General features: G+C 39.3%; 1 long non-coding RNA gene across 1 annotated transcript; it reads left to right on the plus strand.

Moving 5' to 3' along the window:
• The first annotated feature begins 11,028 nt into the window (after window positions 1–11,028).
• Window positions 11,029–58,064, plus strand: Gm28590 (predicted gene 28590). Its single transcript, NR_151524.1, has 6 exons — window positions 11,029–11,140; window positions 34,696–34,803; window positions 38,011–38,109; window positions 54,894–54,983; window positions 56,221–56,411; window positions 57,056–58,064. It is a non-coding gene; the product is annotated as a predicted gene 28590 (long non-coding RNA).
• Window positions 58,065–72,089: the final 14,025 nt, after the last annotated feature.

A 72,089-nucleotide genomic window follows, 5' to 3' on the forward strand; every position in this document is an offset into this window, starting at 1 on the left:
AATGAACATGCTAGAAAGCAACATACTCCATGCCTTCTATGTCAATTCCTACCTCCAGGGTCCCACCTTGATTTCATGTCCTGACTACCCGTAGTTCTGGAGTGCGATTTGAGAGTTGTGATATGAAATAAACCTCTTTACTCCCAAAGTTTCCTTTGGTGATAGTGTTTATCACAGCAAGAGAAAAATAACCAAGACAGTATCTGAGCATAGACACCTGGATGTACTTCATTTTATCCTCAGAGACTGCACGCATATAATGTCTGTTAGTAGACTTTAAAATCTCTCTCTCTCTCTCTCTCTCTCTCTCTCTGTGTGTGTGTGTGTGTGTGTGTGTGTGTGTGTGTGTGTGAGAGAGAGAGAGAGAGAGAGAGAGAGAGAGAGAGAGAGAGAGTATGTGTATATGAAATTGTCTGTGATGTGTGTCTACAAGCATATTTGGGTGTGTGAATATGTGCAAAGGTCAGAAACAGCAGTCTCAGGTATAGGTCTTCTCTTTCTCATCTTTTGATGCTATCTTTTCACTGCTATCTTTTCCTTCTGATACTTTAAAATATGATAGTAATATATAAACTTTGAGTATCAACACAGGGTATACAGCAGTGATGGGACTCTCAAATATAATTATTTTGGTCAATTCTCAATTCAGGGATGATCTAGCGCTTGCTCTAGTTGTCCCAAAGGTTTTGGAAGCTTACAAATTATTTTGCACTTTCAATCATATGCAAAAGGCTGCTTTTGTTTATTGGAAGCTACTATTTATTCTCTTATAAGGAGATGATTTATATTGGCTTTTAGTTTGCCATTGTCCATGAACCTTATTGTAGGTTCCAATGATGCCAACCAGTGCCTGAGAATTATGAATTCTACCCTTAGAGAGTGATTTCTTTAATTACAATGACATACTGGAATTGTTCCTGTGCTTTGACTCATAACCCTAGGGTGTCTTTAAATGTTATGTAGTCATCAGTTACCCAGTACCACAAAGCTATTATAGTCTATCCATATCACCCAAAGATGGATGAACTTGCCAGAGAAAGAATAGCAAAAGCAGCTGCATATAGAGATTCTGGCCAAAATCTCATGTATGTGGTTTTTGAGACATTAGGATAAGAGTAGACCATCATCCAAAATTGTGGTAAATGCTTTTAAGACTTCATGGTGCAGGTGTTTTCTGAAATTCCAGTCCCTTTATCTTGTTAGAAAAGTTGAATGGAAATAGCCAGATGATGGAATCCAAACCCAGGCCATGTGTTAACTCAGCACATATCCATTGTGTGCCTACTGTAGTCATCACACAATTCAAGGTACTCAAGCTACAGTGTAGGGCAGGACTATGCTTTAGTGGAGTGTCACTGAGTAATGAGACTAATTACCCAAATGGAGTTCTGGGAATTCTCAGAAGAACTAGAATAGGCTGTTGCCCCAGGAGTTTGCAGGCCTTGTTAGGAAAGGGAAGAAGAGGTGAAAGGAGGACACAAACTGGAAACAACATTCAAATTAATTAAGGCAGATCAAGTAAGGGTGACATGCAAGGAAGAGTACAGAGTTAGAGGAAGAGGACACATGCGGTGCTCTGAGAAGTATATTTGCTATGCCCAGAACACTCAGGGACCAGGACCATGAAAGTGCCTTATCCTGCTTACCAAAAATAATCTCTTTGGTAAGATGCCATAACCATTCATATTTAAGGAAACAAAGCGAGGCCTAAGAAGATGTGTAATAAATATTAAATTCCATCTTCCTGCCCAGCCCTGTTCCTGAGATGATGACTCTGAGACTATTTATTATTAAAAGCCTAACTTAGAAGCTTTGGTTCATTTCCTGATAACTTGTAACTTCTTAAACACATTCATCCTTTTCTATGTCTACCATGTGTTTAGTTACCTCTCTTTAGTCCTGCTCTCTCTGTGTCTCCCTGAGTTCATCTACCTGCTGGTTTATGTATGTCTCTCAGCCCATCTCTCTTTTCTCTCCACGTCTTCTATTATTGTGCTCTTTACCAGAATCTTTTCTCTTCCTGCCATTGTCCAACCCCCTATTTCCTGCCTCAGTTCATTGACCATCGCCTTTTTATTGACATGTGATGCTTATAAGAGATTCTCTCATACAGGAAGACAACTCAATGGGTAAAGCACTCACCTAACAAGCATGATGATCTGAGTGTTGGTCCACAGAACACAAATAAAGATATGTTTAATAACACATCTAAAATCCCAGTGTTCCTATGGCCAGATGATAGGCTGAAACATGATAGTTCCTCAAAGCCTGCATCCAGGAAGTCTGGTATCCATCCCAGACAGCAACAAACCACTTTTCAAATAAGATGGAAGGTTTATAACCACATAAAAGATTATACTCTGATTTTCAAATACATTCCAAGGCACTCAGTTGTACAGCAGTTTTACCAAACTGAAATTTTCCTTCTAGGAGGATTAGGAAGGCTTATGAAAATCCCAAGATAAACCAACATCACATGCCTGAGATGTAGATACCAGCTGAGAAATCATCAGACCTTCAGGGTTGCCTACAATTGATACAGAGACCTCTGGGTACAGCTTTTCTGAATTGCCACCTTTTGGGGTGGACTTTTTGGTAGTGCAGATGTCTGTGTATCATCCCTGTTCTGTGTACATTATTCCTCACCCATGTTCAGGTTAATACAAATACATTAGTTCATCAAGTTGGATTTGTCTTAGTCACTGTTCTTTTGATATGAAAATATACAATAACCAAGGCAACACTTATACAAAAACCATTTTATTAGAGGTTTGGTACATTAGCATCATGGAGTGAAGCATGGCAGCAGGACAACAAAAATAGTACTAGAGAAGTAAGTTAGAACTACATCCTGATCAAGATGGAGAGAGAGGGGAAGAGAGACTCTGGGCTTTGAGACCTCAAGGTCCACCCCCCAGTAACTTAATTTCTCTAACAAGGGCACATCTTTTAATTCTTTTAAATAGTACCACTCTCTGGTGACTAAGACTTCAAATAGATGAACCTTGGGGCTGTTATTATTAAAATGATCCCATGTGCTATCCTTTGGTCTAACCTAAACTCCCTTTCTGGGATGAGGATGTGTGTGTGTGTGTGTGTGTGTGTGTGTGTGTGTGTGTGTGTGTGTTGTGTTAGCATATATTTTTCTCAACCCGCTTGAATAAACATTCATTGTCTGTCTAGTCCTCTACTTTCCAGAAGTAGTGGAAAAGAAAAGTTTTAGGATATGGGGGAAACAGACTAGTTTAAAAATATTTCTTTGGGGCAACTCCAATCTGTATTGTTCTTAGTCTTGTCCACTAGCAAAAATGAAATACAAATCAGCAGGTACAGATGAGTCCACTCAGAAGACACCACACATGAACCAGCAGCTGCAGTTGAGTCCACTTTGTGGATGCCACATACAAATCAACAAGGGCAGTTCAATCCAGAAGAAACCACAAGGCTCAACAACTGGCCGGAGTCTGTGGAAGCGGCAAGAAGCAGCAGGAATTTTATCAGAAGTTCTTTCTGTGTTGAGTTTCTCTCTATGAAGTCTCCACAAGCTTAGCTCAGCAATGAAATGTAAGGAGAACCAAATACATGTGCATAGTCAGCAAAGACTAGTGAAGCAGAACAAGGGAAACCAAGCTAGAGCTCCCAGTATCTGTGGTGTTATATTTATATTTCATCATGCATCCTTTCACCTGTATCTGCTTCAGGAAAACATTCCTTCACATGCCTGCTTTAGCAAAACATCATTTTACTTGTGTGCCCCAGCAAAACACCATTTGACCCAACTGACTTTCCAAAGAAATCAGAAGTTTCCCCTTCAGTGTTGTATATCCCCATGAAAAGCTTGACATAACTCACTTCCAACAGGAACATGTCAGTACCCACATTCACAATTACACTCAAAGAGAGAGTTAATTTTGTAAAATACCTCCTATATGCCTATACATACACAAGACAGATTGAAAATTATAATAACAGTTGTTAAAATAGAAAACTAAATCTTTTATAGATTAATGAATTTTGTAACTAGAAACAGCTTTGCACACTGACCTTCAGCTTCAACTGGCAGAAGAAATGCTCTATATTTGCCATAAAATTATAAGCCATGGGAGTTCTGTAAAATAAGAAAGGAGGTTGAATATTTGCTACAAAATAAAATATCACCCAGAACTTCTAATCACTAGTAGAATGAGAAATTTAGAAAAAAAATAAGATAAAGTGAACTAATACTGAAATATGTTTCTTAAAAGAGTGTTCAATGATACTACAATAGAAGAGATTAAGTCTACATAATTATCTTAAGGTAAGAAGTGAGGTAAGTTAATATCAATGAACTTTAGTATGGTGGGGCCTTATCAAAAGTGAGAGGATTAAGAACAGTGTGCAAATAGTCTTTCCTTAGTTAAAACATTTGTATCTGACAGCTGAGCTATTAAACAGCAGATTAAAAATATTAGATTAGAAAAAATGAAAGCTAGTAAAAACCATTATTAAAGCTGGTTATTCTTGTTTTAGAATGAATAATAAAAAATCTACAAGTTTTTACAACTCCAAATGCATAATATACTATATATAAACAGATATATATATATAACACACAAGACAGTTGTAACCCATGTTTACATGCAACACAGATATACACACAAAACACAGATATGTACCATACACACAGTGCATATGACATAACGCACACATATATATATACACACACGCAAGCAAATATAGTCATGAAAAGGATTTTTATGTATTGCTTTAGTAGTGTATCTCCCTTACTTCCTATCACTACAGATATTTAGATGTTAGTTTATTAAATTTTCTCTATTTCAATAAATTGTATTGACTAAAAGGACTCAAGACTGCACTGCTCTTAGAGGACGTGAATTAGAGCACTGTTCTTAAAGGACAGCAATAACTAGCAAAGGTTATATGTGTATGGAATTCTAGACAAAAAATGCCTCAGTATCCTATCTACTGCCTGCTCCTTTTCTGTGTCCACACATTCATCAATGCTATTATACTTCCTCACCAAGAATTTATCAATCAAACAAAGAAGCATGGGCTACTCCCAACAGATACTAACAAATCCATAAAATGTACATACCTGAAATTATGAGGCAGGAAGATCAAGTCCAGACCAGCCTGGGATAAATGACAAAGACTGTATCTGAAATGGCAGGGAAGTAGGGAGAGAAGTAAAGACAATCATACTGAGATCATAATGCAATATCAAATGTTTTAAATAGTTACTTATTTGTTCTTAGATGATACCTTTAAAGAGCAGTGAAATCCACTTTCTACACAACCTGAGTTCCATCTGCAAGACTCACAGAGAAGACTGAGACAAACGAGTCTTATAAAACTCCTATAAAATAAAAAAAAAATATTTCCCTAAATCTAAACCCAAATGGCAATCCTCACTAGAGTTGTTGGTCATAAGAGTTGAAGATACATCCTACTATGGCTACTGCTGTTGCTCTTGTTCGTCTTCCAGAACTTGAAGGTAATGCCCTGTTGAAGGTACTTGATTCTTTGGACACAGGACTTACAGAATTTGATCTAGAACTGACCAGGAAGGCACCTGCCAGGAAGCCTAAGACTAGGTTTTCATAGTATCAGAAAGCAGTACATAAGCCATGAAGAGGAGAAAACAACCATTCTACCTAGCTGTGAAGCCTACCAATAAAACCCATGTTATGCATGTCAAGATATCCTCCCAGGGTGTAATCATGGCACTAATATCTTGGGGATAACCAACAGATGTATAATTAGACATAAGGTTCATTGATGCAACTATCATAAAGGATAACCTAGTTCTGCTACTTTGCTAAACTAGTGTAACTTCTAAATGAATTCTAAAGAGCTACCCTTACATTCACAGATGAGTGTGGCTCCAAGCCTTCATTGAAGAAGCTTCTCTTTATAGCACATGAAGACAATCTAGCAAATTCAACAGGAGAATAAATGACCATTAGGTTCCCAGTCTCTATTGATAAATCTATAACACAACCCCTATACCTAAGGCTCAAAGAACATTTCAAGAGAGTGGCCTAAAAGATTGTATGAGTCAGAGAAACAGGATGGCTGCTCAGAGACTATGTCATATGTGTGTGTGTGTGTGTGTGTGTGTGTGTGTGTGTGTGTGTGACTAGAAAGCAGCAATCAGGAAATCTAAATGTCACTTAAACAAAAGTTGAATGACACCACCAATTGACATGTCAGCATGGGTGGGGGAAACTTAGTAAGATCCCACCCCTAGGTTATGGAGTACTTCAGCTAGGTTAATGACTACAGAGAAAGAGTTAATATTCTCCAGAGATAAACTCTTTTTAGGTTGCCTAATCTGAAGTGGTCAAACTAGCATTATGAGAATCATTAAATGAACTGGCTAAACAGTGTGTATGTGTGTGTGTGCATGAATCTGTGTGTGCATGTGCATGTGTGCACATGTATGTACCTGTGTATGTGCCCGTGAGTATATGTGCCTGTGTGTCTGTGTATGTCTCTATGTGTGATGTTGAGTGTCTATATAACTACGTGTGTCTCTGCATGTGTCTCTCTATGTGTATCTGTGTGTCTATTTGTACCTATGTCTGTGAGTGTACCTTTAAAGGAAAAGAGGCCATGGATTGTAGAGAGAATGTAAGGTTACACATAAGTTGTAAGCATGAGAGTACTCACTTGAAATTCCTAAGGAATTGTTTGTTTAAAAAAAGAAAAAGAAAAGAAAATGGAAAGGGAAATGAAATAAGTTTTTAAAAAGTTTGCAGTGAATTTCATAAATCCATTGTTTTTAATAGCTGACTAGTACTCCATTGTGTAAATGTATCACATTTTCTGTATCCATTCCTCTGTTGAGAGACATCTGGGTTCTTTCCAGCTTCTGACTATTATAAATAAGGCTGTTATGAACATAGTGGAGCATGTGTCCTTCTTACCAGTTGGAACATCTTCTGGATATATGCCCAGGAGAGGTATTGCAGGATCCTCTGGTAGTACTATGTCCAATTTTCTGAGGAACCGCCAGACTGATTTCCAGAGTGGTTGTACAAGCTTGCAATCCCACCAACAATGGAGGAGTGTTCCTCTTTCTCCACATCTTTGCCAGCATCTGCTGTCACATGAATTTTTGATCTTAGCCATTCTGACTGGTGTGAGATGGAAACTCAGGATTGTTTTGATTTGCATTTCCCTGATGATTAAGGATGCTGAACATTTTTTCAGGTGCTTCTCAGCCATTTGGTATTCCTCAGGTGAGAATTCTTTGTTTAACTCTGAGCCCCATTTTTTAATGGGGTTATTTGATTTTCTGGAGTCCACCTTCTTGATATATATATATATATATATATATATATATGTGTGTGTGTGTGTGTGTGTGTATACTTATATAATACACACACACACACACACACACACACACACACACACACATATATATTGGATTTGGAGGGTATCATCCTGAGTGAGGTAACCCAATAACATAAGAACTCACGTGATATGTACTCACTGATAAGTGGATATTAGCCCAGAAACTTAGACTACCCAAGATACAAGATACAATTTGCAAAACACATGAAACTCAAGAAGAACGAAGACCAAAATGTGGACACTTTGCCCCTTCTTAGAATTGGGAACAAAACACCCATGGAAGGGGTTACAGAGACAAAGTTTGGAACTGAGACGAAAGGTTGGACCATCTAGAGACTGTCACACTGGAGGATCCATCCCATAATCAGCCTCCAAACACTGACACCATTGCATATGCCAGCAAGATTTTGCTGAAAAGACCCTGATATAGCTGTCTCTTGTGAGGCTATGCCGGGGCCTAGCAAATACAGAAGTGGATGCTCTCAGTCAGCTATTGGATGGAACACAGGGCCCCAAATGGAGGAGCTAGAGAAAGTACCCAAGGAGCTAAAGGGGTCTACAACCCTATAGGTGGAACAACAATATGAACTAACAAGTACCCCTGGAGCTCATGTCTCTAGTTGCATACGTAGCAGAAGATGGCCTAGTTGGCCATCATTGGAAAGAGAGGCCCCTTGGTCTTGCAAACTTAATATGCCTCAGTACAGGGAAATGCCAGGGCCAAGAAGTGGGAGTGGGTGGGTAGGGGAGTGTGTGGGGAGGTATGGGGGACTTTTGGGATAGCATTTGAAATGTAAATGAAGAATATACCTAATAATAAAAAGTTTGCAGTGGGTTTTCCAGCCTGGAGCCTGCTCAGTTTAGTGAATAGAGTGCTTGCGGGTAAGTATGTATGAATCCAGGGTTTTCAGTACCAGCATGGAATAAACTGGTGAAGGTACACAGTAGTCCCAGTGCTTGGAGCTCATGATATGAGAACCAAGTCTCAAGGTCTTCCTCAGCTACAAGGAGAACTTGCAGCTAGAAGGACCTTTGTGGATCTTGTCTCACAACAAGCCAATGAAAAATGATGATTGTTAGAACATCTACCTTCATGCCCGAACTTATTTACCTTGGGCTTCTAACATATAATAGAGTTTTTCAGTCACCCTTGGCTACTGAACTCTTTCTTATCAGACTTTTTGTATCCTGTCTTTTTGTGCTTTAGCACCTGGAGCCTATAGTTTGTGCTAGAATAGCATCAAGTGTAAAGGAAGTTTCCCACACCAGCTATGCCTAAAAATAACCACCATTGGTTACTATGGCTTTCTCTTTGCCCTTTCGCATGTGATCATATTGTAAAGTCCATCAAATGAAAGTAACCAAATACTGGGGCTCTGGAGACAACTCAGTAAAGCATTCCCCTGATAGTTCAAGGTCCTAAGTGTGATCTCTAGAAATGGTATATGTTGTGATGCATGCTCCCAGAACAGAGAAGGTGAAGAAACGCAAGTCCTGGGTACTCACTGGCCAGTCAGCCTATCCTAATTAGTCAGCTCCAGCCCAGTGAGAGATCCTGTCTCAAATGATATGGATGCTGTTCCTAAAGATGACATTCAAGGTTGGTTTATTGTCTACATATTCACACAAATAGACACACACATCGACACACACACAAATGTACATGCATGCATGCGTAGGTACACATGCATAGAAGATAGGGAAAAATGAAAATTATTGAAAGTCATTTTGTGTTACTAAAGTGCCTTTAGACCCATTCCTCTAATCATTTTCTCTTTCTTTCCCTGATATGTGCATGTTCTCCACCAAGTTGTCTCTAACTCTCTGGGCTATATCTCTGCTATCAGTAATATCTATTTGGTCATTACAGTGTTACCCATGATACATGCAAACATGTCCCCTTGAAGATTTGTGATCATCTCATAAGAATGATAAGTGCTATGGAATATGCCCTCCTTCCACTATCAAGCTAACCTACTGGCATACAAATATTTGAAATCTAAATTGAATATCTGGGTGCAGAGATTCTGAGAAGATCAATATTAAGAGATCAAAATATTCTCTCCCAGATATAAAAAATTAATAAAAAGAAATAGACTGCCATTTGGGGACTGTGATGGTGGAAAATATTGTTCTCAGAACCCCCACTAGGAACTTGTTGAGAATGAAGAAATTTCCAGAAACCTGCACCCTTTTACCTGAGCTTATCCTCATCCACCTTGTTCAGAAACAGTTTTCTTCTAAAAACTAGAATTACAGGGGACTTCGGGGGGGGGGGTGAACTCAGTTTGGCTCAAAGGCCCAGTACCTTGTTCCCACTGGGAAGGAACATGGCCATTTCAGGGAAGGGTACAGAGAAAAGCCTCTGTGGTTTGGTGAACAGATGGATAGAAGGTATCCATTTTTATTTTCTGTTTGTATGTGGGCATTTTTTCCTATTGGGAGTTGGTTCTAATGCTTTGTCTTAACTTGGCTACAAAAAAGCTGTGCTTCCAGATGCTGAGAGTCCCTGACCCAAGCTGGCTTCGATTGGCAGTAAGTACTGCCATGCAGCCAATGGCTGGGCCACTTCCATGATTCAGTCTGATGTAACAGAGATGAAAGAAAGATTTTAAAAGATGTTAACTCAGGAAACCCAGAGGGAAGTGTTTGCTAGGCCTGGGGAGGTTTACAAGTGCCCAGCCATTGAGCTAGTCAAGGCATATCAAAATTAGTTTGCTAGTGTGTGTCTTTCATTCGTGAATCCAGAGCTCCTGGGTGGGGTCAGTGTGCACTTGACCTGTGAGTAACCAAAGCTGATTAACCAGTTAACCGCTACGTGTTTCATGCGGTTTTGTCATTCACAGACAGCATTGTTCTTTGTCTCTGTCCATCCTCCTTTTCCCATATTACTGGTCTCCTTTCTCCCAAATACAGCCCTTTCTCTGCTTCTCTGATACATATACCCCATGTCCTCTCCTGTCCCCCTCTTTTTAGACTGCTTCCTCTCCTCTCATATTCCCATTCTATTTTCACATCACACATAGATAAATAAATAAAATATATATGGATTTATGACTAAATATTTAATTCTCTCTATGAAATTACATGTATATATCACTACGTTTTTATATACAGACACATATAGAAACATATATTATACTCAGTTCTGTGTATTTAGTTTTTAGTATGTATAAATATACATATTGATACAACTTTAACTCTAGATATTTTATTCTCTTTCTATGTAACTGTGTATGTTTAACTATATGTATATATATATATATATATATATTTATACTTGCAAAATATATTCTTCTTAGTTTAAATCAGTAAATATATATGCATATATTTAAATAAACACATGAATATATTTATGCTAATAAATACATACTTTTAAATATTGTATGACTATATCTGCTGTAAATAAATATATAAATCTATAAAATATATACATGTAGGTAAATATATTATGTTTATTTTTTATATACTTAACTCTCTTTGCTGGATAGTTTCACAATAATTTGACAAACAAGCTAGACTTATCCTGGGGGGGGGTCAGTTGATAAAATGTCTCCATGAGATGGGGCTGTATGCAAACCTGTAGGAAATTTTCTTAATTAGTCCTTTGTGGGTGGTGTCATTTCTGGGTTGGTGGTCCTGAATTATAATTTAAAAAGCAGGCTGAGCAAGCCATGGAAAGCAAACCAGTAAGCAGCACCCCTCTATGGCCTCTGCATCAGCTCCTGCCTCCAGATTCCTGCTTTGATTGAGTCTCCCTCCTCACTGCTTTTAATGAACTGTGAGTTAAAAAATCCTATCCTCCCTAAATTGCTTTTGTTTATGGTGTTTTATCACAGCAATAGTAACTCTAACTATGACAGGATCATTAGGCATTACTATGACAGATCTGGCTTTGTTTTGGGGAAGATTGCAGAAGGACTTTGTAACTTTGAAATAGAAAAACCATTGAGTATTAAAAGTTTTTCTGTGGGAGCTTGGAAGATGAAAATATAGTGATGCAGACAATCAAGACCTGGCTTGTCCTGAACCAGAGGGAAGTCTGGGAGCCACATAAATTTTCTATAGGGGCCATTTGCTAATTTTAGTTGAGAATGTGGTTCTGGCTAGCTGGAACTTACAAGAAATGAGAAGTACTTAATTAAAACCTTCACTTTAGTGGGACAACTGGTGCTGCTCAGCTGGAGCCGAACTCCGAAGGAAGACCAACATATATGTACCCTTGGGATTCTCAGAGACTGAGTCACCAGCCATAGAGCATACATAGGATGGACCTAGCAGATGTGCAGCATGGTCTTAATGTGAGTCCTGGACAACTGGAGCCAGACCTATCCCAAAAGGTGTTGTCTGTTTATGGGATATGTTCTTCTCACTGTCTGGCCTCAGTATGGGAAGAAGCACCTAGCCTTGACAAAACTTGAGGTTCCATGGTTGGGGGATATCCAGGGGAACCCCCATCTCCTCAGAGGAGAATGGGAGAGGGGGTGGGGTAAGGATTGTGAGAGGGAATGACTGGGAGGGGCCAGTGAGGAGGATGTATAGTGAAGAGGAATAAATAAATAGACAGACCAGCATCTTTTAGGTAAAATTTTCTGAGAGGTGTTCCCTTAGAGTCAGTGCACAGAAACTGTGTTGCAGAGACAGCCAAGGTTTTGCCTCCTGGTGGCATCTGAACTTGGTAATATTTAAGAGTCACCCAGGTCGTACTAGTTTGAAGACATGACAGGATCAGGAAAAGCAGCTGAGGTTTTGCACTGTGAGAGACAACGTTAGACCATTGGAGAAGGTACAGCCTCAGCTGCAGTTAAACACCAGTACTGAAGGTCTCATGGAGAGAAGCTGAGGCTTGATACCACAAAGAGCATCCAGGAGAGGCTACTTGTGAAAGTGCTGTCCATTTTCTGCAGAAACTTGAGCACTTTGAAATGCCAGTACCATGGTATGACCACTCAAACAGCAGAAGCAGTGGAGTAGAGGTTGCCAGCACCTGAGAGACAAGCTGTGTGTGCTATAGAGGGTGGAGCAGAGAAGCATCGCAAGCCTTTTGGAGGAGTCCAGAGATCATGAGTTAATCCCAGATATTGGACATTAAGTTATTTTCACTGTTGAGTTTCAGGTTTGCTTTGTTCAGATTGGAACAGGGCTCTGGTTCTTCCCTCTTGAAGTAACAAAATACATAATTTTAATTTTTTACAGGAGCCTACAGTTGAGAAGCTGAACATTAAAAAGAGATCTCGAATATTTAAAGAGACTGGATATTTTTATTTATTTGTCTTTGATTGTTTTTTGTTTGGTTGGTTTTTATTGGTTATTTTATTTACTTATATGTCAAATGTTATCCTCCTTCCCAGTTTCACCTCCACAAACTTCTTATCCCTTTACCTCTCCCCTGCTTCTATGAAGGGTCTTTCCTAACCACCTACCCACTCCAGCCTAACTGCCCTAGCATTCCCCAACATTAGGGCATCGAGTCTCCAAAGGACCAAGGGCCACTCCTCCAGTTAGTTCATGCCAGATAAGGCCATTTTTTGCTACATAAGCAGTTTAAGCCAAGTGTACTCTTTGGTTTGTTGTTTAGTCCCTGGGAATTCTGGGGGTTCTGATTGGTTGATATTGTTTTTATTCTTATTGGGTTACAAACCTCTTCAGCTTCTTTAGTCCTTCCCCTAACTCCTCATTGGGATCCCCATGCTCAGCCTGATGGTTGGCATCTGTATTGGTCAGGCTCTGGAAGAGTCTGTAGAGGACAGCCATATCAGGGTCCTGTCAGCAAGCACTTCTTGGCATCAACAATAATGTCTGGGTTTGGTGTCTGCAGATGGGATGGATCCCTAGGTGGGGCAGTCTCTGGATGATCTTTCTTTCAGTCTCTGATCCACTCTTTTTCCCTGTATTTCTTTTAGACGGGAATTCTGTGTTAATATTTTTGAGACGGGTAGATGGCCCCATCCTTCAACCTGGGGGCCATATCTAACCTCTGGATATGATCCCTACAGGTTCTTTCCCCCCTTTTGGGGGTATTTCATCTAATGTCACCTCCTTTGGGACCTGGGAGCCTCTTGATTTCCTGGTATCTGGAACTTTCTGTTGACTACCTCCAGTTCCCCATACCCTATAGTTATACACCTCTGTTTAATATTCTGACCCTCTGTACATCTCCCCTGTTTCCCCCAACACCTGATCCTGCCCCCCTTTTCCTCCTCCTCTCTCTCCCTTACAGATGCCTTACACCCTCTTCCTCCTATGATTATTTTGTTTCCCTTGTATGTAGGACTGAAACATCCCTTCTTTGGTCTTCTTTCTTCTTGAGCTTCATATGTTTTGTGAGTTGTAGCCTGGCGAATATCCACTTATTAGTAAGTATATACTATATTTGGTCTTTTGTGACTGGCTTACCTCACTCAGGATGATATTTTCTAGTTCCATCCATTTGCCTGTGAATTTCATGAGGTCATTTTCTTTAATAGCTGAATAGTAATCCATTGTGTAAATGTATCACATGTTATATATCCATTCCTTTGTTGAGGAACATTTGGGTTGTTTCCAGCTCCTTGTTATTAAAAATAAGGCTGCTATGAACATAGTGAAGCATGTGTCCTTGTTATATGTTGGAGCATCTTTTGGGTATATGTCCAGGAGTGGTATAGTTGTGTTCTCAGATAGAACTATGTTCAATTTTCTTTAGAACCACCAGACTGTCTTCCAGAGTGGTTGTACCAGCTTGCCATCCTATCAGCAATGGAGGAGTATTCCTCTTTCTACACGTTCTCTCCAGCATCTGCCTTCACCTGAGCTTTTGAACTTATCTATTCTGACTGGCAAGAGATGGAATCTCAGGGTCATTTTGATTTGCATTTCCCTGATAACTAAAGATGTTGAACATTTCTTTAGATGCCTCACAGCCATTTGGGATTCCCCAGTTGAGAATCTTTCTTTAGCTCTGTACTCCATTTTAACAAGGTAGTTTGGTTCTCTGGACTCTAACTTCTTGAGTTCTTTGTATATATCGGATATTAGCTCTCTTATCAGATATAGGGTTGGTAAAGATCTTTTCCCATTATGTAGGTTGCTTTTTTGTCCTGTTGACAGTGTCCCTTTCCTTGCAGAAGCTTTTCAGTTTTATGAGAACCCATTTGTCTATTCTTGATCTTAGAGCCTGGGCCATTAGTGTTCTGTTCAGGAAATTTCTCGCTGTGCTGATATGTACGAGGCTTTTTCTCACTTTCTCTTCTATTAGATTCAGTGTATCTGGTTTTATGTGGAGGTCCTTGATCCACTTGGACTTGACCTTTGTACTAGGAGATAAGAATGGATCAATTTGCACTCTTCTACATGCCAACCACCAATTGAGCCAGCACCATTTGTTTAATATGCTGCCTTTTTTCCACTGGATGGTTTTGAAATTTTTGTCAAAGATCAAATGACCATAGGTCTGTGGGTTTAATTCTGGGTTTTCAATTCTATTCCACTGATCTACCTGCCTGTCTCTGTACTACTACCATTTAGTTTGTTCTCACTATTGCTCTGTAGTATATTGAGTTCAGAGATGGTGATTAACCCAGAAGTTCTCTTATTGTTGAGAATAGTTTCCATTATCCAGGGTTTTTTTTTTTTTTTACTGCAGATGAATTTGAGAATTGTTCTTTATACCTCGGTGAAGAAATGAGTTGGAATTGTGATGGGGATTGCATTGAATTTGTAGAATGTTTTTGGTAAGATGGCTATTTTTCTTTTTTCTTTTTCTTTTGCTATGTTAATCCTGTCAATCCATGAGCATAGGAAATCTTTTCATCTTCTGAGATCTTCAATTTCTTTCTTCAGAATTTGAAATTTTAGTCATAAAGATCTTTCACTTGTTTGTTTAGACTAACACCAAGACATTTTATATTACTTGTGACTATTGTCAAGAGGGTATAGTTTTCCTAATTTTTTTCTCAGCCAGTTTATCCTTTGGATATAGCAAAGCTACTGATTTTTTTTTTGAGTTAATTTTATATCCAACTACTTTGCTGAAGTTGTTTATCAGCTGTAGGAGTTCTCTGGTGGAAATGTGGGGGTCACTTATGTATACTATCATATCATCTGAAATAGTGATATCTTGACTTCATTCTTTCCAATTTTTACCCCTTTGACCTCAATTTTTGTCTTATTACTCTGGCTAGAACTTCAAGTACTATATTGATTAGATAGGGAGAGAGTGGGCAGCCTTGTCTGGTCCCTGATTTTAGTGTGATTGCTTCAAATTTCTCCCCATTTAGTTTGATGTTGCCTACTGGTTTGCTGTTTATTATTTTTATTATGTTTAGGCACGGGCCTTGAATTCCTAATATTTCCAAGACTATTAACATGAAGGGGTGTTATATTTTGTAAAAGGCTTTTTCAGCTTCTGATGAGATTATCATGTGTTTTGTTTTCCTTTGAGTTTGTTTATATAGTGGATTATGTTGATGAATTTCCATATACTGAACCATCTCTGCATCCCTGGAATGAAGCCTACTTGATCATGGTGAATGATCGTTTTGCTGTGTTCTTAGATTCAATTTGCAAGAATTTATTGAGTAATTTTGCATCAATATTCATAAGTGATATTGTTCTGAAGTTCTCTTTTTTTGTTGGGTCTTTGTGTGGATTTGATATCAATGTAACTGTAGCTTCATAGAATGAATTGGGTAGTGTTCCTTCTGTTTGTATTTTGTAGAATAGTTTGAAGAGTACTAGTATTAGGTCTTCTTTGAAGATCTGATAGAATTCTGTACTAAAACAGTCTGGTCCGGGGCTATTTTGGTTGGGAGAATTTTAATGAATGCTTCTATTCCTTTAGTGGGTATAGGACTGTTTAGATGGTTTATCTGATTCTGATTTAACTTTGGTACCTGGTATCTGTCTAGAAAATCATTCATCTTATCTATATTTTTCCAGTTTTGTAATAGGATCTTATTGTTCATTGAATTTCCTCAGTTTCTGTTGTCATGTCTCCCTTTTCATTTCCGATTTTGTTAATTTGGAAACTGTCATTGTCCCCTCTGGTTAGTCTGGCTAAGGGTTTATCTATCTTGTTAGTTTTCTCAAAGAACCAGCTCCTGATTTTTTTTTTAATTTTGATTCTTTGATTTGCTCTCTTTATTTCTATTAGGTTGATTTCAGCCCTCAGTTTTCTTTATTTCCTGCTTTCTACTCCTCTTGGGTTCACTTGCTTCTTTTTGTTCTAGATAGTTTTAAATGACTGAACTATTAAAATGTTTGAATTTGTAAGGAATGTGGCACATTTATAGTTATTTATATTTTCTATTATCGTATTAATACTGACAGGCCATCTTGGGAGTAAATGAGAAAAGAGAGGTTCTAATTGAAAAGTGATGTTTTTGTGTCATGTTGACAAGATATCAGGTGTATTGGTTAGATGTATGTCTACTAGAAACAAGATGGAGTCATGAGAGAAGAGGGAGCCTCAAATGAGAAAATGTGTCCATATATATGGCTGTAAGACATTTTCTTAATGATCGATGAGGGAAGGACTATCCCATTGTGGATGGTACCACCTCTGGGCTGGTATTCCTGGGTTTTATGAGAAAGCAGGCTGAGTGTAAATGTAACATGTATTCACCTGGTGTAATTGTTGTCTCTGAAGCTTACTGCTGAATAAGCTCACCCTTTCTAGTTCTTTCTAAACTCAGGCTGGCTGATTCAACTAAGCTCTTCTGGCTTACATTCCTCTCCATGTTGACTGCTTCAATCTGGATTCTCTCAGCTTTGTACTGAATTGCTCTCCTTGACCTCAATATAATTCTGGCAATTTGTTCTGTCTTTCTCCTTATCCTCTAGCCTCACCTGCGTCTGCTGTCTTGTACTGAACTGCATGAGTTTACAAATGAACTCAATTCTGCTGTATCACACTCAAGGCACTGACTCCCACAATGACTGATATCTCTCCCTGCACTTCTCTTAAGTAACTTCACTTTCCTGTACTGAGTTAGATATATCCTATCTTTGACTCATTCTGTCAAATCTTTCTCTGATACATCATTTCATCTGCCACTCAAGTAGACCTCATTGTTTGGGATTAAAGGTGTGTGTCCATGATCCAACCTGATAACAGAGACTTAGAAGTCTTTGGATATGACCAGAGAGCCATATTGCTGGATTAAAACTCCTCTACAACTAAATAAACTGTGAGTTGCAAACCAGTTAGCAGAACTCTTCCATGTCTGCTATATCAGTTTCTGACTCAAAGTTGGCTCTTGCCCTACTTGAGTTCCTGTCCTGCTGCTTTAGATGATGAACAGTTATATAGAACTGTGAATGAAATCTTTTTCTTTGGTCATGTTGTTTCATTACAACAATAGCAACCCTAAGTAAGACACTCTCTTGGTGTATATAAATGTAATTCCAGATTCTATATGTGAGAAAACATGTGATGTTTATTTTTCTGAGGCTAGGTCATTTCATTTTGTTTCACACGGTGACCTCCAGCTCTGTTTCTTGCAAATGCTATTACTTCTATTTTTCTTTACAAGTAAATACAACTATATGGTATGTTTATACAATAATTATCCTCCTGTGTGTTGATGATGGACAACTAGACTAGTTTCGTATTTCTAGTATTGTAATCAGTGCTACAGTAAATACAGGCATGTAGGGAACACTGTAAAGTGCTTTGGGTATATGTACACCTGTGGAATCATATTGTAGGTCCAGTTTTAGTGCTATTTTGACAGACTTCCATACTGATTTTCATTACTATCCTCCACTCTAGGACCAAGAGGTATATAAAAGTTTTTGGCTTCTATCATATAAATATAAGTCCCACTACTCTAAAATTTGAATAAGATAAAGCCTGCAAACTCATTTATCTTTTAAGCAGAGAAAGATGAAATGCTTCCTCTTCTAATCATCATATTGTTTATAGCCCCTCATAACACGGGAGACAGATTTCAAGGATAGACCTTAATGATCCCTGATTCCTGGCATCAATGTCCTTGTAGAGTCCCTTCCCCTTGAGTAGCTGGCTTATAACCAAGAGGATACAACAGCTCTGAAGGAGTATCACTTCAAAGATTAGCTCAGAAAAGACCATGGCTTCCCTTCTGGCAACAGACTGCAAACTTAGCTGAAACCAGCTGCTATGGTAGAGGAGCCCAGATGTCAGGGAACTGGGGACGGTTCTTGGCCAATTGCCAGTGAAGAATTAAAGCTCTAAATCCTGTCACTGACATGGAATTAAAACCTTGCCAACTACATGGTGAGCTTGGAATGGAACACTTCCCTAGGCAGGCCTTGAGAGAAGAGGACAGACTCCCTGCCAAGGACTTGCTTGTAGTTTTCTAAGAAATGATAAACCAGAGACTCCAGCCAAACATAGCTTGGATTCTGACTCATAAACTTGGAGATAATGAACGTGTGCTTTGATTTAAGCTGTTAAGCTTTGGAGTGATTTGTTCTATAGTAAGAAAGAACACAGAAATGAGACTTGCTCCTCAAATTTCTGTTCCAACAGTCTCTGGAGTTTGCTTGTCTGGAGCAAGCTTAGAAACTTTCACCTACCTATAGTTCTCTTCCTCTGGAATGGGGCAGCTAATGTTTAATGCTTCTGACATAGATATGAAAGTGCAGTTTTCTAGGAAAAGACTACACACTTTGAGCGACTTGTTCTGATTAAACATAATGTTCAATTCTTATGGTTCCCAGTAGGTCCAAAGAGCACTACAGGGTGCATTGGTTGACTCAGTGGTACTGGATCACAACACTCCAGGCTGCATTGGTTGAGTTAGTGACACTGGATCACAGCACTGTAGGCTGCATTGGCTGACTAAGTGATACTGGATGACAGCACTACAGTCTGTACTGGTTGACTTAGTGGTACTGGGTTATAGATGTAAAGGCTACACAATTGAGTAATTAGCTCATCTATTGTTTTCAGTAGTATGTATCTTTTATTAAAGTTTTCATACTCATTCTTACAAATTACTGTGCCATGTGCACATAGACATTCCCATTAGCTTCCTTTCTTTGTATATGCACATTAATCTCAATTTTCTTTCACAGTTTATGTGTTTTTTATGGCAAAACAGAAACAAACATGATTGAATTACACAGGAAAAGGTCATAGATATGCCCCACAAAAGAAAAATGAAAGTCTTGTATCTCAAAATCAAATAAAAACCAGTAAATGACCTTTATTCCTCTAGAAACTCTTATACGTTCTTTTTTTTTTTAATAACCAAAGATGGGCATATCTAGAAGCATGGGCTTGATATGTTAACCCTGCTTCATTTTATTAAAAAAAAAAGACCCTGAGCTAGTCAAGTTGCAAGGGGAAACGGTTACTATAGCTCAAAGAGTAAAGGTCTCATTCAATAGTCCACTGGCCCTTTAGCATGGTGGGAAGTCATGGCAGAACTAAACCATACATCGCATTACTAGAAAATGAAAGAGATCAGGTTCCAATAATCCTATGTGATCAAAGACATCCCACGATGTCCCATCCCTTAAGGTTTTTTCTTCTTGATAATTAAACCCTTTTTGGGACCTGGTCTTTACCATGAGGGGTTTGGAGTGACATTTTAAAGTTAAATGCTAGCATTTCACTTGTAACTGGTCTATCTTTCTGAAACTGACTGTAAGAACTGGTCCTTATTTTCACACAATTATTCTATTCTATATTCTACTATATTCTATCATATATTATTCCATTCTCTATTTCTCACCCTCATCTATCATCTATTATCTATATGCCTATTTATTGTCTATTATCTATCTTCTTTCTCTGAGTCTGTCTCTCTCTCTCTCTCTCTCTCTCTCTCTCTCTCTCTCTTTCTGTGTGTGTGTGTGTGTGTTTGTGTGTGTGTGTGTGTGTGTGTGTGTGAGAGAGAGAGAGAGAGAGAGAGAGAGAGAGAGAGAGAGAGAGAGAGATTAGATTGCCTTGTAGAATGAAATCCAACAATGACTGACTTAAAACAGAGGCTGGTAATTGCTGGGTTCACAAGACTGAATGTCTCAGTAGTCCTAATCTGGCCCTGCAGACAGCAAGGATTTTAGGGGAGCTGCTGGTCTTCAGTCTAGATGTTCTAGATATTACTTTCAATATCATAATCTGCTCAACAGTATTTAAAAAAAAAAACACTGCCAGTCTTCCAGTGAATATAATACAAGAGTCTGGAAAAGTATTTCTAATTCTTTGAATGTTATAATTTCAGTTTTACTTAAGACTTCAGGTTTCTGAGATAGTGTTGCATAGGCCAAAGTGGCCTCCGACCCACTAACGAATTTGGGGGACATTAAGCTTCTGGTCCACCTGCTTCTACTTTTCAAGTTTTGAGATGATGGAATGTTTTGCAATGCCCAGTTTTTATTTTAATTCTCTTTTTAGTCAGTGATTTAATAAAGTAAGTAAGTTATTTGAAAACAAAATTTTTAGGAAGGACGTGAAAACTTAAAGCCAATGTTTTCACTATACACATCAATAAATTTCATGGAGTATGATAATTTTAAATTTTATGTTTATCACAGTCTGAAAACTAACAATTCTGAGGACAACGTAAAGACACAGTACACATTTTAAATTGCTATGGTCTAAAAGGCTACCTCCAACTTTGAAGACAAAATATTTTTGCAAGTGTCTGAAGAATTATGTGAACTCCGCCATTAAACCATATGTGGCAAGCGTAACTGACCAAATAGGCTGTAATACAGAAACAGAGAGAAAAATTGGCATGATAGTTCATAGCAAGTTGAAAGACATATATTCAATTCCCAGAACCCATGTTAAAAATAATCATTCTAACAAAATTTAAAAAGGCCAAGGATGCGACATGTGGTTGTAATCCCAGAGCCAGTGGAGGCAGTTTGTCCTACTTAGTGAGTTCCAGAATGACACTTGAAAAATGACATTCAAAGTTCACCTCTGTCCTCTACACAAATGTGTACTTATGTTGTACACACACACACACACACACACACACACACACACACACACACCAAGAGAAGGTTTTCACCTTGCTCCTGACTCTAACATTGTACTGTCAAAATTTTGTCACATTTTACTTTAAGAATTTGCCTTTCTCAAAACCTAAAAATGTAAAGAGAGACTTGATCACAGTTAAAAGACCCCAAAGATTCCAGTGCAGAGGGAGGAAATAAGAATTACCGATGCTGCAGCATAGGAGGGTCAAGGTGAGGACAACCAGGAATACAGAAAACTAATCATAGCCTATAACTTTGAGTTAGAATGCATATTTTTCTCCAAAGAGGTTTTCTTTATAGGCTTCGTTATCTTTCCCCTCATCTCATCTGTCTAAGGCTCAGCAAGGTGATATAGAGATGTTGCTTTATGAGTGAATGCCAATCCCCTTTAACCCTGTGTGGCAGTAGTTGCACTGTATCTCCTATGTATATTTAGGTAGTAACTTCCTTCACAACCGGCAAGCATACATTCTTCCTAATTGCTAGATGAGAGAGGATTTTAAAAATATGGAAATTTGGAAGCAATACAAATCAAATGCAAATGAAAAAAGTTCTGCGTGGATGTGATTTAATTTTGAGAACTACCTCATGTGGTTTTTAGATACAATCAGCTCTGAACACACTTCTGAATGGTGTTTTTGTTGCATATAAATTCTCTTTTTAAGCAGGGATGAGGTGAGCTAATGGTTTCCTTTATCAGGGTTAGGATTGGATTATACAGCAAAGATAAATTCAGGCTTCCAAATGCAAAAAACCTCGGCAAATCACACAGAAATAAGTGTTGCTTATGCATGGGGGATGGTATGTCCATAAATCCTTCTTTCTAAATGTAATGACAGACTAGATCTCCCTTGAAGTTTCTTGAAACACTTTCAGGACACCCTGTTAACTTACATTTTCTGATTAAATGAAAAAAAAAATACTTATGTGAGCAACAATATGAGAAGAATGACCTTGCCTTAATACTAAAGCCTATGATTCCAGAACATAAATGACATTGAGAAATGACGCCTAGACTTTTGTACAATGAAGAATGAAGAAGCAAAGAGTAAATGCATACATTGACAGAGAAGTCAGTTTCTCTTGAAAATATGGCTGCCTTCTCTTTTCATTTAAATTTATTCTTTTTACAAATATATAATATGTATTATGGTTAAAATGTGTTGATAGAATTCACATTATGTCAGATCTATGCTAGACATTCCTTTTAGAATCCTACCTATGAGAGAACAGATCTTGGGTTCAGACTCCATCTTAGAGAACCTGACCTAAGGTTGAACTCTCTAGCACCAGTTTCCAGGTTACTCCCCAACAATCCTGCATCTAGCACCAATTTCCAAGCTACAAGTTATGTGGCACTTCACTTCCTAACAGCCATCAATCAGGAGGAAAGCAGAAGTTGAGTTTATGATTTGGCTCCCAGCACCAGCCAATTATTTTAAAGGGCAGCAAAATTCCATAATAACCTCCGAATCAGATATGTGCCAGCCTATACCCCTCCCTCTCCTTCTTCATTTCCCCCTCCCCTTCCTGCTTGCCATTTCCAATAAAACCCTGTCAGCTGAGGGCCCAGGGCTTCACCTTTCCATCCTGCTTCATCAAGGCCAGTATTCAGTCCAACCTCGAGCTTGAATAAAAAGATCCTAGTGTGGTTGCATTGGAATTGACTCCCTGATAGTCTCTTGAGGCTTGTGAACAGGCACAACACCTGAAGATTAAAATGCAAAATGAGTGTTACTGCATTTAGAATAACTCATGGAGCTTAAATTTTACTTAATGTAAAGCCCAATATAATTCAAACACATATTAAGCACTTAGAAAAAATGGACTGAATGAATGCTTGGTCCATTCAGGGTACTCTAATAAAGTACCATCAATTGAATGTGTTTATAAATATTGTCAGGTTTCCAGCTACAGGCTAATCAGGCCATGCCCGCCTGTCTATAGAGAAAAGAGTGAGCCCCTGAATCTGTAACCACCTATCAAAACTCCCCAGGTATCCAGGTTCCAGGATCGTGGTGGGTGCATTCTCACTTCATCAAGGAACATTGTAGACCTCAGGTTACCAGAGTTGGGAATACCACATTTCTACCCTGGAATTTCCTTCCCTCCCCCTACAACCCAGGAATCAGCAGTCTGGGTACATAGTCACAAAGAGGCTGCCTTCTTTGAGAACTGTGAGAATGGACCCACTTTGTTTCATTGGCCTGAACTCTCCATAGAGCGCCTGCTATGCCTTTTTCTGGCTGACATTAATAACTCTTCCAGTAAATCTCTGACTTGAAAGTACACTCCACCTAAAGGTCCTCCTTGAACCCCACACCTTTCAGTAACAGAATCATTTCTACAGTTCTAGAGAGCTAAAAATTCCCAGATCAATTCACAGACAAACTTAATGTTCTACTCGACAGGTAATAAGTTCTGTATTTTCATTTGACAGAGTGGATGGCTCTGTCCTCCATGGCTTTTTTAATCACCCATACTGTAATTGTAGCCTAGCTTCTTGTGCCATGTTCTACCTACTGATACCATTACCTTAGTGGTTAGGATTTCAGTTAAAATTTCATTCTCCTCACTTCTGTATGGAGACAAGAATACTTAGACCATAATATTCTACCCTTAGTGTTCCCATATCATGTAATTCAGAAATTGAAACTGCAGTCTTTCTATCCCAGTGTCCAAAATGGTCTTATTTCAGCATCACTTAGGATGTCTGATGTCCATAATCTGATATAAACATTACATAAATTATACACAGGTGAAACTGAAAGTCTGCTGTATCCTGGGACTTTTCTTTGAGTTTTTCAAACCAAATAAGCTTCATACTTCCAACAAATAATTGTGGCACAAATGTGCGATAGCACCTTCTAATTCCTTTTCTTTCCATTAAGAATGTCTCTTGTCGAGAAGATGCTCCAACATGTAATAAGGACATATGCTTTACTATGTTCATGGCAGCCTTACTTATAATAGCCAGAAGGTGGAAAGAACCCAGATGTCCCTCAACAGAGGAATGTTTACAGAAAATGTGATACATTTATACTATGGAGTACTACTCAGCTATTTAAAACAATGAATTTATGAAATTCTTAGGCAAATGGATGGATCTGGAGGCTATCATCCTGCGTGAGGTAACCCAATCACAAAAGAATGCACATGATCAGCACTCACTGATAAGTGGATATTAACACAGAAGCTCAGAATACCCAAGATACAATTTGCAAACCACATGAAACACAAGAAGAAGGAAGACCAAAGTGTGGATACTTTGATCCTTCTTAGATGGGGTAACAAAATACTCAAGGGAGGATTTACAAAGAGAAAGTCTGGAGCTGAGACTGAAGGAATGACTGTCCAGAGACTGCCCACCTGAGGATCCATCTCATATACAATCACCAAGCCCAGATATTATTGTGGATGCCAATGAGTGCTTGCTGACAGGAGCCTGATATAGCTGTCTCCTGAGAGGTTCTACCAGTGCCTGACAAATACAGAGAAGGATTCTCACAGCCAACCATGGGACTGAACACAGGGTCCCCAATGGAGGAGCTAGATAAAGGACCCATGGAGCTGAAAGAGCTTGCAGTCCCATTGGAAGAACAACAATATGAACTAACCAGTACACCCAGAGCTTCCAGGGACTAAACAACCAACCAAAGAGAATTCATGGAGGGACCCATAGCTCCAGATGCATATGAAGCAGAGGATGCCCTAGTCATTCATCAATGGAAGGAGAGGCCCTTGGTCCTGTGAAGGTTCTATGCCCCAGTGTAGGGGAATGCCAGGCCAGGAAGCAGGAGTGGGTGGGTTAGTGAGCCTGGGGAGGGGGAAGAGCATAGTGAGAGGGAGGTTTTGGAGGGGAAACCAGAAAAGGAAATAACATTTAAAATGTAAATAAAGGAAATATCTAATAAAAATAAATTAAATACAAAAATAAATATATCCTTAAAAAAAAAGAATGTCTCTTGTCTCCTTCTTTCAAAAAGAGAAAGGAATTCTTACTCCAGAGAGAGGAAGAAAAAATAGCCTGTTGTGAGTAAGTATAGACCCCAGAGTCTTGAGAATAATGAATACATGCATGGCAGTTATTTCTTCATAGACAAAAGATTTACTTGCACATAAGGAATGGTTCAATGATTAAACCATAGTTCATATGACATTTTCACACTTAGCTCTCCTAATCACATGGTTGTTACCTTACTTGGTCCATCCTGTCCTTACCCCTAGGCCTGTGGGGAAGAAAGAGAAAATGAGAAGTTTTCATATTCAGCCTATTATATTAAAAATGGGATTTTATTGTAAGACAGCAATGCTCACCATAAGCTACATTATAGAGAAAGTATAGTCCAAATGGTAGTTTAAATTTTCTTCTTTGTGACTGTTAACTTGCAGGCATGCCTGACTAGGTTCTCCATAAGGAAAGCTAAATGGATAGGTATAGGGAGCCCCTTTTCTGTCCCCAAGTTTTTTTTAAAGAAGGTAAGAAACAGCAAAGGAAGAATTTTAAAAGCCAGAAAGTTGGTCAAATTAGTGACTGATTTAGACGCTCATGATGGAAGACAAGGTAGAGGGTGTCTAGAAGCGTCAGCTGAAGCTGAATGAGAATGAAATCAACAGGGGGAAGAACAACCTAGCATTTCTCAGGATATAGACCAAATATTGAACTAAATATATCACTATTTTCTTTAACTCATGCCTGTAATGTATATGGTCTGGAAATCTTAAGACTGGTGTGAAGTAAGGAAACACATGCTTTAATTCCCTGAGATGTGAAGAGTCTGGCGAGTATATATTCAGGGTTCAATGAAATATCCAGGTGGGCAGGAAAGGTGTCTCAATGGTTAAGAGCTTGTTTTCTAGCACCCATGTAAGGAATCTCACAACTGCTTTATGCAGGTCCAGAGAATTGTGATAATATGTCCTCTTCTGACCAGCAATTACAATGGATTTTTGGGTCCCAGTCTAGACCCTAGTCTTTCTCAGTGTGAGTTTTTACACACACACACACACACACACACACACACACACACACACACACACACTTTCTGAGTTGATATAATAAGAACAGTTAGCTAAAAGCAAAACTATGGAAGCCAAAAACCAAGGTTAGTACATTTAGGGACTTTCTCAGAACTATGGATTAGTTTGCTTTCATTTTGGTAGGAGATGTCTATATGTTCAGTTTAATGGGATAAATAGTACTTTCATCATGGAGTCAGGTGAGCTAAGGTTTGGGGCCCTGTTACAGTCGGCTGTACCTTTCTGGGACCATGAGCCAAAGTACCCCTTTTTCTTAATATGTCACAGCAACAGAAGAGAAATGAATACAACATCTACTATTGGATCAAACTATTGATTAAGCTCCAGCCCTCGAGATCTAATCTTTTCTGGAAACAAATATTCAGACATCTGGGAGTGTACTTTGCTCACCTCCTTGACATCTGCAGGAGACTTTTTCTCTCAAAGGGAATAACTACTTCATTTATTCATTTTTAGTTAATTTTTGAATAATATATTTGATCTTGTTTCATCCCCAACACCTCCCAGGAATTTTCTACCTACTCAGCTTTGTTCTATATGTTCTTCTATCTTACACACACACACACACACACACACACACCTTTCAAACAAAAAACGAACAAAAGAGAAAACAAACAAAACAAGAAGGAAACCATAAACTTCCTCAAAAACACACACACAAAAAGAAAATCAAAACAAATAGACCAATAAGACCAAAACAAAAACAAAAACAAAAACAAAAGAGACAAAACCCCAAAAATATCCAAACAAAAAAAGCAAAAACAATACAGTCCCCAAAAATGTGGATGAGTTTGTTTTTTTAGTCAAGTACGCCTATGCATAGCTAGCCCTGGTTTGTGGTTAATATCCCCAATCTGTGTCTGTGGAAAATATTTGAATAAGACTTTGGGACACTGGGAACAATTAGACACCATGGGAAGATGGTACATGCCTCTCTCTAACATTTTATTGAAACGTACAGAGAAGAGCATATACCACCCAGGCTTAGAGATGCTTGGAGAGCTCATTGTGGCTGAAACATATGGAGCATGTATGCAAAAATAGAGAATGATTTAGTTATTAGGTCTGAAGCAATGAGCCAGAAATACAAGCCTGTGTACAATTAAATATTGAACAGTGAGCCATTCGATATTTCAGAATTATGGGAGCTATGAGTATTAGGGGAGTTTACAGAACAGGAAAAACTAATAAAGACAAAGCACTTGGTGAAGGCTTCATGGAACATGGGAAATTCAAGCATATGCCCTTGGTGTTCTGGTTTTTATGTTGGCTTCTTTAATTTTATTTTTGCATCTGCAAAAATCATTGGCATGAGTTAAAGCATGAGGATTGGTGTTACTAGTCCAGGGATGCTCTGATGGAGATTATGTTGAATACTTTGACTGATTCAGTTGGATGTGTATAAGGATGAGAAGGACCAGCCTAGAAGTGCCCTGATTGTCTTGTATGCTGGATACCCTGAGTGATTCAGTTGTGTATGTGGAGAAGTAGTTTTGCTGACAACTTGATTAATTTCCACTAGTGGTTAATGAGAATTTCTCAAGGAAATAATTTTGTAGACAGAATTCAGCTTCTCTGATGGTCTTCATTAAGATTTCAGTAAGTGTTGTAATATGGTTGTAAGTGGTTGGCAAGGAAATTTTGCCACCATGCCTGGAGTAATTCAGCACTAGCCCTACAATGTGTACTTTAAAGAACACAGAGAGAGCATCGTATTGATATCACAGAATCACACTTACAATTTATCAAGAAAATAATTGTAAATATAACAGGACTGAGGACCTAGCTCAGTTGGTAGAGTGTTTGCCATTATACATGAAGGTTTGATCTTGAAGACAACATTAACTTGGCATGAGGCCCAAGTCTGAAATATCAGCAGTTGGGAAGTGAAGACAGGAAGAATCATGGTCGATGCGAATCAGTGAATATATATATTCTAGATTGCCTCCTTAGGAAGCAGAATGCTTCTAAAGGAACTATGCAGACATGACATTAAGAAGGGACATAAAGGTGGAATATTAATACTTGTGCAAGAATGGAGGCTTGAATTCAAATCACCAGAATCTAGAGAAAGCCCAGGCATGGAAATAGTAGCAATGTACTTCTGAAGTTCCAATGAGAGGGGTCGGGGGGGGGGGGAGAAAATATCCCAAACCAGGCCAAATAGCTTTATTTAAGCAGCAGTCTCAGAGACATGGACTCAGATGTGATGGAAAGCAAGGATTGACATCAAAGGATGTATTCTTACCTCTACACACAATGTGACATGTGCTTGCTACAGTCACATAAACACACACACACCCCTCCTCGTACATTAAAAAAAAAAAAAAGAAAAAAGAGAGATATTCAAATTTTACCAGAGACATCAGATATGGCATAACCCTTGGTCCAACTTAGGAAAATACAAAAATAGAGCTTTTTTGTTTTTCTTTCTTGACTTGGAAATCTGATATGAAATCGTCCTCTCCTCTTTAGTCTTTTAGTCTTCTAGTTTACAAAACAGAAACAGAGCTCTTAAATTTCTTCCATCTTCTTGAGATGATTAGAGCAAAATTAAGAGTCTGTAGGCAAGAAGTTTCTGCTCTCTTTCTAGGGATCTTAAATGGAGGTGAAGGATTCTTCCCTTTGAAATGAAGAAAGACTAGTGTATCAGAAAGGGGCTTCATGGGAGCCAGGCATGGTCTTTGCTGCGGGCTGGTTGAAGTGAAGGATTTAATCAAGACATCCTTTCAGCTGCTTCAGGTGTGCATCACTGCAGTAGTCAGATGCACATTGTTCTTGGTGTTAGATGACTTAGTTCTGAACTTCTTATATCACTAAATTTAGCATATGCTTCTGAAAACCTATTAAAGTTCTTACTGGTGACAAACACTGCAACCAAACACATAATGATGGGCTGAGGAGATGGCTCCAAGCACTTGAATCTGAGGATTTGACTGATACTACCCAGATCCCACGTAAAATCTGATGTAGTATTGCTCATATTTATAGTATCAGTGTTCCTGAAGTGAGATAGAAGGCTGGGAAAAGTAAATCATGAAATATTACATACCAAATATACTTGAGAAACAATAATGTGATCCCACCTCAAACAAGAGTGGAAGTGATGACTGACACCTGAGTTGTCCTCTGACTTCCACATGCCCACCATGGTGTTACTTGTGACATCCTTTATGGATAGGCATATGCTTACTCAGATATACACACAAATGACACATTGTATACACATACTCAGATTGCAAAGTAACAAAATAATATAAGCAGTGATCACAAAAATCACTAGCATGCAGAAAAAGTCAGATATCACCCATTTCCTAATGTAAATGTGGAATTTTATCTTTTTTAAAAAAACATTTTTAGGAGAGTGGTCAAAAAAGAAATATCAAACTTGGATTGGGTCGAGCATCCAGTTCTTGCTCTTAGTGGACAGTAAAGAGAGCATAGAGAACATCCAGTGAAACGGGTCATAGGAAACTCCAGCAACGAATGGTCAAGTTTCTTCAGCAAATAAATCACAAGAAATTCCAAGATTAAGTGTTATGTAACAGACATGTTACCCAGTATGGCATGTTGATTTTTTTTCACTCCAAATCAGATAAATGTGTGAAGACGTGCCTAGTTTAAAAGTGAGCAGTGTGCTTGATGCACTGTTTAATCTACTTACATCCAATTTGATACCTTGCTACCTTTAGAAAATGATGAAACCCACTTGAAATCCAGATAGTGAGATGCACATTTTCTTGTGAGACATTGAATTTTTCACACAACTCTTAAACCATGTCTATATGTAGATAGAATAGAACATTTACAGAATTGCACATATTATATATGAAGACACATGGCTAAAGAAAAAAATTATCCTAAAGTTCATTGAAAATTATTTCTTTAATGTTACAACTGGGAATGGAGAAAGATGACTTAGTAGGTAAAGTGCTTACCTTATATGCATAAAGACCTGAGCTTAGATCACATACACCCATGTAAGAGGCATAGCGGTTCATAGCTGTCATCCCAGCACTGAAAAGGTAGAAAGAGAATGATTCTGGAAGCTCATTGGTCAATGAGCCTAGTCAAAGGATGAGCTCTAGGCATTACAAAATTCTATTTCAAAAATAGGAAAAATGATAGTTGAAGACACTCAATGTTGGCCTCTAGACTTGATGTGCAATTACATGTGTGTGAATATGCACATACATGCACATATTCTTCTTCATTGTTACAAATAGAAGCAAGATTATAACTCTCAGCAATTTAACAGTGGCCTTTCTAAGTATTTTAAACCTATTTTTTTCTTAGAAAAAATATTTTTGCATACATCCTGGAGCTTGATTGTAGGAAATTTTTATTATCATACCCTATTATATTACTACTTATATTACTGCAATGCATGTCCCAGGTCTGTTTGCTATAATTTCTGCAATCTTTTGAATAGTAAAGTTGAAATTCTGTGCTTTGAGCTTTTGATTATAATCCTAAAAGCTACAATTTTAATAGCAATGCATAATGAGGTAAGGTTGGTGGATTCATAGCACTTAGGATTGATGTTTTCAGTTTGTAATGCATAGAAACAAAGAACCAGTAGATTGTTTTAATTCTGTAGTGGACATTTTTGTCAATTTTATAAAACCTAGACTCACCTGAGAAGACAGTCTCAATGAGGGATTATGTACATTGGGATGGCCGGTGGACAGACACCTCTCTGTTGGGGTTGTTTGATTGATTAATTAGTTAGTTAAGGGAAGACCCAACCCACTTCGCAAGACGTTTTGAAAGGGAAGAGAGTAGCACAGTCTAGCTGAACACCATTAAACTAATCAAGCAAGCGAGCGTACATGCATCCATTCCTCTGTGCTCCTAACTGGATGTAATGTGACTGGCTGCTTCAGCTTCCTGCTTGGCTTTCCGCAGTAATAGATTATAAACCAGAACTGTGCACTGATGTAAACCCCTTTGTCCCTGTGCTGCTTTTATTCAGGACATTTTCTCTGAGCAACTTAAATAAAACTAGAGCAGTCTCAATTTCCAACAATTTTCCTCTCTAAAACCATTACCAGAAATAGAAAAAGTCAATATATGTTAATCTCATCTTTTTCTTTCTTTTTCCTCACTCATTGTTCAAATACTCCTGATTAAAGAAATCAAAGAGCTGACAAGAGTAAAAAAGGTAGTGACAGAAAATGAATCCTAAAGTGAAATGCCCAACACTTAGGTAGTCAAAACTTAGCCACAGTTATTATGAGACAGAAAGTTTTATTCATAGAATTATCAGTATGTGTGTGCATGTGTGTACATGTATACGCTGAAAAAAACAGGGAGACAGAAACATGCAGGGAGAATATGAAGCTTCAGAGAACACGCTCATGTTTAGCAAATGTTTGTCTTGTGTGTTTATTCTCTTCATACTTATTCACACACAAATGTGTTTGTATGTTTAAATTGTTATTGGTTTTTATTTTGAGTGTGAATGACATGTATATCTAAAGCATGAAGAGGCCAGAAGAGGATGTCATGTGCCATGAAACTGAAGCTACAGGCAGTTGTGAGCTGCCAAAAGGAAAGGAGGCTGGTAGCCAATCCTGGGTCCTATGATATAGTAGCCACAGCTCTTAATCACGGGGGCCACCTCTCTTGCTTCTGAAGAGTTTAATATTTTATTATATTTTATTTATCTATTCATCTATTTAGTGATGTGTGTGTGTGTGTGTGTGTGTGTGTGTGTGTGTGTGTGTGTGAATGCTTGTGTGTGTGAATGCTTGTGTGTGTGTCCAGACATGCAGTTGCCAGAGCTTGCATGTGAAGGTTGGAGGACTACTTGAAAAAAGTCGGTTCTTCTTTTCCACCATCTGGGTCTTGAGGGATTCAACTAGGGTCATAAGAGTTAGCACCAAGGACTCCATCATCTGACCACTATTGCCATCTATTTTTAAAATCGATTGAATATCTCTATTTTAACCAATAAAAATAGAAGATATTTTATTGGTAATAAAATTTTTAGAGAAACCAAATATATCAGTTTTTACTTCTATGAAAATGTTATCGATATTAAGTAGAATTTAGAAACAACACATTATTTTATTTTACATGGAGGTACTCAGAAATACATATGCACATAGGAATCAAATCCTCACTTAAGACATATTATATATATAAATGAATAAAATGGAATATACTTTGAGATATAGAGTTACAAAATATTAGATGTGATTAGAAGTACACACTGCTATGCCAGTATTATTATCTGGGGTTAGAACTTGTGTTTCATGCTTTCCAACAAAGTACTTTACCAAATTAACTGTCACCTCAGCATTGAATTCTAACATTGCCGAAGTGTGGAAACAGAGTAACAGAATCAGGGTTTGTTTGGGGGTTTTTGTTTGTTTGTTTGTTTGTTTGTTTTTTGTATTCAATCAAAAGATGTGCATTTATTTGGTAATTGTTTTCTTTCTGAATGCCAATGAGTGAAAATGTTTTACTTTACACCCTGAAAAAACATGGAGACATCTCACAGATGCCTCACACTGGCCACTGACATACACATTGTTCTCCAGGATTTTAGCTCTGTAACCTTCTCAGTCTTTCAAAGTGGTAAGAACAGACTGTCCTTCAGCGGTGATCGCTCAGGTACATTTTGGAACAAGTGTCTGCTCTATCAGAACTCCTAAGAAGCTGAGTGCCACAATGTTGAAATGAGAGCTATTATCTTCATATGTGAACTGTTATTAGTAACAAATGTTAGAAGATTTCTAGAATTTTCATACTTCTAGGGGCTGAGGAGATGCCTTAGTGGTTAAAAACTTGCGCTACTATTGTGGAGGATCTGAGTTCAGTTCCCAGAACCCACAGGGGGAAACTCACAACTTCCTATAACTCTAGCTCTACAGGGATCCAATGCCCCCTCCTGGCATCTGAGAGAATCTGCACTCAAGTGCACATACATAAGTGTATATACACACACACACACACACACAATCATGGAACAGTTCTGATGGCGATGAACTAAAACAATGACCCTAAGAAATAGTGGCATGCATACCTTAGTGGTAACCAACAACTCTCTAGTTGAGCTTAAAGCCCACACAGAAGGGAAGTTATGAATAACTCTGGAAAACATAGTCAAGATTTTGAAGTCATGGATCTTCAAGGAGAACTTAAAAACACCATTTTACTAAATCAGTATAATTCCTAACTCCATTCTATACTTATGCTTATATACTGAGAGGTAAGCATAGGTCTCAACCCTAATGAAAGAAATGTCTTCTCGTTGTACAATAAGGAATTCAGTCCAGAGTATTACAGTCAACAATAATGCAGAGAACAAATGACCTTGTGGCATTCAGCCCCAACTGATACATCTACAGCAGCACTATTATACACAATGCTCAGGGATCATAATGGAAGAAGGGGTGGAAAGATTGTAAAGTCTAGGCAAACTGACATTTGCTGAGAGATTTTGACTTTAGAAGTTTCAGAGATCCATGAAATCTCAACAATGTAGCTCCATAAAGAAGAAGTGAACAAGGTTGACACGAATATGCATGCAAACCGGGGTGAGGGAAATATCATGGGGCCTTATCCTTAGATCAAGCAAGACAGGCAACTAAGGACTACTGAGTTGGGGAAAAATATTTTTATTCAGGGAGGAGCTCCCAATTGGCTATCCAACACCAGATAATCAGGCCTGAAAACATACATAAGTATAACACTATACAAGCTCTATTCAATTATTTAGGAATATACATCCTCATATCTGCCCACAGACACTAGCAACAATTAAAAGAATAGAAGGTATGACCTTGAGGAGAGGAAGGTGCAGGGGTGAGGGAGTGCATGACGCAGGTTGAAGGGAGGAACAGGAGGGGGGTAAACCATGTAATCATATTTTAATTTTAAAAGCAATTTTTGAAAATTATTAACAAATTCACATGGCTCAGATCCTTTTCTAACCAATCCAGTCATCTTCCTGTCATTTCCCTTCCTAAATAATTGCTAAATTACAAATCATTCAAGTGCCTTTGGCCTGATTTGTGACCACTCTCACAACTGCCCAAACTGGGAGACATCCCTCCTCCCCAGCCTAATGGACAGGGAACTCCCACTCTTCTCTAATGATGATACCTTACATGGATTATTTATTTTTTGCTTTAGTTGCCCTGTTGCTTAAGAACCAAACACATTTTTGCAGAAATATTTCAAGTTTATTATGCTTCTTGTATTTTAATTAGATCTCCTGGGGAACCTCAGAAGCACACGAAATAAAAAATAAAACACAGAGACAACAGGAGCGTTTGTGTTCAAGTTTCTTCAATTTTTTAATCCCATTGGGGTATCTTCCCACAGGTCTTTCTGCTATAGGTCCTATCTGGAACACCATTCTACTGGATGGAGGCTATGGGTCTGTCTCACGTTAAGTCCCAGGCTGGAGTTGTGCTTACTTGGCCTTTGATGGTAAGGATTTTCCATGTGAAGTTATCAGCATGCAAACATGCTGTCTATTTTGTTCTATACTGACACTTTTCACTGTTTTTGTCCCATGTTAGCTTATTCTGTCTCAGCAATACTAGCAAGGACAAGAAAAATGAGGGCATTTCACATTGACAAATCATCTAGAAATTCTGATCTCCCTTTCAGTCTTTTAGGTGTCTCTAATACCCAGGTTTATAGACATTTCCTTTTTTAACTTTTTTAACTCAAGGCCTTGGTTAGCCCAGACTTTGAAATCACCATTTAGCTAAAGATGTTTTCAAGTACCAGGCTACTACCTCCAACCTCCAGAGTACTTGGATAATAGGTATGTACCTAGAGATTTTCACTAGTTATTTGTGGATTTTGGCTGTTGCTAAATTGTTACAGTGCTTGTCTAACCCACAGAGCTCTGGGTTCCATCCCCAGGACCTCACAAATTGAGTGTGTGCATGCTTGTAATGATAGCATTTAGTGGGGTGAAATGCAGAAATATGAAAAGTTCAAGGCATCCTCCACCACATTGAGATTTGAAGCTGTCAGGAACACACGAAGCCTCTACTCAAAATCACATCCTTGACAAGTGTTGATCTGAGTTTTCTCTCTCTCTCTCTTTTTTCTTTTTCTTTTTTAAATTTACTTATTTATTTATTTATCATTTATCTTACACTCCATATTTTATTTGCCCCATCCCCATCCACCCTCCTACTGCTCCACATCCAACACCTCCTCCCCACCCCCTGTCTCCACGTGGATGCCCCAACCCCCCACCCCACCTGACCTCTAAACTCCCTGGGGCCTCCAGTCTCTAGAGGGTTAGATACATCATCTCTGAATGAACACAGATCTGGCAGTCTTCTGCTGTATGTGTGTTGGTGGCCTGATATCTGCTGGTGTATGCTGCCTGTTTGGTGATCCAGTGTTTGAGAGATCTTGGGGGGGTCCAGATTAATTGAGACTGCTGGTCTTCCTACATGGTCACCCTCCTCCTCCTCAGCTTCTTTCAGTCTTTCCCTAATTTAACAACTGGGATCAGCTGCTTCTGTCCATTGGTTGGGTGCAACTATCTGTCTCAGACACTTTAAACTGCTTGTTGGGTCTTTCAGAGTGCAGTCATGCTACTTCCCTTTCTGTGAGCCTCAGTAATGGTGTCAGACCTTGGGACCTCTCCTTGAGCTGGAGTCCACTTTGGGCATGTTGCTAGACCTTCTTTTCTTCAGGCTCCTCTCCAATTTCAGCCCTGTAATTCTTTCAGACAGAAAAAAATTGTGGGTCAGAGTTGTGACTGTGGGGTGGCCCCCCTCCCTCATTTGATGCCATGTCTTCCTGCTGGAGGTGGGCTCTACAAATTCCCTCTCCCCACTGTAGGGCATTTCATTTAGGGTCCCTCCCTTTGAGTCCTGAGAATCTCTCACCTCCCAGGTCTCTGGTGCATTCTGGACCCCCCCCCCCCCAGTTTCCTACCCCCAGAGGTTGCCTGTTTTCATTTATTCTGCTGGCCCTCAGGGCTTCAGTCCTTTTCCCTCACCCAATCAGGCTCCCCTGTTTTGCCCCCCTGATCCCTCCTCATACACTTTTTCTCCCAGGTCCATTCCTCCTCCCCACTTGTGATTACTTTCTTCTCCCTCCCAAGTGGGACTAAGCATCCCAATTGGGCACTCGAGCTTGTTGACTTTTTTTGAGTTCTGTGTACTGTATCTTGGGTATTCTGTACTTCCTTCCTTAGTGTTTCAGTTTCCAAGAAGGGTTACGCTTGATAGAGCTAAATATTATCACACTTACTAAATCATATTTGATAGAAATTAAGTTTCTGAAACATGACCCTTCTGTTTCGATGCTTTTTTGAGGATAAGCTTCTGCTAATTTATATTCACGATGTGTTTTTGACTTTCTGTGCCCTGCTTGTTGAAAGAGATAGTACTTTACTAAGTTCTCAGTTCATTAAAAGATTGATTCTGAAATATGTGATTTTCATCAAGAGTGGAGCACATGAATGGATTGATTCATATTCATATCTAATGAACTTATCCAAATTCCAGGAGGTTTTGTTTGTCCTTCAGGGTTTTGGCTATTCAGTCATATTTTCAACAATAATGCTGGGGCAGCCCACTACGGGGTGAAGTTTCAACAATGTAATACATAGAATATTCTGGCCAAACATGTAATTAAATGTCTCTTTAAGTCATGTTCCAAATACTTAATATATTCAACTTACCTTGAAGCTATTTATTAAACATTAAAATCTATAGTAACTACAAACAAAAAAGCGCTTGGGGAGAAAACATAAAAGACTTGTCAAGATTCATAGTCCATTTGAGCAAAGAAACAAATGAACAATAAGTATATTGTCGGGGCTGAAGAGATCGCTCACATACTGACTTGGCATAGGACTTGAGTCTGGTTTCCAGCACCCATGTTGGGAGGCTGACAATTATCTGTAACTTCAGCTTCCAGAGACCTGAAGCCTTCTCATGGCCTCTGAGAGTGCCTGCACATACCTGCACATGTTCATACATATCCGCACACATATACACATATAACAATACAAATAAAACTTGACTCTGTTGCCTGTCTGTGGATTCTGTTCTCCTAACTAGGCTGTTTGTCTGGCTTCAAGGGGAGAGGATGTGTGCCTAGTTCTGCAGTGACTTGAGGTGTCAGAGTGGGTTGGTTGGTATCCAGGGGGGACCACCCACTTCTCAGAGAAGGAGAGGGAGTGGGTCCTGTGTGAGGGGGAGACTGGGAAGAGTAGGGGCTGTGATTGAGATGTAAAGTGAATTAATAATTTAATTAATAAGAACCAAGAATCTATTAAAATATAAATTAAAAACATTCTTAAAATTTTACTCTGTTTTATAATTAAAATCATTTTAATCCAGGGTGGGCCTCTGGCACGTCCACTTGTGTCTTACCTGCTGGATATTTGAAACGTGATACTCCTGTGTGTGGACTTGTCAATGTTTGCACAGATTATTTCATAAAATAAAAGCAAACGTGCATAAGGGTTTTGTTTGCAAAACTCTGTGGGATCCAGAGTCTTGAGGACAGAGGGACCCTGACAAAGAAGGGAACTGGATATCTACCAGGTTTGGAAGGTACATCAGTAGCTTGGCTGTTTGCAGGATGTAATTTTGGTTTCACTGTGTGAGAAGACCTTCTATATTCTAAAGTTTATGCTCATTTTCATTACAGGCAGATGTGAGTTGCCCAATATGGATGCGGGAACTGAACCCCGCTCCTCTGCAAGAGCAGCAACCTCTTTAACTATAGAGTTACCTCTCCAGCCTTGAAGTGAGTTTGTATTTTCAAAATGTGGTTGCTGTTACTAATCCAACCTTCCCATACGTTTATTGATTCAAGTAATTTCTATTTAGTTTAATCATGAATACATCACTGCTTGCAGTTTTTAAAAAATTCAATTTGTATGCTTTCATATTTCTGCTCTCCTTGTTCTTCTTTCTCAAACACCTTTATAATCCCTCTTCACCTGTATTTCTTTTGAGTGAATTTCTTTTTATAGCTCTTTCAGCACTTGCTCTGAGGGTTGTATTATGTTTCATGAGTGTCATGGTTTTTACCTCTTTAAAGTTTGGGTGAAGTAAAAGATCTTTATCTCTCTTCTGTCCCTTTCCTCTCCTTTACTTTTAACAGCAAACATTTCCTAGTATATATTTATTTGAATATATAAGTCATATTAGAGATATGTTTTTCTTCAACAAACAGACATAATTTGGAAAACACAAGAGACAATGGAAAACCTTTTTTGCTTATCATTCACACCTCTCTCTGTCTCTCTCTGTCTCTGTCTCTCTCTCTCTCTGTCTCTGTCTCTCTCTGTCTCTCTGTCTTTCTGTCTCTCTCTGTCTCTGCCTCTCTCTGTCTCTCTCTCTGTCTCTGTCTCTGTCTGTCTCTCTGTCTCTCTCTGTCTCTGTCTGTCTCTGTCTGTCTGTCTCTCTCTCTCTCTCTCTGTCTCTCTCTATCTGTCTCTCTCACTCACTTTCTTAGTTCTCTGATATTCTGTCCTTAAAAATATATTATTTATTTCTCTCTGTGTGTCTTTCTCTGTCTGTCTCTCTTTGTGTGTGTGATCTGTGTGTCTATGTATGTGCAGGAGTCTCCAGAGGTAATGAGAGAATGCTGGAGTGCTGGATCCCCAACATCTGGAGTTATGTCTTTCCTCCCCTGATAATCTTTTATAACCTGGGTATATAGAGAACCATCTTTAGCTTATCTCATCTACTGGTAACCAGCTTTTCCTTTTTCCTTATCAAATTATACCTTCATGTTCTTCCTATTACTGCAGGATGCTGACTTCTGGGGAAAAGGCCCCTTTTGTCCAACACTTGACATACCTTCTGTAGTTTTTTATGCTCCCCACAATAAGGATGATTTTATTATTATTACTATTTTTACTTCTAATGAAAGATGGGACTTCTTTCAAAGTGTTTGGATACATAGAGAAGAGGGTTTTATTTTATGGTTGATTGAAACTTATTTTATTCATTTTTAGTTTGTAGGATTTTTTTTAAAAAATCTATATTTTTATATTTGTGTATCCATATCATCACTGTGTGCATGCATGTGGGTGCTGGAAATAATGTTGGGTCTTCTGTATGGGCAGTAAGTGCTCTTGACCTTTGGTTCATCTCTCCAGCTTGCTAAAGTCAATCAAACTTGTTGGTTCTGGAATCTGTTGTTTTGCATCTTTTGTCAGCTAAATTCCCAGGCATCATCACGGCTGTAAACTCAGACTACTATTTTCACTTTCCCTTATAGAGCCTAGAGAAATGAATGCTGGGAATTTTATTACAATCCTGTGCATCTCTAAGCTCCTGTCCTTTGGTTATTGTGTATTCTGTTTGTTTTCTGTTTTCTCTAAGCTATTTAGATTGAGTCCTTCCTTCCTTCCTTTTCTTCTCTCCCTCCTTCCTTCCTCTCACCTTCCTTACTTTCTTCTCTTTTTTCTTTCTTTCATTGTCTAGGGGTTATCTTTTGAAGCAATATCTTACAGCCCAGGCTGGTCAGAACTCTGTATAGCTGGAAATGACCTTGATCTTCTAATTCTCCTTCAGCCACACCCTAAGTGCTGAGATTACAGGTTTTCTTCCACCTTTGGTCTAGAACAGTGGTTCTCAACCTTTCTAATTCCGTGACTCTTTAATACAGTACCTCAAGCTGCAGCGAGCCCAAACCACAAAATTATTTTCACTGCTACTTCATAAAAGAGATTTTACTACTGTTATGAATCATAAAATAAATACCTGATATGCAGGATATCTGATATGCAGCCCCTATGAAAGGGTAGTTTGATCCCCAAAGGGGACTTAATCCACAAGTTCAGAACTGCTGGCCTATATAACTTTTAATGCTGCAATTTTTTTTTGGATTTTTTTAATTAGGTATTTTCTTCATTTACATTTCAAATGCTATCCCAAAATTCCCCCATACCCTCCCCCCACCACTCCCTTACCCACCTACTCCCACTTCTTGGCCCTGACTTTCCACTGAGAATTTCATTTTATTATATTTTTTTCTAGGGTTTTCATTTGGTTCTCTAAAATCATTAATTTTATAGTGGTGGTGGTGGTGGTGGTGGTCGTGGTGGTGGTGGTGGTGTGTGTGTGTATATGTGCATACACACATGTCACAATGCATGGTCCAATGTCAGAGGACAGCTTGAGGGAGTCAGTGCTCTCCATAATTTTGTAGGGTGAGGCCGAATGTTTATGAACTGGATTCCCTTTCATTTTAATAAATTCACATTATTGATGACATTATTGATGACTACTCCTTGGAAACCTATTTAGGTTCTTGATTCCAAATAGATTCATGGTTAGTTACCTGCTTAGTTAGTTTGTTAATCAATAAAGTCCAATTTCCCTCACCTCATTAACTTTTACTTCTCCGTCATTATTTCTTTTTCAGCTGTTAATTCAATGCCTGTAAATGCTTTCTATCCACCTTCTCTCTTTTTCCTCTCTTGCAAATCAAAAGATTTCACTCTGCTACAAACACAGTGTTTACTCAAGTTTCCAGTTTTCTTTGATTCAATCTCTTATGATTTGAAGTTTTAGTGTCTAATTTCCATACAGTCTCAAGCTACATGATAATTTCCTTTAAAATAAGACCATTTTCTAGACATGTTGACACACTGTCAGGGCTAGTATTAGCACTATCAATATTAAACATTGATAAAAACATAAATATCCTAATATTGCTTTTGTGACCCACTGGTTTTAGTTGGGGTAAATGTAGAAAAGGGACCTGTAGGGAGAAGGGAGAAAAATAGGGGTAGGAGGGAGACCAAAGAACATGTTTAATCATGAAGACCAATGCCAATTAATTAGAATTTAAAAATATTCTAAAGGACCTATCTATGCCTATGCTGTTCAGCTCAATTTTGTAAAAATGAATCCAAATACGTTTTCAGCTGCAAACTGCAAGAGAATTACATAACATGGCTCTCATATCCAGGTGTTGAGGTTAATGACTTCCACCTAAGTATTATATTTTAAGGGAGTGATCTCTTATAAATACTGTAGGCCCTGAATTCCTGGGTTCAGTTAGGCTTCTTTTTTCACGAGACAACAGATGGATACTAATCCAGTATAATTGTTACTTTAGAACTGATAATATCATGACTTTTAAAATACATAGACACTATTCTCTCCATACTAAGAGACTTCATTCAAGAGTACTGACATTTAATTAACCTCATCAACATCTATAAACATGAATTCTTTTTATTCATAGCACCAGTTCCCAACCTGGAGAAATACCAAGAGCAAGAGAGTAAATTTTTTTCAAAGTTATTTGGGTCCATTTTATGTTGACATAAATAATGGTGCACTAGTTCTCACCTTTCTGACATCTGGAAAGTTTGAGGTCAAGCAGCCTCAGTTGAAATACTTTCTTTTTTCCTGGTTGGATCTCTGCAGAGTCATAGCCGTGTACAGGGTGTCACGTGATAACACAGTGCATCCTAGGCCTGGCCTCTCCTCTTTATAAAGCCACAGTTCCCATTGCTTGATTGTCCCAGACCTTATGGCCTCATGTAATGGTTTGAAAAGGAGATTGAGATAGGATCTCATGTATCCCAGGCTGGACACAAACTCACAAGACAGCCAGTGATGATCTTTTCCATGTAATCCTTCTGTTTCTAATTCCCAGTTGCTTAGATTACAGATATGACTCACCATTCATGCTGTATATGATGTTAAAGTTACAACCCCAGACTTCATGCATGTTAGGCAAAACTCTACCAACTAAGTTCTATTCTTAGATTCTTCTTTTTTTTTTCATAGTTCTCCCATAGTGCTTCATGGTTTCTCCTAGAACATAAACCATAACTGGATTACTTTTCAGCCCTCTGTATACCTCACAGAAGGAATTAATACCAGAGTGAGTTTGAGGGGATGTTCACAGAGCAACAAAATCTCTCTCTGTTTTCTTTTCTACTCTGACAAAATACATATGATCCATTTAAACACAATTTAAAGATAATTTAATTGTGTTTTATTAAGGAACACTACTTGATGCATGATCAGTCTCTCTTTTAAGATATCTCTCAGAGCATGTCCACATTTTCTTGTTGGTGTGCGGTTCATTGAGAATAGCATCATTTACACATTTTTTTAAAAAAAACAATCTGCTCTAACTGGATTAAGATGGACAGAAGGATTTCTTCTCAGATACTGGTACAGAGGATGCTCCTGGAGAGACTGCCAGCTTAGAAAGGCCATAAAGCATTACACTTCATCACCAACTCTCCAGATGATGGACTGTGTTTTTCCTCTGGTTCTTGGTAGTTCAGAGCCCTGGGCCTTCATTGTTAGCACTGTATGTCAACTTGAGAGCATCTAAAATCATCTGAGAGACAAACCTCTGGTCTTGTTCCTACCAGAGTTACTTGACTTAAATAATTAAGGTGGGAGGACTCACCCTAAATATGGGCAACATGATTCCATCAGTTGGGTTCTGGACTGAATACAAAAGGAGAAAGAGAGCTGAGTACCACCATTTACCTCTGCTTTCTGACTTGGTACAATGAGACCAGCTGCCTCATGCTCCTTCTTCTGTGACTTCTGTGACATCATGGAATGTAGTCTTGAACAGACAGTCAAAATAAGCTCTATTGGAGATGGAGATATGGATGGTTTATTAAAAGCAATTGCAGCTTTCACAGAGCAACTCAGTTTGGTTTCCAGCACTCCCACTAGAAGACTCTCAACCCCCTAACCTGTAACTCCAATTCTAAAGAATCCAGTAACCTTTTCTGGCCTCCACTGGCACCCATGTACATATAACATTCACACATAGACACAGATAGAGACAAATGATAGATCAACAGATGATAGTAAAAAGATAGGTGAGAGAAATTGAGAGATCAACAGACACATCAATTGACAAATAGACATAAAGATAGTAAATAGATAGATGAGCTAGATTGACAGATCAACAGATGAGAGACAGACAGACCAACAGGGAGTCAGATAAACAGATAGATAGCAGATAGCAGAGATCAACAGGCTGACAGATGGGAGACAGACAGATAGACAGAAAGGCAGGCAGCAGACAAACAAAGCAAAAAGAAGAATAAATAACCCTTCTTTTTTAAAGTTGCCTTTGTAAGGCATTTTGTCACAGTAATAAGAAAGGTACCTAATACATGCCCCATACCAGAGATTCAGCAAATTCTCTGATCAACCCACCAATCAGGGTGTCTCCAGAAGATCTACCTTCTAATCCCAGAAAGCTTAGACTGTAAGCTACTTGAAGTAAAGGAGATGCACCCTTCCTGACACTGGTGGTTAGGGAAGGCAAGTATCCTGAAAATGCATCACCTATGACTCTTCTTCCTACGTCTCCTGTGGTCTAAATGCAGAAGTTTCCTTTATCTGTGTATCTCAGATGCCTCCTGTTACCACTGTAAGCATGGTTTCAGTGTGTGCATATTGGCAGAAGACTATCCTGTTGAGCAAGCACTAAGTATCCACTCACTCTCATCCCCAGGCAAAAATTCCAGCAATGATCTGGCCTCCCACTCAAATGAACAGGCAGCCATGTGCATCCTGAGTTTATTCCCTGCCCTACTAGAAGTGCCTCTATTTCAGGTGGGCCATTGCTGGAAAGTACCTGTTTAAGGGACCTAGACCTTTCCAGGGACCTCCTGAACCTTTTCTCACTGAATAACTGGTCTGAGTATCAGTTTTCCCTTGCTACTTACTTTATTTGTGAATGAGATCCAAATGTACATGCTGAGCCTGGACCTAAGTTCTGGACTTGCTCTGTAAAATGCACACCTGGCTGGGCAGTGGTGGTGCACACCTTTAATCCCAGCACTTGGGAGGCAGAGGCAGGTGGATTTCTGAGTTTGAGGCCAGCCTGGTCTACAGAGTGAGTTCCAGGACAGCCAGGGCTACACAGAGAAACCCTGTCTCGAAAAAAAAAGTGTACACCTGAATAAAAGATATTGTCCAGTGTGCCTGAGCAGCCCTTTGGTTGTTGATGTTGACTTATGTATGTCTTGTGTGCATGTGTGTGTATGTTTGTGTGGACATGTGAGTATGTGCATGGAGGACCCGATTATCATATAAGGTGTCTTCCTCAGTCACCCTCATTCTTATGAAGCAGGGTCTCTCATTTAAACCCAGTGCTACTTATTTGTCTATTGGTGTTTGACCTTCTTCTGCTTTCTTTATCTCTCACATACAGGATTAGAAGTGGACACCCACCTGGCATTTGTATAGGAGCTAAGGATCCTACCTCCAGTTGTAACACTAGTGAGGCAGATGCTTAACCCTCTGAGCTGCCTACCAGTCCTTCCAGTTACTTCACACCCTTATGGTTTCCAGTTTTCTGTTCACCTGGCACCTGCTTAGAGCTATTCCATTTCTCATCCTTGGGAGGGAACTTCCTACTGACACAGTATATGCTTCCTACTGACACAGTATATGCTTCTAAGTGTTGGGCAGATACAAAGTGCAAGCTTTACAAAACAACCAAATGTCTTTTCTCAACCTATCCTGTAGGAACTGATAATGGATTTTGCATGAATCTTGGATGACATTTTTTTTTTAAAGCCTGGCCTTTAGTATGTGATTGCTAATATTCTCTTTCAGTCTCGTGCTTTTATCAGCTTTCTTGTCTCTCTCTAATTTACCGTTCAAATACCCTCCCAAACTTAAGCAAACATCTCAGAGGCAGAAAAAGCTTTCATAATTTCACCTTACATTTGGTAGAGAGAAAACACATATGAAAATTATTGTCATTCTTTTTTTTTTAGATTATAGCATCTTCAAGAAGAAAATATTTGCTTGGAAAGAAATACTTATATTAAATCATTTCGGTATGATTTTAGTTCCTTAAAAAAAAATCACACCTTCTTCCTATCATAGATTCTTGCTCTAAAGTTTTTGACCTTCCAACACAGTGTAAAGCAAAGATGAAAAAGTTTTAATTTGTAAAATTCTCAAAACTAATTTTCAAATTAGGTGTTAACAGCTTTTCCTCAGGATCAAAGTTTATGTGTTTAGTAAGATTTGGACTGCCAAGCCCTCAAAAATATATCCAATTAGCATATATATGTCCCATTAGAACTCTTTCAAAGGAATACTAGCATGAAGTTATTTGTCAAGGTCACTCTGGGCTTAATGTACATAATTGCTTATACATTTGGGTGTTATTCTAATGACATCTATGTTTCTTTGCCTGTAGTCTTTTTTATTAGTGCCTGTGTATGTGTATGGGTTCAGTATTCATTCATGTGCATGTACAGTATTCATGTATGTGCACTTTATATGTGCATGCAGAAACTGGACAAGGCTATCCCGTGTTGTCTTCTATCTGTACTATTTTCTTGACACCTGATCTCTCACTGAACCTGAACCTAGACTGATGGCCAGTAAGTCCTAGTTTACTGTCAACCTGACACAGCTGGAAGTATCCATGAAGAGAAAAACTCAATTGAGAAAATACCTTCACCATACTGGCTTGTCAGCAATTCCATAAGATGTTCTTTTCATTAATGATTAATGTGGAGGGTCCAGCCCTCTGTGGGCCTTGATACTCCTTGGTAGGTAGTCCTGGGTTGTTTAAGAAAGATGGCTGAACAAGCTATGGGAAACATGTGAGCAGATTTTTTCCTTGGCTTCCTGACTTCTGCCGTGAGTTTTTGCCCTGACTTTGCTGATAATGGACTACAGTGGTAAGGTGAAATAAACCCTTTGCTAACCTAGTTGCTTTTGACCATGGTGTCTATCATAGCATAGAAACACACTATTACAATAATGATCTTCTGTCCCCTACCCTCAACCTGTAGCACTGGGGTCACATGTGCTGGTGTACCAAATCTGTTTCATTTGGATTTTTTTGGTTTTGGTTTTGGTTTTGGTTTTGGTTGTTTGTTTTTGTTTTTTGTTTTTTTGTTTTGTTTTTGTTTTTACATGGGTGCTAGAACCTAAAGTTAGAACCTCATGCTTACACAGAAAACATTCCAAGCCATCTCTCCAGGTCCAGCTGCAAATTTTGAAGAATGTGGAATGCTTTGGGCTTGAAAAAAAAAAAAAAGCAGGTCTCAATCGGCTAGCAACATGGCTGCCAGTGGGTAGAAGTATAGAGTAGAATGTTACTTTATGACTTTATGACCACTGAGGTAAAACATGTGATTTGGCCAAGAGAGAGTATAATATCAGCCAAGGATTATATTGTTTGTTGGTTTTGGGGTTTGTTTGTTTGTTTGTTTGTTTGTTTTTTCGAGTCTGGGATGGAATAAGTTTAAAGCTTGAAGGGACAGTGGCTAAATAAAATCAGGCAACAGCAATGTAATGGCCTCATTTGAAGGGTACCGGATTAGAACGGGAAACACCTGTCAGCCTTGCTTTAGCTTAAGCTCACATTATTTTGCATCCGTTGATGTTCTTCAGAGCAGAAAACAACACCAGGGGCTGCAGGCAGCTTAGTTTGACAGAGCACATACTCTGCAAGCATGAGGGCCTGACGTCTCCTATAAAAGCTAGCCATGATGCTGGGAGACAGAATCAACTTGATCCCAGAGACTCACTGCCCAGTCAGCCTAGTCAAAATGGTGAGCTCCAGGGTCACTGAGAGGCCCTATCTCATCAAACAATGAAGAGACAGAATCAGAAATATCCTAACGTTAACTTCTGGCTGCCATATACATCCACGTGGAGAAGCTGTATCCCCATACTCCCCAACAAACATGCATGTACATACCTCCATTACACATAACAGAAAGAGCACCAGCTTTAGTCAATAGTGGACAGATGTAATTCTAACCATGATTAGCACAATGAAGGAAATTATCTTAGCTCTGAGCCTTTATATGCTTATCCTAGCAGCAATCTAGTTCTGGTTATTTGTGTCACTGTTACTGGTATTTACTTCTGTCTACCTTTGGAAATACAGCTTGTATAGCAAAACTATAGGGGCAAAAGACTATTAACTTGTGACTGTCAGAACCCTAAGGGAAGACTTTCTGAAAGCTATCATACTGCCATCAACATAAGTACCTAGTGATTTGGGGTCTTTAGGTAGAATTTTGGCTCCACCCTCCCCCATTAGTATAAAATACCTCCCTGTTTTGGGAGACTTGCATGGTCAAAGTCTAAAGGAAGAATGGAAACAAACACTTAGGACATAAACTATGTGGTTGAAATCAAATGCTGGCTGTTACTGCTGTGAATAAATGGCACAGAGAAGGCATAATGGCTTAGAGGCAGAAACATTGTGAGGGCCAGATGGAGGGCCTGGGTGGGGTGCCATGTCAAGGACAGCGCTGTGAAATGCTGGCCCCTGGACATGATACCGCCATTGCACTCATGAATTCACAGCACGCATGTAAAAACTGCATTGCAATGAGTTAGAACTGGCTCAGATTGGGCATATCTGTGAATTAAAAATTATAGCATCATTTGGAACAAAAAGTAAGTACAAGGAAGACCATCTTTCAGACATAACAAAAGCTAAGCCAAAATGACTAAAAATCTAAGCTTAGTCAGTAAAGTGATTGCCTTGCAAGCAGAAAGACCTGAGTTCCCCCAGACTCCATATGAAAACATTTGGGAGTAACACTGTACACCTACAATTCCAAACATTGGTGGGAATGGGGTGGAGATAGATTCCTGGGACTTGCTAATAAACTGACCACAACTAATTGGTAATATTCAAACCATTGAGATATCTAAGAGCTGAGGTTGCCCTCTGGCTTACATGCATGTACAAACATGTTGCACGTGTTCCTACACACACAATAATGTATTTCCATATGCAAAATAAATAAATCAAGTCCAGTGTCCATGGATTTAAATTGGCTAGAAAAATCTGGTATTTTAGTTTGACTTGTCCTAATGTGAGAGGCTGTAAATTCCTCTAACAGGAGAACATGGCAACAGATAAGAAGCTTCGGGAGGACATAAGAAGCTTCGGGAGGCTCGCTTGCAGGAGAGGCATTTCCTCATGAACAGGTTTCAGCAGTGGCTCTCTGCACATCTCCTCACCTAACCTTGAAGCTAATGTATTTCTCATATTTCCATATTTTTCTGATGATAGTTGTCTCAAAACAACAGTTTAGAAGCTTGAAGGATTTACCAACCCAAGAATTACCTCACTTATTTACCATGAGTCGTTTGACAGTTTAAAGGTTTATGTTTTTACTATGCATGCATGTGTGTGTGTGTGTGTGTGTGTCTGTGTGTGTGTGTGTCTGTGTGTCTGTGTGTGTGTGTGTGTGTCTCTGTGTGTGTGTGTGTGTGTGTGTGTGTGTGTGTGTGTGTGTGTGTGTGTGAGCCACATGTGGGATGGTTCACAGAGTCTAGAAGAGATCACTGGATCCAGTGGAACTGGCATTACAGGTAGCTATAGGCAGCCCAATGGAGGAGCTACAATCCCAGGTCCTCCGCAAGAGCACCAAGTACTCTGAGCTGAGCCATCGCTCAGCTCTGTTCTGACATTTTTTTATGCCTCATGGAATTAAATAGAATACCATCCTTAACACTATAAGGATATTTAGATACTAGAAGTCCAGTCCTTAGAGAAGCTGAGAAGTGTAGTACTTAGTACTCCTCTTTTTCTGGGTGAATATCTTGCACTAATGCAGTTCAATTAGTAATTTTGGCATTTTTAGATATTCATAGTGTTATATGTGATTTGAGATGGAGCTAAGGTTTTTTGGTTTTTTTTTTTTTTAACTTTGCCTTATGTTAATTTTAAATGCCAGCAGAGAACCAACTGCTGTGAAAATTAATGAATGAGAGACACCAGTCTGTCTTTACTTTACACTTGACTGATTTTTGTACTCACTGAGCATATGTGACAAACTAAATAACTCACATAATACAAATGACGCCGCAACAGTAGTGATCTCTCTGCTGCTTGGCTAAGAAAGCAGACAGATAATTCCATTCCCTGAAGAAATTTTTTCTAATCCTGTAGATTAGTGTCTGAATGTCTTGCCATGGAATTCTGTTGTATTACTTTTACATTGTGGCATTAATTATTTTTATCCCATTTGCATTAGATGGCACATTCAAAGAATTTTGTGAAGTTTCGCAGCCCCAGTGACAAGGCATAAGACAGTATACGTGGAACAGTTGTGATATTCTTCATTTTTTGTGGGAATCTACTCCCTGCCTTGGCATTTCTCACCTGGAGAAAAATTTTAATTGTATTTTTTATTTATTCTTAATATTTCATGCATGTATACAATGCATCTTGATCATATTCAACCCTCACCTCGCCTTTACCTTCCTACTTCCCAACACTTCTCCTTCCCAACTTCACATGTTTGTTTCATTAAGTCTGAGTCTGCTGAGTAGTGCTACTGAGTCTGCTTAGTGTTGCCCATGTGCCAGAGAACAACCACATCTCCATGTGCATATAAGCCACATACCAATGGCCATTCTCAGAAAGCAAAGTGACAGCTCTCCCAGCTGCCATCAGCTACAAAGAGCTGCTGAGACAAGAATGAGGCCTTGAAAGCATCACTACCCTCCATGTTTGCATTCTAAACATTTTGTCTGTGTCTTGAACTACTTGATGCCTGACCCTCCCTGCCCTTGGGTGTTGGAGGTGATGTGGTGCAGAGTCAGTGACAGAGACTCTGGAAGTAAGTGAGAAACTCTGCAGCAAGTTCATCTGAACATTGTTATAAGCTCCTTTAATGCCCTCCACCCTTGCCCCACTGGTCCAAGAAAGCACCTCTTCTAAACAGCAGTTCCTGATAGGATGGCACTGTCTGCACCAGCAATCCTTGGTCTCTCAGGCAGTCCTTGATTAGGTCCTCCTGTAGGAGACACTTCTGCAGCTGTGCAGGCACTTGGCATATACACAGAGGTGGCCCTGAAGTTTCTTTTACAATGTAGGTTTCACAAAGGTGACTGTAGTTGCTACGAGTTCATAAGTGTAACAGCCATGTCTAGAAGCAAGCACTTCAGAGCTCACCATCAGAGAGCTCTTCCCACCTTCCCTTCCTCAACGTCTGTGAGCGAGTGTTGAGAAGTGTGTGTGCAGTTGATATGGAAGCCTGTGTCCAGCTGAGTGCTCAGTCATGTGGACTTGGCACTTTATACAATTATGAGTCTCTGCTTTGGCCTCTGCTTGCTGCCAAAGAAACTTCTCTGATAACCTTGAACAGTTTGAAGTATCATTTTTCTCCTTTTCAGAATGAGGATAATAGCCCTCATCTCGTGCATTGTATTCACACACAGAATGGAAATAATGTATGTTAAGGCTCTAGTCCATAGGCGTTAATCAATATGCTGGAGTTACAGACACAACAGCAATAGTCATAGTTATAACAGTACAATCAAAACTGACAGAGAAAAGGACAGGGTCTTCCTGTGCTTCCCTGAGACTTAGCTCAGCACAGTTTGAGATGTGTAGAACCTAACTCTACTGCTGCCAGACATATCAGCCAAGTAGCATTTCTGCAGATGCCCATGGAAAGACTAGATAAAACACAGCACTCCTAATAAATATCAGGGTCACGGCATGTGTGTGTGTGTGTGTGTGTGTGTGTGTGTGTGTGTGTGTGTGTGTGTACATCTCAGTGTGTACATCTGTGTGAATGTGCCCATAGAGGCTAGAAGAGAGACTCATACCCCTTGCAGCTGGAGTTACAGGTCTGACAACAGTGCCAGGATCCACACTGAGCAGAAATTGCTCTTAACAGCTGTCCCAGTTCTCTAGCTGGGGAACTTGACATTTCCTAGAAAAAGTCTATGCACTTATTTAAAAATCTTCCCTTCTCTGTAGGTAAGGCAGTGATGCAAGGTTAATAATGGTGATTTTTTGAGGATCAAGAAATAAGGAGATTCAAAACATATACACTGCATTCTAATAACGTATCCAAGAGGCTGAGGGCTTCCTGTGCTGTTCTTCCAGATGTATGCCTCAAAGAATTCCAGCAAGCTTCTGTTGGCTTTACTTCCTGATTGTTAGTAAAATCTAGAAACACTTGAAGTCATCTGCCTCACTGAGCTATCAATGCCTGGCCTAAGTGCACATGCCTGCACACAAATTCAATCAACAGCCAGAATTCACAACCTGACCTTCACTTTTCATGTTTCCTGATCCCCATGTTCATGTCTTCTACTCTCTTCTTCCTTTCCAGGAAGAATGAATCTATGTTGCCATTTCTGGGTTCCCAGGGTTCTGTGTCTCTACTGACAACATCTATTGCCCAATAGCTCTGACCTGAGTTCCCAGTTAGTCCAGTCTTAGGTTGTTTTTAAATTGAATGTTTTTTTTAAAAGACTATTTTGTTGAGTGTTTATTTGAACATGAGAGTGCAGTGCCCAAAGTGACTAGAAGAGAGTTAGATTTCTAGAAGGTTCCAAGCTGAGGGATGCAGATGCTGAGAACTGAAACATCCTCTGCAAGAACAGTGAGTGTTCTTACCCACTGAACCATCGCTCCGAACCCCACATTCAAGGCTTTTACTTACTCACTTATTCCCCTTTATGGAAAGTTCTGGAAGGTATTTTCTTTTGTGTTCCCATTGCACAGTCTCTATTCATCAGATCTCACAATCACTTCTGTTTCCATAATATTATGAAAAATGTCTCCCCTCTTTCAGTGTGTGACCATTGAGAGATAAGATTCATATTACACTATTTTATTGGATGATCAAGAGTGAAAATGATATTCAGATTGTGAGTCTATGATTCTGTTCTGGGACATGTCCTGTTGCTTTTTAACTGTTGATTCACTGATCTAAACTCAGGATGGAGGAGATGAAGCCCATCTGTGAGATGAAGAAGTGATTGTATCAACCTTGTAAGTCAGTTGTGCTCCTAAGTCGCATGAAGCCATTTTTCTTTGTAACTGAAAATGGACTTGATACTTTAGATGAGATTTAATAATCATTTTGGTTTTATTAAGTTTTGATTTTTTTCAAAGACTCCATAATACTCTGATATGAAATTTTAACTTTAAGCAGGATTTTTGTTTGTTTGTTTGATTGATTGTTTTAAACTTTAAGCATTTCTGGTAGAGACTAAAGTGAGGAGCTCACCTTCATTTTACTAATAAAATATTCCAGTAGATAGGCTTGAAAAAGTGAGACACCGGAGTTCAGACCTTGTATGATGAACTTCTCTGCCTTCTCATGCTATCTCTTATAATTCAATGATAAATTTATTGGACTTTTAGTGTATCAAAGACAAATTTCCACCAATATCTCTACCTCATTCACATGAAAGTGGTCTGAGTTACACCATGCTACAATATTGAACAAACATTACTTTTGGAAAGTGGTTATGATACATGGATTTAAAACACTTTAGCTAGGATCAGTGAAATGACACTAGGTAAAAAACTAGCTGTGCACACCTGATGACCTGATTCAACTCCTACAACTGCGTGAGGAAGTAGAAACTGACTCCTTCAAATTGTCCTCTGGCCATTATCATATACATCATGTCATGTGTGTGCTTCATGCACAAACTCACACACATACACACACACACACACACACACACACACACACACCACCACCACCACCACCACCACCACCTCCTATAATAATAAATAAAATGAAACAGTCCCAATCAATTGACCTGCAGGATACACCTGTGCTTCTTCAGCTTTTAAAAAAGCTCATATTATTAACGTATAAGAAATAGCCAGAAGATAATAAAATAATACACAGATATGTGGCTACATTTTTACCAGCTATTTCAACATAAACTATATGCTTTAAATCTACACTCATACATCCCAGCAAAGAGGACAGTTTTAGTGGGATGCTAATGATTTCTAAAATAGCCTCAATTTTCAAAATTGCAGTATTGTGTTGTACTGCATGTAGTAAAGTGAAAGGTTTTAAAGAGAGAAATATCCTTTATAATTTGGTCAACAGTTGAATGGAAGATTTTAATCCTTGGGGTTTGATTGGTTTTAAAGCCCTTTTCCAGTTAGGGAGTAATCAAGAACCTCTTTAGCAAAGCCTCACAAAAAGTAGTATTAAATATTTAATGAATCTTTGCAATATGTTGTACTGATTATAAGACTTAATAGACTCTTCATGTACAGAGTGTAAACTCTCTGGGACACGGTACCTTTCTCACGCTGATCCCACAGGGATCTTTAAATTCTAAGCCAACCCTTCTTAGGTTTGCTTGCCTTTTATATTTCTGTACGTAGAAAAAAAAATAAGACTTATGATTCCTCATTTCTTTGAGAAGTTTCTCCATTCTAATAAAATATTTGTGTTGCTTCTTGTATCTTGGAAAATTATGTCAAATTTGGTCTTTATCCAGACACTTTGTGTGGCTGACTGTACCTCCATCTGCCTGATGCTTTCTGTCATTCAACATCCCCACTTCCCTTACCAAATATACTCCCAAGAGAGATAAGCCATGTATGTACATCCTTGGAGATGTGCTGTCTCCTCTTACTTAACTCTCTTAAGACTGTGTTTTCTGCTAAAGTTATGATAAATTTTTGTTTGGTTCTTTTTACCTAGAAATATTTCAATGACAAAGGGACACACACTTAAGAACAGTTATCCTAAGCTGAAATTGTATTTCTTGAAAGAAAAGCAGATTGAATTATAAATCAAACTGTTGTGCAAATGTGGCCAATTTTGTAGTCAGGAAGACTGAACTTTCCATCCTGGTTCTTTCATTATTTGATTGACAACACCTATTGGAACCTCTGTCACCTGCATAAATAAAGTGGGATCACAAGACATGGGCACAAGTATGCATATATATATATATATATATATATATATATGCATATATATGGATGGAAGTTGGGACATGTTGCCAACTCTCAGTCTGTAGTGGAGACCACCTACTAACATTCAGTTCATCTTAATATGCAACATATCTATATTTGGGATGCCACATAAATCAGGACAACCTTTAATTTATATTTTTCTAAATCAAACAGTATTTTACACAGCCCCAGTGAGGCACTGCATCTGAAATGCTTCATACACGAAAATTTACTTATTAAGCTTAAGAGGACGTGGGCTGTATGAATGATGGTCCAGTGTTTAAGCATTGTTGTACTGTTGTTGCCAAAAACTGAAGTTTGAATTCCAGTGTCCATACTTGGTGGCTCATATGACTGTGAATCCTTCTCCAAGAAGAGCTGATGTCCCTTCTGGCCTGTGGAGACACGAACACATATGTGCACACATACATCTATGCACATGCACACTGAGGCACATGTGCATGCACGTGCACACATACACAAATAAACAAATAATAAAAATTTTAATGTGGGAACTTGAGATTAGTGATATAACTCAATGCTTCAAGGTATCTGCTACCAATCCTGAAGACCTACAGTCACTTCTGAGACTCACATGGTCGAAGAAAAAAACAGGATTCCATAAAATGACCATTGATGTCCACACATATTCAGTGACATGTACATATTTCCTTCCCCATCCAAAGGTAAGTAAACAAATAAATAAATATGTGAAACGTCACAACTTGTAAGGATCCTGGTCTTCCCCAAAGCTTTCAACTCTGGTTTCATTCTTATAAGTCATGACTTCTTTGCACTCCAGTAGAACAAATGACATCATTTCCTGTTTTCAGGTTCCCTGGGTCTGTTCTGTAAGGTGATGGCCAATGCAGGAGTAACACAGAAGTTTTAACTGGAGCCTTTACACTATTCTCAAGCACTGGGTACCTTTTGTTGTTGTTTTTGTTACTATATTGCTGATGTGTTGACATAGCTTACTCATTTACTTTCAATGAATAAAATTGTATTTTTCCCTCCATTGTCTCTCTTCCCATTTCTCAATTAGTTCAGCAAGTGGTCAGCCATTTTTGGAGAAATTATGTGGCCAGAAAAGCGATGAACTAGGGTTAATGGATCGATGAACTTTCCTAAATTCCTGCTGTGCTGTGGACTCTGCTGTGTTAGAGACAAACAAAAGTAGGAAGGGGGAAAGCTATCATATACTTCCTCTTTTACCTAAGGCATTTGCCAGTATGGATATACAGAGAATACATGTCTCAATGAGAGGGTTCCTTATGAAATATTAAAATAATCACTTCCATTGAGCTCATTGTACCATTTAAAATATAGTTTAGAGACTTCTACGTAATAACTGTGAAGTAATGGTTTCTCTGCTGGGAGTTGGAAAGATGTCTCATTGAATAAATTTCCTGCCATAAAAGCACAAAGACAGAGTTTAGATACCTAGCACCTATGTAAATTCTGGTCAGATGTACCAGCACACCTGTAATTCCAGGACTCAGGAAGAGACAGGGACCCCTGAGAAAAAATTGGCTTTCTAGACTTGTTAAATTGGTGAGTTACCTTGGGTTAGGTGAGTTACCTTGACTCAATAAATAAACTGGAGAGTAATAAAGAAAGTCATGTGATATCAACCTCTGGCCTCCATGTGCAAACGTGTGTACATGCTCACCACACATCATAGACACAGGAACATAAAACTAAAATATTTAAATAATAAAATGATCTCTCCTTCATTCTGTTTGCCACTGTTTAATACAAAGGATAGAAAGAAACAGTCAAGAAAACAAGGCTCCATCTCTACAGAAGAAAGTATATATCCATTTTTCAGAACTATATTCCAAAACCTGACCCCTCAAAAATCATATAGAGTAGAGCACAAATATCTTGAACCTTGCAATGTGTGACTAAGATTAATAAGCATGGTTTGGAATCCCTGTTTAATAACTCAAGGGCCATATGAATATAGATAAGTTAATTACTCACGTTGTGTGCCTCAGTTACCTCCTATGACAACTGGGTGTGACTGCTGGATAACTCCTGTAGTAGGTCTTACAAAGGTTAATTGAGTTCTGATGTGCAGCCTTCCTGATGTATAGTCCTGTTTCACAATAAGCACTTGAATGTTAATTTTGTTTATTCTTCTCTCCCGAGGAGCAGATGAAACCTGGAGTTCCCAAAGAAGTCATAATCTGAGGAGCAACCCTGTTGCTCCAGTGTAGAACGAGAGGGGTGCTGTCGGAAACTAGAGGTGCATCAGAACCCAGGGAAGTTGGAGCAGCTGGAGGAAAGCTCTGGGCTCAAGGATTCGAAAGAAGGGAGTGGCTAGGCAGAGGAAATAAAGGTGTGCTGTGAGTAGTAAGAGAACTTTCTGACCTTGCTCAGTTAAAAAAAAAAAAGTATAAAAAAAATCAGCTCATAGGGTATGCTGACAAAAGCCACAATGTGGATGAGAGAATGTGTCACCTTTATCCTGGGAGGCTATCAGCTAGTGACTCATGAAATTGTGTCTGTAGTGTCAACTGTGGATGGCAAAATATCCCTCTACAAATGGGAAATGTGAATTCTTGTGGCCAATATTTCAGTCCTCTCTCTCTCTCTCTCTCTCTCTGTGTGTGTGTGTGTGTGTGTGTGTGTGAGAGAGAGAGAGATCATTGTGAATTTCTACGAATGGTTACTATCTAGTGAAAAAATAAGTTTTGGACCAAACCTTTCTTTCGGAGTAACTAAAATTAAGATGAGGGCCAACAGAAAGAATGGAAATAGGCAGCCTCAGGAGGTAGGTGGTAGGAGAGACCCTCCAGAATGTACCAGAGGCCTGGGAGGTAAGAGACTCACAGGACTCAAAGGGAGGGACTATAGATGAAATGCCCTACTGTGAGGAGGGGGAACTTGTGGAGTCCACCTCCAGCAGAAAGACAGGGCATCAAGTGAAGAGATGGGGTTGCCATCCCACAGTCAAAACTTCTGACCCACAATTGTTCCTGTCTGAAAGAACTGCAGGGACAAAAATGGAGAAGATCCTGAGGAAAAGGAGGTCCAGCAACAGGCCCAAAGTGGGTTCCAGCTCAAGGGGAGGTCCCAAGACCTGACACGATTACTGAGACTATGGAGTGCTTATGAAAAAAGGGGCCTATCATGACTACCCTCTGAAAGATCCAGCAAGCAGCTGAAAGAGTCAAATGGAGATATTTATACCCAGCTGATGGACAGAAGCTGCTGACACCTGTGGTTGAAGAAGCTGAGGAGGGCTACCTTGTAGGAGGACCAGCAGTCTCAACTAACCTGGACCCCTGAGATATCCAGATACTGGATCTCCAACCAGGTAGCATACACCAGGTGATATGAGGCCCCCAACACATATACAGCAGAGGACTGCCGGGTCTGGATAAAGTTAGAGAAAATGCACCTAACCCTCAAGAGACTGGAAGCTCCAGGCAGTGGAGAGGTCTGGTGAGGTGGGGGTGGGGATATTCTTGTGGAGACTGAAAGAGAAGGTATGGAATGTGGAACAGTCAGAGTGTGGACTGAGAGGGGGATAAAATCTGGACTGTAAAAAAAAAATTAAATTAGTTTAAAAAAAAAATACCTGGTATTTTAGGATCAATATGATAGGTTAGGTGGTTTCAAACAAAGAATATAGGGCAAGGTCATAAAAATGTAGATTTGTCTCTAGGCATTAAATGACTTGAAGGTCATAAAGGATCAGATGAGTGGAAGGAGCCCAGAGGATGAGTGTTCTGCTTACGAGTATACATTTCCATGTCTCAGGAAACTTTGCAGCCAAGTCATGAAGACAAGGCAAGTTGTGACATTAGCTCAGGCCCTTCCTAGACAGAGGGGGAAATGAAATTAGATTGCATAGAGTCTTGCTGTTTGAAGGAATGAAGTGGTTGTTAATGCTGACTGCTTTCTGAAACAATGCATTAATGAGATTCCATTTCAAACACTTTCCCCAAATGCCTTTAGTTTATTTTCTCATTAAACAGAGGTCTTGGAGTGGCAGCTGCGGCTCTGTTGGGTTAATGATAGCTGAACATGAAAAAAATCCAGACTTTGAGTAGAAAATATAGAATCACAGAAGATAAAATTATGGGTGGATTCGTCATTTTTAATAAGCCAACTGGCCAGGAAAGCTACCCTACTCCTAACTGAGGACTTACTGGTGGAGAATGACCATTAGACATGGGACAGTTTCCTTTAGGGGTATGGCTCCCAGTAGGTTGTTCAGACTCCTCTGGACAAACCCTGTATTTCTATACATACAAATATCATTAGTTGGACTCAGTGGGATTATAAAAGAGTACATGAAATTGCGAGGGATATGTGGGTGTTTCTGTGAGGGATGAGATGGTTTGAAGAGACACAAGCAAGATACACTGTACACTTGTATGAAGTTCTAAATTTTTTTAAAATGATTTATCTGAGACACAGTTTTTAAACATTTAGCTTCTTAAGTTTTTTCTTAATATATAAAGCTCACTTCTTAAATGAAAGGTGGGCTCCGTTATTCCCACCCCAGTGTTTCATGGAGGAAGTAAGAAGGTCATGACTGAACTTTGAGGGTAGACTTTCCTTATTGTCATAGAAGGTCTTCAAGGAAACATGAGTGCTAACTCTATTGGTTCAAGAGGATTTTAAGGAGCAAGTTTTAAATGCATGCAGACCTTCATTCTTGGCTGTATAATGTTACTATCCAACTATCCATTCTTTGAGGACCTTAAAAAGTAGAGTTGATGCAAACCAGCTCCATCTGAGGTATCTAGAGAGTGTGTGGATTTCCAGAGATGAAGAAAAAGAAATCTTTCTGTGATGTTGATTATAGAGTGGATGGCATGCTAAAGAATAACACTTGAGGTTGACTGACAGGTGTTAAGAGCCACCTGATGTGAGTGCTGGCCACCAAACTCAGGCACTCCATGGGAAAGGCAAGTACTGAAAACTGCTGAGCCATCTCTCCGGTGTGGCATGTGATCTTTTATAACTGAAACCTCAGGCGATACAGGATTGATTTGGATCTTCAGCTCTATAAATAAATCAGATTGATTTTTCTTAGAGTATCTGGAGAAAAGTGTCAAGTCCCTACAGAAGAGTTGGACAGGCTAGTTTGTTCATGCACTACCTGTATAGTCACATTCTTCACACTCCACTCAATAGTTACAATGAAGGGAGCTACAAGCAAGGCCTAAAAAAACTAGAATGTTCTGTTTAAATGAATATTCATGAAAATAGACAAGTTTTGCTATGAATCATAGCTTGCTGACATTTGCACTATTTTTTTTTAACCTGTGATAGAGAAAGGGGCACATGAACATGATTAGAGAGCCCTAAAGGTGAAAGTTTTCTTGCACAGAACTAGGGATACACATTTAAGGATGGTTTTGATAAGACCACCAATTCTCTGTATGAGTATTTCTCATTGATTTCAGAAGGATAACTAAAAGTTTCAAGATGCTTCCCCTCCATTTAAGTTGTGAAACTTATCTTGCGTTACTTAGAATTGTCTTAATTAGGACAATATTGCTATGATGAAACATTATAACAAAAAGCATCTTGGGAAGTAAAGGGTTTTCATTTTTTATGTATGTATGTAGTTAGGTACTGGATATGTATATTTAGGTACACATGCAAGGACAAGAGGATAATGTCAGCTGTGATGCTTTCTACCTCTTCATCTTAATCTCCTGAGATAGGTTCTTTCACTTAACAAGGTCCTAAGCTCATGGTCCACTAGGTTCCAGTAACCCTCCTGCTTACATACCTCACAGTGCTGGAATTACAGGCAAGTGTGTGGACATACCAGACACTTTATATGAGTACTGGGGATTTGAACTCAGTTCCTAATGATTACATATTAAGTACTCTAACCCGTGAGTGACCTCCTCAGCACTGAATGTGAGCATTTATTTACAAAACTCATTGAGGATACTGCCTTCCAAGGAAATGAGCTAAAACCTACATAGCTGGGGTCAAGGATGAATTCAAAGGCCAATAAGATAGCAAAGTGGAGGATGATACAAGCCTTGCAAACAAGTTGTATCTTAGATTGGATGATGGATTGTTAGATTTGACTTAGCCATCTTGTTTTCTGTTCATTCATGCATGTGCCCACATATAGGCATTATGCACAAATAATAAATAAATAAAATTTAAAAAGCATCTGAGCATACCAAGCTGAGAAAGATGTCCCAAGTGAAAATAAGAAAGACACCTGGGGTTTCTGCAGAAATGGGATGGGGTTTGACTCTGGTAATAAGAGAAGTCATATCTGTAAAAATGCATAAACATATGTCATCTGGAAAAGAAGATAGATACTGACTGGCCAGCTAAACCCCTAGAGTTATAAGAGATGGGGCAGGGTAGCTGTCCACATTTACCCTAGTGAATACAGCTATAGACGATCCAAATATTTAAAGATACTGACAGAGGATGGAGAACGGGGAAATGGCTCAGAAGTAAAGCATAAAGTGCTTCCACAGCAGTAGTGAGGAACAAAAGTTAGATTCTCCAGCACCTACCTAAATGACAGGCAGGAAAGGCAGCATCCTGGGAGACAGACTGGGTAGCTTCACTAGCTGAATTTGTGAGCTGTGGATTCAAGTGAGGGACCATGCCTCAGTAAATAAGATGGAGATTGGTTGAGCCTGTTGTTAGTCTCTGGCCTCCATCCACATGTGCACACACATATTGTGTCCACTCATATGTAAAAAGGAAAGAGAATAAGGTCATGGAATGCAAAATAAAGAAGTAGGATTTCTTTGTCCACAGAACAGAAAATATAATAAAGGGAATGATGCAGCTATGATCAGCTGTGATCAGCTAAGGAGAGTCAGGAAAGGCAGGGACAGGGCGCAGAAGCTGCTCCCACTGAGAGAGGCATGTCAGTGCCACACAGGAGAAGAGATGCAACAACACAGATAGAACTGAAGGACAGCAAGGGCAAGATGAGAGGGGGCCCCTCCCTCCCCAGCCCTGGAGTACAAAGTTCCCAGGAGAACCACAGTAAGAAGGCCCTGGAGAGAAGAGCTGGTCTGTCACCTCACAGGAAACGGAGCAGGTGTCCAAGGGGAAATAAAAAGGGGAGTGCAACAAAAGTTAACAAACAGTATTTCAGTCAACAGGAAAATGTAGCAGAGCATCATTGAAAATCAGGACATGTCCTCCTGCTGGCAGAGGCAGATGAACTCAGAGAAAGGGGGAACGGGGAGCCGGGGGATGGGGTTGTCAGCGATTGTGCTGTGTTTGCGAGGAAACAATATGGTTTAGGTTTAAAAGATTGGAAGGAGGTCTGTTTGCTTGACTCAGGAGGGATTATAAATAGGCCACTCATTCTCTTCTCATGGCAGTTGTCGGCCAAATAAACTACAGATGTTTGTCTACCAAAGATACTGTGACAGATTCAGATATATGTTCTCATGTATGGACTTGATGATAAATATTAGGTTAACTAATATGCTAAAAATGATGAGCTCAGTACATTCACAATAGAAAACTAAATGCACATATTATACGTGTAAATGTGACTGTATGCACGTGTGCATATGCAAATTTAAGCAATACTTTCAAGGAGGAATGTTGTACCGCAGTTATATGAAATAGCAAACCTCTTGGTCTCTCAGTATTCTTCTACACATTACAGAAGCTGTGCATTAGTTGTTGGTCCTCGTGACACTCTTGATTATCTATTGGAGAGCATCTATATTGGCCTGGGAAACAAATGTCTATGTCTTTCTGTGTAGTTTTTAGCTGTAATTCATTAAAGACAGAAGACCTATCCCAAGCGTGGGTGGCACCATCCCATGGGCTGGTGTTCTGGCTGCAATAAAAAGGAGATGGCACCAGCAGACACCTCTCTCTGCTTTCTGACCATGGGGACAGCATAGCCATACATCTCAGGTGCTCCTGAGTGCCTCTCCCCACAGATTCCCTGTCATGAGGGACCTGAACCTCACATGTGAGCTAAAACAATCCCTTCTTCTCAAACTGCTTTTGTCAGTCATTTTGTTGCAACAATACCACAAATAAGTGATACAGACATTGATAGGAAAATGGGTTTTATTATTGTTCCTTATATCCCTGATTTTGTAGATTAACAGAATCTATGTAGCTGAAAACATCTCTTGAAAGTTTAAAAGTTTATCTCCTTTTCAACTTTAGATGTGCTTTGTATTCCTAGGAGTGTAACATTTTCATAATACAATGTTTTTCAAGACTTTCTCCTCAGAGTCTAAACTGCTCCAAGTTCAAGACTATTTTCCCTCTAATCACATGAATATTTTATGTGACTCTTATATTCCATTGTAGCAAAGGAAGTCAAGCTTGCCTCAAAAGTTTAAATTTGAGCACTTGTTCTTTAGATAATGTATTGACATATTCTTTTATTTCTAAATGAATATACAATTTCTTAGCTCTCAGAATTTCATTGAATATATGACAGTAAAAATACAAGCAATATGTTATGCTTGCCTATGGGGAAATATATAGGCAGGGATAAAGAAAATCCCAGCCTATCCCAGCATGTCCTATCCTAAGCCCTGAGACACATTTTAATGACTCTTCTGAACACCTTTAATAAATCCTCTTTGGTGAAGACCATGACCAGCAGGCAAGGCATGTCTGAAATTTCCCTTGTAACACCCTCCCCACTTCTGGTCATACCAAGATGGAAGTGACCCTAGGTAAGTTACCAAAGAAACGGTGTTGAATTGTTATCTAGAATAAAGCATAAATTAAATGAGTCATTTCCCTCTGCTGTGTTTTCAAAGTGAACAGTCCCCAACAGGCTTCTGTCTAAATACTCGGTGACCAATTCTTTGGTAAAGTTGTGAAATCTTCAGAGGGTGAAGCCTTGCTAGAGAAAGTGGGTTATTAGGGTGGACTTTGAGATGTTATAACACAATATGGACCAACTTTCTGTTTTCCCTCTGCTTCCTAAATGTTCATGCAAAGTGACCAGCACCCAACAGTTCCAGCTGCCTGCTTTTCCTTCTTGGCATAATCCTATTCTGTAAACCAGAATAAGCTCTAACTCCCATGAGTTGCTTCCAGCAATACAGTTGGATACACAAATGGAGAAAGCAGTTAAAACACCTCTGATTCTGTCATCTCTTTGCTTACAATTGAGTTAGGCAGGATGTCTTGCCCCAGTGTATTGGCTTTACTGCAGTAAACACAGAGTTACTGAGTATCACATATGTGCAAAACACTGTATTGAAAAACATTGGAGCTACTAGAGCAATGCATGCTTACTGTGCATGTCATATATTGGTACTTTTAAGATACACTTAAAAGGACATCAAGATTTGACATATGAGATAAAACTGTCAACAAGGACAGTTGGAAGTAGTTCCTTCTTGATATCCTGTATGCCTTTTTACTTCTATTGTGACTTTATGTTGGTCTGTGGACTGGCTTAGTTTTTAAGCTGTTATCTCTGCTCTGGTTTTCAATTTTTACCAGAGGAGTATTGGCTACTTATTTTCAAGGAACATAGACATAATCCAATATATAAACAAAATACATAGATGCAAAAAATGTCATGAAGAAAGAAGATTTTGTGTTTTCAGCTCCTTAGAAGCGTGTTCCTTTCCATAGCAGAGAGAGGACCAGGAAGAGTTGAAAAGCTAGAGAGTGGGAGAGAATGAACACAGCCTGTATAGTGTTCTCATGAAGGACTAGGAAAAGAAGGGCGAAGAGGTCTAGGATTGATCAGTTAGAATAATTTAGTGACTCGGGTCTGAAAGGGATGAATTCTGTTGAGGGTTTGGTATGATCCACTGTTTTGAGGGCAAGGGAGTCGTTCTATGGAGAATGGGAGCCTCATAGGAGGCCATCTCTGTGGAGGGGCTCTGGATGGTTCTGTGTGAGTTAGAATTAGTTAACTCTGAAAGGATAAAAGAGCCCCCAAATGACACAACATCAGAAAACATCAAAAAGCATGCTTGATAAGCCCTTTCAGAATTACAATGTTTCTAAATTTACCCATTCCTGTGCATAATCAGCTCCAATTTCAGATGAATATTTAGTGCTGCGTGATTTCAATGCCCCAACTGAACTCAGTTCTTGAAAATCTATATCACTTCCTGCCAACCTTTGGTTAATACTTCTTGTGGTCCAAATATGAAATGTCCTATACAGGTTCACTAGTTTGAACACTTAGTCCCAAGCCATTGGGGAAGTTTTGGAAACTTTAGGAGGGAGAGTTTTATTGGAAGAAGTATACCAGTGGGAACAGGTTCTGAGGTCTGTAGTGAAGCCACAACCAGAATTTTTATGAGTGCAGGAATTTGAACGGAGGGTCTCATGCTTCCACAGCAATTACTATTACTTTCCAAGACATCTCAGCACTAAGTATTTAAGTATTCTCTCTCTCTCCCTCCCTCCCTCCTCCTCCTCCTCCTCCTCCTCCTCCTCCTCCTCCTCCTCCTCCTCCTTCTCTCTCTCTCTCTCTGTCTGTCTCTCTCTCTGTCTGTCTCTGTCTGTCTGTCTGTCTGTCTGTCTGTGTGTCTGTCTCTTTCCTGTCTGTGGTTAAAATGTGATCAGTTTCCCGAATGCCAGACTATCTCCTGATGCCACACCTTCCCCATCAGGATGGACTCTGCATCCTCTGACACTGTTAACCAAAATGAGGCTTTCCCCCCTAAGTAGCTTTCAGTCAGGGTGTTCTCCCACAGCAACGGAAAAGTAAGGGGTCTAGCAGTTTATGATTACCTTATAGCATTTGCATGTGCAGAGAAAGGCCATGCAACTGGAAGCAAGAGTAAGACTGCAATATGCCTAAACCTCAAAATTCTTGTCCTGAGACCTACAGGTATAGGACTGTTTTCCTTCTTGATCTGGAGGTGAATGTCCCTGTGCACACAAGCCTTATGACCCTCACCTCCACTACCCTTGAGGTAGTGGCATAGCATGGTGTTCAAATTACAGGTTAAACTTCCTCTGTCCCTATATGAATAGGTCCAGCAAGCACCTGAGGTTCCTTTTTATGCAAATGAAGTATTCCTCTTTCCCTATATGAATAGGTCCAGCAAGCACCTGAGGTTCCTCTTTATGCAAATGAAGTATTTCCAGCATGGCAGCACCAGCCAATGATATACACTCACCTCAAAACCCCTTACCCCCTCCACAGAATTGATATAGGCCTGTTATCATCAATAAGAGAGAGCTGTTTCCCTGAAAGCCACCATGGTGAAGTCTATTTCTCTCACACTTGCTGCCAACCAAGGACCTGATGAACCCACCTGTCCTGGTTTAGCTTTGTTCCTTACAGTCTGGTCTGCTGAGCAATGGTGTCTGGACACTCCAAGATCAGAACCTGACCAGGGCAGGCACTTACCAACTTTATACTTATACTCATAAATGTGCAAATATGCAAACAGAGATTCACATGCCCAACCACATACTGTGCAGAATAGTTTTATGGCAACTTGACAGAATCTAAAATCATCTGAGAGGAGGAACTACCAAATAAGATGATGCCTTCATAAGATCAGGCTGTCGACAAGTCTGAAGGATATTTTCTTAATTAGTAATTAATGGAGGAAGTCTCAACTCATTATGGGTGATGCCACCTCTTGGTTGGTGGTTCTGGGTTCTACAAGAAAGCAGGCTGAGCAAGCCAAGTTGAGCTATCCAGTAAGCAATACTCCTCATGCCCTCTGCATCAGCTCCTACATCCAGGCTCCTGCCCTGCCTGAGTTCCCTTTTGGGCTTCCATTGATGATGAACTGTGATGTGGAAGTACAGGCCGAATAAGCCCTTTTTTTTTCCTCAAGTTGCTTTTAGTAATAGGCTTTTACCACAGAAATACTAACCCTAAGTAAAACACATATACATAAATGCACATCCATGTGACATAACACTACATCTGACACATGGCACATACATACCCATTTCCACTACAGCATTGATTATATACCACACACACACACACACACACACACACACACACACTCACACACACACAGACGGACTGACAACAGGAGTATTTGTAAGAAAAGATAAAAATTGGGGGTAACTTAAATGTCATTTGAATTTCATTGGTAAATAAATTTTCATGCATCGATGTATAGCACTTTAAATAATATTTGGAGTAACATTTAAATAATTAAAGTAATGTTCAATAATAGAAATTTAAATCAAATGTATATTTAATGATACTGACTTTTACCGTAATTATGTAGATAAATCATATTCACATGCACACATTCATCAGGACATTATGGGGAATATATATTAAAATCACATAATCTAATATATTTCATTACACTTTTCTGTGATTAGCATTTATTGCACTGGTAATCAGAAAAGAACATCTCACTTGGCACTTGAAGGATTTCTGTGTGTCAGAAGTTAGACTACATCATTCATTCAAGCAGTATTTTCATGCACCTATTATATGTGGGCATAATAATAGATGTTGCCATCCTAGTGTTTAAAGTGGTAGGTTCCAATAAACAGAAATTGCAGCATCTTGCCCCATATTTTATAGATTTTCTATATCCAGAAAAATGCTTCTTTAACAATCAAAATACTTTCAGATTGTTTATGCACATACACACACACACATATATACACACACACACACACAGAGAGAGAGAGAGAGAGAGAGAGAGAGAGAGAGAGAGAGAGAGAGAGAGAGACTTCTTACTGGAGAAGTACAGCAATAGGAAAGCTTATTCCTACTTCCTCTTCTCTCCCTGACTCTTCTTTGTGGATAAAATAAGACAGCAACAAACATAACCAAATTGCACCAGGGAACGGTCAAGAGGCTTCAACCTATATAGAAACTACAGGCAAGTGAGTAAAGCTGGCAGCTAAGAAGGGATCCTCCCCAGAAAACAGAACACCAATTGATTGTCCAGTGCCGAACTGCCCAAATACAAACTTAGTGAGTGTCTAAGCATGGATTATTTCCAATGAACCACTCTCGGGACTGAACTGTGATGGTTACTGCCAATGGGTCAGGTCTATAATCATCAGCAAAAGACAAATGTCTAGGCATGCTTGTGAAGGAGTTTTGTAATGGGGTTAGGTGATGTGGGAAACCCACCCTAAGTAAGGTGAGGAAGTTCCCTGCTTTTGATAAAGAGGAGAAATATGTTGAGCACCAACATTCATTTCTTTCTACTTCCTACCTATGCATGTAATGTAGCCAGCCTTCTCATGTTCCTACTGCTGTTCCTTCGCTACCGTGATGGACCATATCCTCAGATACATACACGCAATCAATGTCTGTGGAGATAACACTGTGAGTACAATGTGCAGTACTTGTAAATCAAAAAGCATTGTCATCAATGAATCCAAACGTATTTCTAGCTCTGTTTTATTTTTAAAAGAAACTAATTAAAGAGAAGTTGATAACACTGGATAAATTAATGTCACTCCCTTCTTCCTTAAATTGGTTTGTTCAGGTATTTTCATCACAGCAACAATGCAAGTAACTAGAAAACTGCCTCATGTGTAGTGCAGTCTCAATGATTAGAAACTAAACCCAGTACCAAACTTTAGCTCAAAGAAAGTACCAAGTACTTTAGGAACTGCATGATAGTCATCCAAGGAGAATGTTCTACTCACTGTGTGCAAAACCTAGTCCAAGTAAGCCACACAAATTAACAAACAAACAGGAGGGGAGAGAGGTACACAATAGAACTGCCACTTTAAGTAAGAATGTAAATATTTCCTTGATATAGAAAGCATGATAGTGTGGAATTTAAGAATTCTAGAAAAGGGGGCTGCAAGATGACTTTGCTGTTAAGAGTACTGGCTGGTTGTCCAGATTCAAGTCCTAGGTCCACCTGTAGCTTCAGTCCTCTTCTGGTCTCTGTGGATACTGCACTCACATCACTTCACAGGTAAACTGTGCATGTACATTGAATATAAATAAATGTATATGATTTTTAATTCTAGAGAAACACATGGTGCATTTTTATGAGTTAACTTTATGTTGTCCGTAAACATGGTAAGCCCATTCCCAGCCCACCACTTATGTTTGACATCATGACATATGTCTATGTAATCATTCAGTCGGATGCTATATACCCAAGTCATGACACAGCAGACATCTGGGATGTTTGTGAAAAATATCCCTGTGCTATGACAGACCAAAATGAACCACACAGGGAAGTAGTTATAAATCACAGAAATGTCCTCCAGCGCTCATCAATTGTTTCGCTCCATGTAGCCTAAGCCAGATGTTCCATTCACTCATGGTTGCTCCATGGCTATCTGTAAATGGTCTGAGTGGAGAGTGGAAAGAGCCAACAACTTTAACCAGTTGTAGTTGAAACGTACTGTGTTACAGTTCAGAACCATGTGGCTCTGGAAAAATATTGCTGGATCACCTAGTAACCCTGGACAGGGCTGAGGGAATGAGGCATTCACATCACATTAACTTCCTAGAAAATCCCGGAGGGGGAAACATCAGAGTATTTGACCTCGAGGACTTAAGATAGCAGGGATGTGGGAATGAGGAGATGGGGAGCAAGTTTAGGTAAAGAAAATAAGCAGGAGGCCATTTTTCTGAGGCTGTCCCAAACATTTAGTTCCTATATAATGAACTGCAGCCTAGTATTGTGCAAATAAACTAAACATAGCTAGTAGCTAAGTGAGTGTTTTAGTAACAAATGGACTTTAGCTCAAGGAAGAAAACTTCAAGCACCGGCCCAAATAAGGTGACAGTCAGTCATAACCAAGCAGATTTCTTTACTTTGTTCCCATTTTGCCTAAAGGAGCTCTCCACTCTTAAAGCTGGATGTGGTTAGCTGAGTGTCTTCTGATTCTGAGAGCTACCTGGTTCATGAATTAGTTTTTGCCCAAGTAAGAGCTAACTTGTCTAAAGCTAAGCTCTTTTCTGTGTCTTCACCTACTTTCCCTTTCTATTCTCAGGCCTTCCCTTTTTTTCTTTTCTTATTCTCTATCTCCCTCCCTTCATGTGTGTATACACTTGTGGAGGCCATAGGTCAAACTCCCCTACCACATTTCCCTTTCCAACTACATGCTCTACTTTGAAGCCCACAGATACTGCATGTGAACGGTGGCCTTTCAAAGACCATCACAAGCACAGAGACTTCATGTGCAATGGGTCTGTTTGGCTGCAGTGTCCATCCCCAATAGCACTTGTAATGGTAGCATTACCCTTCAAGGATGATGGCTGAGACTTGGTGGAAGGGGTGTGAGGTACACAATCTATTTAAAGTTGAGCACTCTATAGTCTCTTATTCTCTGTGTGTTTACTAGTTGTGTGACTCTCCATATGAATCACCATCTCCATATGAATCACCATCTACTGCAAGAAAAAGCTTCTGTGATGAGGGCTGAGGAATGCAGTCATTTATAGGCACAGGGATATGAACTTAGGGGGCCAGTTTATTATTACTGTGTCCATTAGCAGAGTAATAATAGGCTCTCCAGTGGGCCTTATGATCTACCTGTGTGTGTATTCTTAGCCTAGCTAGTGCTATCAGCCTTGACTCCCCACTTGAAAACCACATATTGTGGGTTTCCTTAGCTGTTCAAAGCCTCTTCCTGCTTTGTTAAAATTGTTTAATTAAAAACACTGAAGAGGAGGCATGCAGTTTGTTTTCTGCTTTGGAGTGTACCTCCACCTTCCTCCCAATGAACCTAGTCTGAAGGACCAACCACATTTCTCTTGCTTTTCTTTTATGTCTAAATACAGCTGTCAGGACCGATCTCTTCATGGGCAGGGTCTCTTCATCTCTTCCATGTAGGCAGTAGGAGCATGAGTAAGATCAAAGCAATTTTCTCAACTTCTGCATTATTGATGCCTGGGGATGCATAATACTTTGTTGCAAAGCATTCCTAAGGCACTGTAAAACATTAGCAGCATCTAACAGATGCTACAACAGGAATCTTTTTCTTCCAATTGTTTGGGTTTTTTTGTTCTTGGAGACACTGTCTGTCTCCTGTAGCCTGGAACTCACAGTAGAGCTGAAGATCACTTTGAACTCCTGATACTAGTAGTTCCCTCTCCTTTGGTTACAGAATTACAGGTTTGCTCTATTGGGCTTGGTTTTATAAAGTGCTAGAAATTGAACCTGTGACTTCCTACATGTCAGGCAAACACCCTACTGTTTGAGCTATAACCCTAGCTCCCTCTCCTGAGATAATCGTCTATGCTCCTCAGACATACAACGTTTCCTGAGGGCTAAAGTGACCCCTACTTGAAAACCACGAATTCAAACTTAAGTCAATATAAAGGAATTAAAACTATAATTTACCATCAGAATGTCTTACTTTTAGGGCACACATATTGCAAAGTCTCAAGCAGCAGTATGAAACTGCATGAGACAAGCATAAGCAAGTCTAGCTTTATATTCTGTCTCCGCTGGTGGTGGAGGTTTCCACTCTTCATTTCTTGTGTACTCCAGAGCACATGAGACTCAGATAATATCAGCATCAGAAGGTCCTGAGAAGAAAGAAACAAACATGGACAGAGAGGGTTATAAAAACAAGCAAATCCAAGACCTTTCGAGTCAGAGAGAGCAGGGGAGTCTCAATAGGCATGATGGTGAAACTTAGAAAAATGCTCATAGAATTTCATTTCCCACCAACAGGAAAGAAATATGCTCTACTTGTGACTGACACATAAAGCAAGAATGGAGTCTACACATAGCATATTTGATGTCTTAAAGAAGAATTGCAAAACAGCTTTAGATGATGAGCTTTTGTTGTATGTGTCAAAACAAGTATGTATGCACCACACATGGCAGAGGACAACAGTTGTCAGAGGGCAACTGCTAGTGTTTGTGCTCAAGCACTTTCTGACCCTTTGTATGAGACAGGGACTCTTATTGTCCTGAATCAAGGTCTCATATTGGTGATACAAAATGTTTAACAGCTGAGCCATCTTTCTAGTCCATACTTTATCTTTTAAAGGTATGGTTTATCAGTCATTTTCATGCTAGTCAATGACTGTGGAGTATGAAGATGTGAGTGTAACATCATTCTTTCTACCTCTTTCCAACACTCAACATTATAACTGGTGAACCTGATTGGTGAACATTTACTAAAGAAATTCTTGCTGTTAAATTCCCCTGCCATTCTGTGAGGCGCCACATCTGACATGCCACACAATTAGTTTCTCTGGCCCCTTTGTCTACCATTTTCTTGAGAAATGAAATTAAAAAGCTTATACTATAATGAACCATTGACCCTTAGGCGAGTCAAAGTCTTCCATGAGTGACAGCCTGGGATGGCTGCATGCAGAATAAGTGTCTTGGAAAGGTAAAGTCTTAATTAGCAACCTGTATGTGTAGGAATGTGGGTGATCTGTTAAGAGTGATGATGTCTATGTTTTGTAATGTCATTGACTTTGCTTCTAATGACATTGCATGGTTCACTGGGCAGGTTACTGCACCACCCCTCAGTCTGGTTTCTCCTTTTACAAATGGGGTCATCTTTAGCACTTAAGGATGCTGCAAATTTTGATTAAGTTAATGTAATGCAAATGATCTGGATATGTTTATGTTTTGAATGCCTTGTCCTCACAGAAAGCATTATTTGGGAAACTGAAAACTTCAGGAAGTAGGGCCTACTTGGAGAAAATAGATCACTGGGTGCAAGCATTTTCTACCTGCTTGTTGTTCCCATAGAATCTTTCTCTTTTTTATTATATATTTTCTTCATTTACATTTCAAATCAAATGCTATCCCCAAAGCCCCTTATACCCAACCCACCGACTCCTGCTTCCTGGCTCTGGCATTCCCCTGTACTGGGTTATATGATCTTCGCAATACCAAGGGCCTCTCCTTCCATTGATGGCCTACTAGGCCATCCTCTGCTACATATGCAACTAGAGACACAGCTCTGAGGGGTAATGGTTAGTTCATATCATTGTTCCTCCTATAGGGTTACCCTTTAGCTCCTTGGGTACTTTCTCTAGCTCCTTCATTAGCGGCCCTGTGTTCCATCCCATAGATGCCTGTGAGCATCCACTTCTGTATTTACCAGGCGTTGGCAGAGACTCACAAGAGAGAGCTATTTCAGGGTCCTGTCAGCAAAATCTTGCT

This window comes from Mus musculus, chromosome 1 (genome assembly GCF_000001635.26).
Source record: "Mus musculus strain C57BL/6J chromosome 1, GRCm38.p6 C57BL/6J".
Taxonomy (NCBI): domain Eukaryota; kingdom Metazoa; phylum Chordata; class Mammalia; order Rodentia; family Muridae; genus Mus; species Mus musculus.